This window comes from Theropithecus gelada, chromosome 3 (genome assembly GCF_003255815.1).
Source record: "Theropithecus gelada isolate Dixy chromosome 3, Tgel_1.0, whole genome shotgun sequence".
NCBI lineage: Eukaryota > Metazoa > Chordata > Mammalia > Primates > Cercopithecidae > Theropithecus > Theropithecus gelada.
In genome coordinates, this window is record NC_037670.1 from 132034289 (window position 1) to 132106377 (window position 72089).

The following is a 72089-nucleotide window of genomic DNA, read 5'->3' on the forward strand; positions in this document are numbered from 1 at the left end:
GCACCTCTCTGTCCCTTTATATGTCCCTTTACAGGATTTCTCCCTGTTGATATTTAAGACTCATTTTAAATGAAGAATTAGACAGTAGATTCTGGCTGGGTGCGGTGGCTCACGCCTGTAATCGCAGCACCTTGGAAAGCCAGGGCAGAAGGATCGCTTGAGCTCAGGGGTTTGAGATCAGCCTGGGTAACAGAGTGGGACCTTGTCTCTACAAAATTTTTTTCTAAAAAAATAGCCAGGCATGGTGATACAAGCTTGAAGTCTCAGCTACTTAGGAGGCTGAAGCGGGAGGATCACTTGAGCCTGGGAGATTGAAGCTGCAGTGAGCTATGATCGCACCACTGCATACCATTCTGAGTGACGAAGGGATACCCTGTCTCAACAAATTCTAGGGTTGTGTTGTTACTAATGTATAGTTCAATACAAGGGATATGAATACATTTTAAAAGCATTCTTTATAAAGCCAAATAGCTGTCAGCAGCCCCCCAATCCCCCTTAAAAAGGAAGGATGAACTGCCTTGGATGATAAGCTGTTGTTTTCTACCAAAAGTTGTTAGTATGATTGCTTAGATTAGCTTCTGCTCCAGTAGTCAAGGGGTCCTTCACTACTGAGGAGGACTTAGTATAAGGTTCCACCATTACCAAAAAGGTAAAGTGATTAATTACACATGCAATAATGCAGGACACAGCCAGGCACGGTGGTGGCTCATGCCTCTAATCCCAGCACTTTTGGAAGCCAAGGCAGGTGGATCACTGGAGGCCAGGCCTGACCAACCATGGTCAGGTTCGAGACCAGCCTGACCAACATGGAGAAACCCCATCTCTTCTAAAAATACAAAAATTAGCCAGGCGTGGTGGCTCATGACTGTAATCCCAGCTACTGGGGAGGCTGAGGCAGGAGAGTCACTTGAACCCAGAGGCAGACGTTGCAGTGAACCAAGATTGTACCACTGAGGCAGGAGAATCTCTTGAACCCAGCAGGTAGACATTGCAGTGAGCCGAGATTGCACCACTGTACTCCAGCCTGTGCAACTTTGTTTCAGGAAAAAAAAAAAAAAAAAAAAAAAAAGGCGGGGCAAGTTTCAAATGTTCAGATTTTTTTTTTCCCCTTTACAAGTGTCATTAAAAGATATTAGGTACCAAAGAAATTTTGTTAAGAGAAATATCTCCAAGAAGTTCAAAATATTTTAGAGGTGTTTTTTTCCTCACCACCTGAGTTCAAGGATTCTCAGCATTTTACAGAAGAGGCCCCTCCTCTCCTCCTATAAATGACCTCTAAATGATGGACTGTCTGAGGGCTTGGTGCTGGTCTTTTATCTGCCTCTCTCCTCATCCTGAATGCCTGGTTTCAACTGCCACATACACACTGAGGATGTCCAGTTTTCTGTCCTCGGGTCTGACTTTTATGGATTTCAGTTGTGCCGGCCTTCTTTTTGTTTCTTAAGTGCATCAAGTTCTTTCCTAACTCAGAGTTTTTGCATTTGCTGTTTCCTCCTCCAGAAAGGCTGTCTCTTTCTCATCCTTCAGTGTCTCTTCAAATGTCATTTCCTCTGAAAGAGAAAGGCCTTCCGTGAACACCCGCTCTAAAGTGGTCCTTCCCCTCCCCTTGCTGTGTGTTGCTTCATCAATAATTCCACAAGACATCTTTCTGTTTCTTTCTCCAATAGCTTTTTATCACAACAGAATGTTGTCTAATTTATTTTTTTGCTGATAGTCACTGTCCCCCATCAGAATATAAGTACTTTGAAGGCAGGAACTTTGACAAACTTGTTCACTGCTGTATCCTCAACACTTAGATAGTGTTTGATACAAGTCAAGCGCTCACTAAATACTCATGATATAAGTAAATAAATGTATGAATCAATGAATGAATAATTAAAGGAATGAATGGAATACTTAAACATCCAACTCGTGGTAACACAGCACATCAATGTTCACTTGAAACAATTCTCAAGCTTCCCTTTTCTCCCTCCATTAACAAACCACAGGTTTCATGAGATAAGATAGGCAAGGATAACTTTAAAAGTGCAATACACTTAAATAATAAGAAACTGGGAAGGGTCCTCAAATTATTCTTTGCTTAAATTATTCTATGCCATTAGTGGCTCGACATAGTGTCACAGGCCTGTAATCCCAGCTACTTCAAGGGCTGAGGTGAGACCCCCATCTCTAAAAAAGAAAAAGAAAGAAAACATCCAGGCTAAGTGTGGTTGGCTCATGCCTGTAATCTCATTTTATAATCAGCATTTTGGAAGGCTGAGGTGGAAGGATTGTTTGAGCCCAGGAGTTTGAGACCAACCTGGGTAACAAACCGAGACCCCATCTCTTGAAAAAAAAAATTCATCATTACAACAAACATTAAAAGAAACCCGGCTGGGTGTAGTGGCTCACACATGTAATCCCAGCACCCTAGGAGGACAAAGCAGGTGGATTGCTTGAGCACAGGAGTTCGAGACCAGCCTGAGCAAGATGGCAAAACCCTGTCTCTACAAAAAATATGAACATTAGCTGGGTGTGGTTGCACATGCCTGTAGTCTCAACTACTTGGGAGGCTGAGGTGGAGAATGGCTTGAGCTTTGGAGGTGAAGGTTGCAGTGAGCTGAGATAGTGTCTCTGCACTTCAGCCTGGGTGACAGAGCCAGACCCTGTTTAAAACAAACAAACACAGAAAACCCCTCAAAACCCATAACTATGGCATTATTTCATTCTAGCAATTTACTAAACCACATATCAAGTTTGCATTCATATTAAAGAAGAGGCAGATGGACTCTACTGCCTGAGAAATTTATTGAGTTATAGTTTTATTGACACTGTAAGTTGTTTAAAATTTAATGGATTGCCACATAATATTTATAAATAATTCATTTTTTGATGTTTTAAGGGTTGGATTCTCTTCTTTTAAAACTAGTTTTATTTCTACCCAATGGTTTCTCAAAATTCCATTGTTAAACAATCAATTGATCAATAATTTAACAAGTCTGGTACCTATTATTTTGTCATAATTTGTCAAGGTATTGTGTAGGGAAATAAAGAGACTAGCATTATAATCTTACTTAATAAAAATGTATACCTATGTCTGCATAGAAAGAATAAATAAAAAAGAAATAAGCAAAACACTTAATGATTATGTGGATAATGAGATAAAACGTGATTACTATTTTATACATTAATGTAGTTTCCAAATTATTTACTATAGGCACATCTTATTTTTGTAATATCATAAAATATATATATTATTTATACCTTTAGGGAACATATCTTATAACTGGAGAAGAAAATAAAGTAGCATACAGTAAACAAATAGAAAACAATTGAGTGCAAAATAAAAATAACAAAAGAACAAGAAAACAATTGAGTGCAGAACTGTATGATTACTGAGAATAAGCCCAATAAGTTGTTCAGAGAAGAAAAGATCAGAAATCCTGAATGAAAGTTCAGTTCAGTTCTCTTTTTATATAAGTATGGCAGAAATTTAGCATCTGCTATCTTGAGAAAAGTAACATGCATAATGAAATAAAAGCTCAGGATTAGGCCTGACTCAAGTGATCCTCCCGTCTCAGCTTCCCAAAGTGTTTGTATTACCCTGTGAGCCACAGCGCCCAGCCAACATGTTTGCATTCTTTTGCAATTCTTCTGATGAGAGAACATTTTAAATTGTTAAAAAAGAAAGAAAGAAAGAAAAAATGTATACCACAGTATTTTCTCTCAGACAAAAGTAATACAGCAAGATTGACTGCTCTTAAGTTAAATAAACGAAGGACTCAATTAAATCATTCTTGTAGCACACGTAGTCACTCAAAAGCATAGAGACTCTGCCAGGTGTGGTGCTGTGCGCCTGTAGTCCCAGTTATTCTGGTTATTCTGAAGGTTGAGAGTTCAAGTCCAGCCTGGGCAAAATAGCAACATCTCATCTCTAAAAAAGAAAAAAAAGGCGTAGATATACTATACATTTATGTAAATATCTATATTTTATTAATTATAGAATGCTATTAATTATAAAACTCATATTTTATGAATCACAAAATATGCTATTAAACTATAATAAATAGCAGATCATTAATTATAACATGAACCCTGATAAAATGTGAAAAATCTGTATTTTATAATCAGTGAAATAATATACACTTTTTGTGACCGTTTGGTAAATGTCTACTGCACCCCTAAATATAAGGCCATGGTACAAGCTTTTGTTCATCATTGTACCCACAGCCAGCGCAAATAATTTCCTAATAAATCCAATGAATGAATGAACAGGTGAATGCATAATCCAATGAATGAATGAACAAGTGAATGCATAATCAAACAAGGGAGTTTGTCTTACACTGCAAATGCCTAAATGATAAATAAGAAAATGCCTTTTAAAAAAGTATTTGCTGCTAAATAAGTACTGTAGAGTAACAATAATATTGTCTGACATTTATTTTTAAGTGATGCATCTATTTCTTTGGAAACAGGTCCTGAATGTGATTACAATCTGATAAATAAGAACCACCCACCTCTGTGTGAAACAGGTGAAGGTTGCCTTGTAAAGCCCAAGTGAGTAATCTAAGGTGTTTAATATCACAATTAAATAGGGTGCGGAGAGCAAGCTGTTATTTCCTCCTACTCTTCTGTTTTCAAAACAGCCAAATTCAAACGGTCTGCCTTTTACCTATGAGAAAAGCTCAGTTCAGTTGAAACTATACCCTTATAGAATCCTGTAACAGAGATACCATTCTGTTCTACCCCAGGTATTTCTGCTATAGAAAAGCATTTAACAGAAAGAAGCAATTATCTTCATCCAGACACATGCAGGACTTATTACAGTGTGATTATTGAACCAAACTCTTATACAGAGAGATGCATTTCAAATAAGAATTCTATTAGCCAAGGGCAGTTACTCTTTTGCCTCCTGTCGTTATTCAAGTATTTTCTCCTCTGTCCTTCCGCCAGCCTTACCCCACTCCTTAATCCTCTGATCCAATAAACCATTGCCAAGTTCTGGTGCAAAGTGGTTTACAGGCCTGACTGGACCAGACTAAAAGTGTTCAAAATAGCAAGCAACAAGGAGCAGAAATCCATATTAGAATGGGATATGGACTATATTTATATTTGTACAGAATGCCTTCTAATTAATTCAATAAAGAGTTGTGAGTTATGTAGGTGAGTTGCCATGGAGCTACGAATATGAGTTGATATTCTGAAATCCTAATCAGCCATCTCCAAGGTTAAGAAAAATCCTTATGTGCTCACTTGCAAAGATAATCCATAGCATACTCTTAATTGAGAAAAACAAAGCCATAGATCAAATATGTAAAGTAATTTGTAGTTTTTTACAAAGATATGTTTGGGCTGTAGATAAATCTGTTCAAAAAACATGAGAGAAGATAATAAGGGTTGAAAGGAGACACAGTGCTTGCCCTCAAGAAGTTTTTGTCTAGTGAGGGAGATGGGACTTGTATGTAAATAAAATTGTGTTTCTAAGGTAGATAGTGAGAGGTAACTTAAGAGAGGATCAGATAAGGTATGAAGAGAATCCAGAAAAGGGACTGGATTAATTCTGAACTACAGCATCAAAGAATGTTCATGCAAGAGACAGTGTTTGCACCATATCTTGAAGGTATGGGTGAGGGGATACAGAGTGAGTATATTCAGAATCTACTTTAAAACAAATACTTTCCTCTATTTTAGTAGAGTTGAGCTATACATCCAACAATAAAGAAAAAATACACACATATATACATATATGGAGAGAGATACATATTTTAGTACATGTAGCAATTTATTAATAAATGTACAGTTTAAGTCGCATGCAAAACCTTAGAGTGATAGCAAACTTCATTTTAAGATGTTTAGCAGCGTCCCCGGCCTCTACTCACTAAATCCCAGTAGCATCCCCCTAGGTGTGACAACCAAAAAATGGCTCCAGGCATTGACCTCTGGGGGCAAAAAAGCCCTTTATTAAGAACCACTGGTATACATAAGTGAAACATACACAAGACATTCCTCCCCTCTTCTCTGTATGTGAATAAAAATTGCAAAGTTCATGACCTGGATTTTCTTTTTAGGGTTCTTCTTCAGTGGTTCTTAACTTCATTGGATCAAGTAACCCTTTGAAGATCTGTTGAAAGCTGTTGACTCATTCACTTCTCAGGAAAATACATATACTGACTACTATTTCAGAGAATTTGCATCAGGGTTCTCTGGAGACGAGTTCTGAGTTCTGTTTCCAGGAGCTCGTAGAATTGTCATGGTCTGTATATTAAGGTAGGTGGGTAACCGAAGAGGTTCTGTATTTACTTCAGAACACTGATAATCAGGCGAGAATGTTCTGGTTTATCGAACCCTTCCTTCTGCCCTTCATCTTAACCATGCATTAGTTTTAGCAAAGTTTATCCCAACAGAAGACAAAGCACTGGTGAGGTAGGATAGCTCCGGCTCTTCCTCCCTCTCTTCTAGTCTTGATTTCCATGCAGTCCAGTTTATTCCTTCCCTGATTGTCCAGCAGAATGAGAAAAAAGAAAAAAACAGAGTCTAGCGGGTAAGAAAGGTCCACCTGGACGCTTGATTTGGATTGTGAAATAAAACACACACACAGGCACGCGTAGAATAGGTAGCTAAAATCTGAGTAGATCGTAAACTCTCTATATCCTCCACCCACTGAATACTCCTGAAAGACTTTCTAGAAATCCAAGGGCTTATAAATATAGAAACCTGGCCACTGCTCCTCTTCCCCATGTGGTATGAGAGCACCTGTGGCAGGCTGTGGAGTTCGCTGAATAACATAACCTAGGAGTGAAGGTCAGCACTCCCAGAGACCGAGGACCTCTTCCTCTAGGCGGGTTCTGCTCTCCTGTAAGGAGTCCCACAAGGCCCGGCCCGCCCCTGACCTTGCAGCCTGCAAGATTAGTAAATGGGGAAGAGTGAGGATCCGGGTGGCCCCTGCGTGGCAGCCAGAAAGAGTCTCAACCTTCCTGGTTCGGGAAAGGGAAGCAATGCAGAAGGGGTAGGATTTCTTTCCTGATGAGATCGGTTGGGAAAGACCGCAGCCTGTGTGTGTCTTTCCCTTCGACCAAGGTGTCTCTGTTGCTCCGTAAATAAAACGTCCCACTGCCGTCTGAGAGCGCTATAAAGGCAGCGGAAGGGGCGTCCCCGGGGCATTCCGGGCGGGGCGCAAGCAGAGACAGGTGAGTTCTCCCTGAAGATGCCCACACCGCCCGGCCCGGGCTCCCCTCCCCGGGAGGCCTCGAGGGTTGCGGATGGGACTCGTGAGGGGGCACGGAGCAGGCGGACAGGGGGCAGTACAGCCTTCTTTCTGAGACTCCGAGAGCGAACAGGCGGCTCGGAAAACAGGACGAGGGGAGAGAGTTGTTCAATAAACTGAAAGTTCTGCCGCCGGGAGGGCTGCGACAGCTGCTGGAATGTGCCTGCAGCGCCCGCCTCCTGGGGACCCTCGGAGCGCGCCCTGAGGGTTCCACGCCTGGCCCGGGGGCCTGCACCTCTCCTCCAGTGCGCTCCTGGAGCTCCGTCCGGGGTCAGGTGCGGGGAGGGAGGAACTCTCAGGGTCCCTTCCAGCCTTGCACGCGCCCTTGGTCCCTGCCCTAGCCCCTTGGTTTAAGGGAGATTTCAGGACGCGGACAGCGCCCTAGCTGCCGGCGGGAGGGGACTGGTTGGAGCTTGGGAAGCCCCCAAAGCAGGGCTCACTCTCTTCAAGTTTGGGGAACCTCGCTCAGCTGGTGCAGGCCACGGGATCCAAAGGTTCTCAGGTGCCCACTTGCAGGCTGGTCCTGCGCGCGGTGGGGCGCTTGTCGCGAGGGCCGAGGGCTGCAGGACGCGGACCAGACTCGCTGTGTTCGACTGAAGTTGGCGAGGGGCCGGGCGACAGCTAACAGGTGATCCCCTTCTTTCTGTTCCTCGCTCTTCACCTCAGATAGTCCTCCCGCACCGTATCTCCTTCCTCCTCGCTGTCCTCTGGCTAGCAGGTCATGGCAGCGCCGGGCGGCAGGTCGGAGCCGCCGCAGCTCCCCGAATACAGCTGCAGTTATGTGGTATCACGGCCGGTCTACAGCGAGCTCGCTTTCCAGCAACAGCACGAGCGGCGCCTGCAGGAGCGCAAGACGCTGCGGGAGAGCCTGGCCAAGTGCTGCAGGTAGCGGCCACGCGGGCCCGCTTGGGGAGAAGCGGAGCCGGGCGTCCACGATTTGGCGTGGGGGGAGGGCGTCCCCTGCGGGCGAGCGTGGGGTGCGGGCGGCGGAGCTCCTGCGCGCCAGCTGCTTCTCCCAGAGGCCCAACTTTGGGTCTCCAGTCCTCCACGCAGCCCTTCTGGTCGGAGGGTGACTCCATCAGTCTCGGGCCCGAATTGAACTTATCTGGGAAACTCGCCTTTGGGGAGAGTGGGTACTGGGAGCCCCATCTCTCTTTTTCCTCTCTGAAGGAAACTTGGAGTGCCCCTTGGGGTATAGTGGATCCCTGTTGCCTTCATGGGAGCTCGTTTAAATGAAATGAATAGGGAAACCCAGCTCTTGACCAGGAGGAGTCCTTGAAACCCTCAAGCTAAGTAGGCGAGCTACCATTCAGTTAGAGACCAGAATGCAAGCTAGAACCTACGGGAGCGCGGGGTGTGCCAAGTACTTCACCAGCAGGCGGTGGGACCCCTACGGAGAGCCGCCCTCAGTCTCTAAACCCAAACGTGCTGTAACTAGATGTCACGAACATCAAGAAATTAGTTTCTAAAACCTTTCATTATAGAACATTTCAAATATATGCATAAGTAGACGTAATAGTATAATGAACTCCCCACCCCCACCGTTTCTACCCATCACTCAGCCTCAACAGTGATCAACTCCAAGTTAATCTTGTTTCTTATATCGACACCTACTTGCTGCCTCCACTATTATTTTTAAGCAAATCCCGTATAGCATACTGTCTTTATGTATTTTACTGAGTATCTTTAAAGACTCTTAAAAAATATAACCACATTTCATGATCACACCTTAATATCTAAAAATAACTCCTTAATATCAAAAAATGAGTCATTGTTAAAATGTCCAATAGTCCCACAAATACCATAATTTAAAAAAAACAATTTATTCAAATCAGGAGTTACATAATACCACCTACTTTTGATATTTTTCTTTTGTCATTGAATCACGCCACTGCACTCCAGCCTGGGAGCACAGCGAGACTCCGTCTCAAAATAAAAAAAAAAAAAACAAAAAAAAACAAACAAAAAAAAAACAAAAAAAAAACTACTAAGTAGCAAGCTTTAAGGTATACATTCCTCATGCTAAGATTTTTGTAAAAACTAGCTCCAGGCTTGTATTGCCAAATACACTCAGTGTGTTTATTTTCTTTAAAGAAAATAATAATAATAAGGCACCTGGATTAGGAGTCTGAAAATTAATCTCCATTTAGAGACTCCACATCCATCAGTCTCAGGCTGGACCAGAAAATAGGTTTTTGTGTAGGAATATTTTCTCAGAGGATTAAAAAGGTGAGCAAGGGGTGGGACACTTAATCCTGTGTTTTCTAGAAGAATGCATTTAAAAGGATAGATACAGTTCTTGGCAAAAGCATGGTAAGCACTTCAGGGTTATTATTTTCCATGAAATTCTTATTCTTTTTCTAAATAGCTACAAACATCAGCAGAATTCAGCTCACAGCTTTGTGATTTGCAAATTGATTGTGACTGAGATTGGATTGAAAACCCAGTTTTCTTGCTTTTTGACAGTTGTTCAAGAAAGAGAGCCTTTGGTGTGCTAAAGACTCTCCTGCCCATCTTGGAGTGGCTGCCCAAATACCGAGTCAAGGAATGGCTGCTTAGTGACATAGTTTCGGGAGTTAGTACTGGGCTAGTGGCCACGCTGCAAGGTAAGATGTTGGTGGATTGAGAGTTCTGGTCTCCAGAAGGAGTTTAACACTTCTCCCCAGCTACCGTAGGTCTGTGACAGATGTTTGCTTACCCTTCAAGGCCTTTATCTTTCCTGTAGAGCCCCTTAGTGGAGAGAGTCACCTCTTTTCTCCTCTTCCCTAGAGTTCTCTTCCTGGGAAACTGCAGCCACACTGGGTACAGAGCTCCAATTTAGAGGCATATATTAGGCAGTGGCTTCTCAATTTTTATTGACCACAATTCACAGTAAGAAATGTGTAAAGAGTTTGAAGTCAAGGTTAAAAAAAAAAAAAGAAATATGTGTTACATCATGATATGTACATGTATATCTAAAGTTCCTGTAAAATACTTATTACAATATGCTAATTTTTCACTTAGTTCTGTTATGCTTAGGTTTTTAAAATGATGATTGAAGCACATTATTTGATATCCACACATGGATTTTTCTCATTTGTTTGTTTTGTTTTGTTTTGCTTTATAGAGACAGAGTCTTGCTCTGTCACCCAGGCTGGTGTGCAATGGTGCAATCTTGGCTCATTTGCAACCTTGGCCTGTCGGGTTCAAGTGATTCTCATGCCTCAGCCTTCTGAGTAGCTGGGACTACAGACATATGCCACCATGTCCAGCTAATTTTCGTGTTTTTAGTAGAGACGGGGTTTCACCATGTTGGCCAGGGTGGTCTGGAACTCCTAACCTCAAGTGATCCACCCGCCTTGGTATCCCAAAGTACTGAGATTACAGGTGTGAGCTACCATGTTCAGCCTCCCAAACATGGATCTTGAGGTGCAGTTTGAAACTGGCTTAAGGAAAAATAAAGGAAGCTTCCTAGCCTGGACTCCACACGAATGTTTTGTCTGCCTCTCATCCTTTTTTTAAAAAAAAATCATCCTCTTATTTTAGTCTGTGGGAAAATGTGCCAACGTAGGTGGTTATTTATTGTTTTATAAACTGAGTTCATACCATAATATTCCCATAAGCATCTTAGAAATCTGGTGTATAGTCAGTGCCTAGCAGTATGGCATTCTCATCTGTCCCCCATCCCCACCATTTCGTTTCTGCCCCACCCCCAACACCCTGACCAATTTCCCAAAGACCCTGAATCATGAAAACAGGAATGTTATTATTTATTATAATTTGTGAAACACCTAATATGTTCCAGGCGTTAGATATGCTGACATGAATAAGATGCATCCTCTGCTTCCAAGGAACTCATAGTCCAATGGAGAAAGAGATAATTCAATGTGATAAAGGGCTCCGGCAGGGGAGTGCAAATTACTTGCTAAGGGAGTGCAAATGAGGGTCGCTCAAAGCGGTCTTAGGGGATCTTGAATGGCTTCCTGGAAGTTGAATGTCAAAACTGAGTTTCCCTGATGGCTAAGTCTGAGTTTGCCAAGTGATGGGAAGTAGGGTGAGTTAGGGATGGCTTGAAAATAGACTATTTCAGAAGCTAGTAATGAATGTTGAGCAATATCGTGAGCTAAAATTTGGCTATGGAGCTTTCAAGATTGCTCAGATCAGGCCAGGTAGATGCCCTCAGAGAAGGAGGATGGCCTATGAACCCAGGGTGGAGCCTCAGCCTGATCAAGCATGTTCTTAATCACAAAGGTGGATGGGAGAGAGACTAGGATGGGCTGTGCGGTTCATAAGTTAGACAACGCCAAGTATTCTACACTGTGCTCTAAGGGCTGTGACATGGCGACACCCTGTGACTCCTGGGGGACAGGAACCATGCCTAATTCATGTTTGTTCAGCAGGTGCCTAGCACAGAGACAGGCATGTAGGAGATGTTATATTTAGTGAAAAAGATTGAATTGCATTCCTGATAATGAATCCTCTTTACATATGAAAAATGATGTTTCATGCTCCATGTCTCCCCAGTTTTCATAGGCAAGTATCTTATAAGAATTCATTTTGTTTATAAGCATGAGACACTATGCTAAGTAAGAATGTTGCCAGTTATCTCATTTAATCCTCATAACAATCCTGCTAGGTAGGTCTATTATTATTTCATTTTCAGTAGGTGAGAAATCTATTAAATCTTGCCCAGGGTCATGAAGCTGATAAGTGGTACAGCTGGGATTTTAATCCGGTGTCTATTATGTAGTTCCTTACTTTATGGGTAACATGTTTTTCTAGAAACATTATCTCTATAAAGTTATCTGCATAAGGTGAATTTCTGGGAGGTTAATCTGGCTTACTTATACATTCATTTATCATTCATTCACTTAATAAATATTTATAAACGAATTCTGTAGGCCAGGTATCCAGTCATGTGGATTCAGTGGTTCATTAACAGGCACAGGTGCTGACCTCATGGAGCTTTGTAAAATTATTTTGCGGGGTAGGGATGGGAATTAAATAAGTAGATAAATACGAAAATAATTATAGATTGCAATATCTATTGTGGTGGATTAAATATACTGTAATCGGGATTCATTTGAAAGGTCAATCTTTATTTTTATATTTTTTTGAGATAGGGTCTTGCCCTGTTGCCCAGGCTGGAGTGCAGTGGTGAGATCACAGCAGCCTTGGCCTCCTAGGCCCAGGTGATCCTCCCATCTCAGCCTCCCCAGTAGCTGGAATTACAGGCATGTGCCACCATGCTTGGCTAATTTTTGTATTTTTTGTAGAGACAGGGTTTCACCATGTTGCCCAGGCTGGTCTGGAACTCCTAGGCTCAAGTGATCTGCCTGCCTCAGCCTCCCAAACTGCTGGGATTACAGGTGTGAGCCCTTGCACCTAGCCAGGAAGGGAGGTCTATTTTAGACACAATGATCAAGGAAGACCTTACTGAGAAGGTGAAATTTAGTCAAAGACAAGAGAATGAGAAGAAGACAGCCATGTGATAAGCAGAAAAAAGAGTGTACCAGGTAAAGGTGCAAAGGCCCTGAGGCCAGAAAACTTAGTATTTTCCAGGGAGGAAGAGGAAGAATTGTAGTGTGGGTGAGTGCCTCTTTAAATATTGTGCCCTAGGCACCTCATTTGCCTCATCTATTCCTGGCCCTGTGGGGATATTGCTGTGAATTTAAGGTAGAATAGGTGTGTCAGCTTGAACCGGATGAGGCAGGCTATGAAGAGAGCTGCAAGATCTGGAATATATTGTGCAGTAAGAATTCACTGATGCATACTGATGAGTGTGGATGAAAATCACAGATGCCTCCAACGTTGTTGGCTTGAGCAACCGGGTAGATCATTACATCATTTATCTAAATGGCAAAGACAGGCTGAGGAGCAGGTTTGGGATAGGAAATCAAGTTTCCTTTTGGATATGCTAAGTTTGAGATGCAGGGGTGAGACCTCCAAGTGGAGATGCCACATAGAGAAGTGGGAGCTACTGCAAGTGTGAAGGTCAGAGGGGAGGTCTAGGCTAGACATAAAAATCAGGAAAGCATCGCTAAAGAGGTGATATTTACAAGAGTGGGAATGCCTGTGATTACCTAGGAAGAAAGGGCAGGTGTAGAAGAAAAGAGAGTCAGAGTACTTAGAGGTTAGGAAGGCAAGGAAAGGGGCAGCCAAGAACCTGAGAAAGCTGGGCTCAGGAAGTTGAAGACAAAGAACAACCAAAGGAATGTGGAATCAAAAGCCAAAAGAGAAGGTTTAAAAAAAAAAAAAAAAAAAAAGCATAGAGGGGACGAGAGTGTTGAATATGCCTGAGGGGTGGGGTATGATGAAGGATTACAGACTGCTTTTAGGAAGTTTTGCCATGAATCAGAGGGAGATAAGAGATAAAGACAGAGTGAAGGGAGAATTTGTTTTTCTCAGTATGGGAGATACTAGAACATATTTGTGAACCGATAGGAATGACCTAGTAGAAAGAGATCTGTGGTGCAAGAAGTACAGGAGAAATAACTAGAAGCAAAGTAGCAAAAAGGGGCAAGTGTGGAGGGGTTTGAGAACAGAATTAGGAGAATTACTCCTTAAAGGCAGGAGACATTTCTTCCATTTTCAAAGGAAGATAGCCCAAATGGTGCAGATGAAGACAGGTTTGAAATTTTGATGAAAAGCAACTTGGGAGCATCTCATGGATTCTGTGTTTTCGATTAAAAGCAGAATATGTCTCTTAACTTTGAGTCTGGTGGAGAAGGGTTTGGGCAGATCGAGGTAAGTAGGGGAGGTTTGAACAGTTGTCTCAAAGAAAGGAAAGGCACACCCCCTGAGGAAATGTAATTGGATCCCCAGGCAGTGTTGAGTGCCCATCTGGCACTTGTGGTCACACATTTTACATGAAATTGGTTAGCTCAGATGTAGATGCCTTCAGTTTAGTTTACCTAGCTGCTTGAAGGCTGTCATGGAAAAGGTGGATGTTTGAGGTCAGCCAAACTGGGGTTTTGCCAGACAAGAAAAGGAAGGAAGGAGAGAGTGAAAAAAGGGAGTTAAGAATATTTGCAAAATTCCATGGCATCTATGTGGGCAAAGGTGGAAGTGAAGACAGGAAGGTGCGGAGGATAGGGAGACAGTGGATCGGTTAATTGATTAGAAGCCTCATGAGCACAAATAAATGTTGCAATAAGGATTCTGCGGTAGGTGAGCTGGAAGGCTTGGTGGCTATAGCTTGAGAGAGGCTCAAAATTCAGATTTTGGAGGTGGTGGTGTGGTTTCCAGTGATGACAATGTCCATGATGTAACCACTGGCTGAGCAGCTGAGTAGTAGAACAACTCCGAGAAGACCAGCTCAGGTTACTGGGAAGCCAGGAGGTTGCTAAGGATGATGGGATCTTTCTGATTTTTGTTATTAAAAAAATTCCCATCAGACAGCAAAAGATCGATGCAACCCTTGTAGGGCTATCTTTATTCACAGCTTTAAGGAGTCTGCTGTCTGCTTTCTCCTTTTGACTTTTATTTCTTTGTTTGTGTAAGCAACAGAAATTTATTTCTGCAACATGAAGGTGCCTGCAGATTCAGTTTCTGGTGACAGCCTCTCTCCTTGCTGCATCCTCACATGGTAGAAGGCTTTACCTTTAGATGAAATTTAAATTTAATATAAATTTCAACTGTTTATTAGCACCTGCTTCATCAGTATATGTCACCATCCTATACATCATAACTACCAACACAGAGATTCTATCATTTAAATCAATGACTCAGATTTCTTTTAATTTTTTTTTTTTTTTTTTTTTCTTTCAGACAGAGTCTCTCTGGCACGCAGGCTGGAGTGTAGTGGTATAATCTTGGCTCACTGCAACCACCGCCTCCTGGATTCAAGATATTCTTGTGCCTGAGCCTCCTGAGTAGCTGTAATTACAGGCGTGTACCACCCCAGCCCCAGCTACTTTTTGTATTTTTAGTAGAGATGAGGTTTCACCATGTTGGCCAGGCTGGTCTCGAACTCCTGGCTTCAGTGATCTACCCACCTCAGCCTCCCAAAATGCTAGGATTACAGGCATGAGCCACCACACCTGGCTCCAGATTTCTTTACAAATTGTATAATTTTAAAACTGTTGTACCAAGTTTCTTTATAATTAAGATGATTACAATATATTTGAGTAGTAGTAGTCCCTCAATGGGACACTCTATATGAAAACTAAAAAGTTCCCCTTTTCCAGGCGTATTAAGAACTGCAGAGCCCAGTTTAGGGAAATGGAAGTTTGAGAAGGACTTGAAAACTGTCCATATGAAATAGAGAAGTTGTGCTTTCATCACCTGCTCCTTCTTTTCTTGTCTTCCTTCTGTGGAGTCACCTTCCTATTCTATTCCATGCTCTTGGGACTACTGACTATTGCAATTCCTGTTTGTAATTCATATATTAAAACAATTGCACTAATAGATATATTTTTCTAGAATACAAACTCCACAAGGGCATAGACTCTGTTTTAACAGTGTCTGACACATGGTAGGTGCATAATCAACTGTTGTTGAATGAATGAATGCTCATTGTAGAAAACTAGAAAATACACATAAGGAACATGAAAAAACACCTCCACCACAAACTAGAAGTCTCCTCTGATCCTACCATACAGATAACCCATCAATATTTTAGTAAATATCTTTCTAGACACATAAATACATATCTATATAAAAGTATAATGAAATGTCTGGAAATAATAAGCACCAAATTCAGGATAATTGTTGCCTTCTGAGGGTGGAGGGAGGAAAGAGGATGTGATTGAGGAAGAATATACTGAGAGTTTCCACTGCATTGGCAGTAATTTATTTCTTTAGCTAGATGATGAAAAGTTTATTGTATTATTCATTGGGTATTGTGTTTCTTGTATATCTGAATTACTTCGTATTACATTCAAAATACCTCCAGATTTTTTTTTCTTGTTTTTGAGATGGAGTCTTGCTCTGTTGCCCAGACTGGAGTGCAGTGGCGCGATCTCGGCTTACTGCAACCTCTGCTTCCTGGGTTCAAGGAATTCTGTGTCTTACCCTCCTGAGTAGCTGGGATTACAGGTGCCCGTCACTATACCTGGCTAATTTTTGTATTTTTAGTAGAGACAGGGTTTCACCATCTTGGCCAGGGTGGTCTTGAGCTCGTGACCTCGTGATGCACCCACCTTGGCCTCCCAAAGTGCTGGGATTATAGGTGTGACCCACTGCGCCTGGCCCCTCCAGATTTTTTAATGCATACACTTCCACAGGCTGGAGTGGGAGTGTATTTTTTACAAAAGCGGGAGCGTACATACCTATCAGTTTTGAATCTTGATTTTACTCACTTTTTTCCTTTTTACTTCATATCTCTCCATGTTAGTGAATGTACTTCTGAGCATCACATCAATTTTATTTCATAGAATTACGGAGTATGAAGCATAACTTAGTTAACCACTTCCCCGCTTGGGGACATCCCTCTGATAAGTAATATTGAGTGTGTGGGGGCCAGCATATTCAGGCTGTTGCCATTTTTAATAAACTACTATAAACATAATTCCTTATTAATGACTCAAGGGTCAAAATGCTTGATTTTCTCTCATTGTGAGTGAGTGAAGGGTGAGGAGGTAAAACGGAGTAAGATATGCTGACTGTCTAAGTATTTAACCAAGGAAAAGAATGTCATTATCCTCTTCTAACCCTCTTGTAAACTAGAATGTTGATTTCTCTATAGCCAGAAATTCATGGGTCTGGGGGCTGCTGGCATTGCCTAGTGGAGGCGTTGGTCAACTTCATTAGGGTAGTGTTGTCTTGTCTGCTGCTGTGTATAATTATCATATTTTTTTCTTTAGATCTAACTTTTCTTCCCCCACCAAGAAAGGAGAAAGGGCAGGGTAACAATGACTGTGTCCCTCAGAATGCAGAGAAACACTGAGCTCAGACACAACTGCCTCTGTGCAAAACTGGTCTGAGCCTTTGGACTGAATCGACCAATTTTTTTTCCCTTTTTTAGACACAAGGTCTTGCTGTGTTGCCCAGGCTGGAGTGCAGTGGCACGATCATAGCTCACTGTAATCTCAAATCCTGGGCTCAAGCAATCCTCCCACCTCAGCCTCCTTAATAACTAGGTCTAGAGGCATGAACCAGTATGCCGGGCTCATTCATTTTATTGTAGAGATGGAGTCTTGCTATGTTTTCCAGGCTGGTCTCAAACTCCTGGGCTCAACTGATGCTCCTGCCTATGGCTTCCCAAAGCACTGGGATTATAGGTGTGGAACACCGGGCTTGACCAAGTTTTTAATCAACAATGGACTTGAGTGTTTTTTTCCCACTGATCTGATTAGTGGATGACTGAATTACTGATCAATTGAGTCAATTCATCTGAGCAGGTGATGTTTGTAGATGCAATCATTGTTCCAGGTGATTTGGATCCTGTTCTGCATCCTAGCATAGCAAGTCTGTATGCAAAATAAGGAGACCAACTCAGACCAGGCTGATCTGTTGAAACTGTAAATTGAGAGTATCTGTGTAAAGGCCCTTCTTTGTGCAGTAGAAAGACAGATGCTCCTCTGCTTATCATGAGTTTTGTCCTAATAAACCCATTGCAAGTTGAACATATTTTAAGTCAAAAATGCACTTAATACACCTAACCTATGGAACATCATCGCTTAGGCTATCTTACCTGAAATGTGCTCAGAACACTTATAATAACCTACAGTTGGGCAAAATAATCTAACACAAGCCTATTTTATAATAAAATACTGAATATCTCATGTAATTTACTGAGTAATGTACTGAAAGTGAAAAAGAGAATAGTTGTATGGTTACTTAAAGTATGGCTTCTACTGAATGCATATTGCTTTTGCACCATCATAAAGTCAAAGTCATAAGTGGAACCATTGTAAGTTGAGGACTTTCTGCATACCTTAACTTTGGTTTGTGAATGTAATCACTTTGGATGTGCTTGCAGGGATGGCATATGCCCTACTAGCTGCAGTTCCTGTTGGATATGGTCTCTACTCTGCTTTTTTCCCTATCCTGACATACTTTATCTTTGGAACATCAAGACATATCTCAGTTGGTAATTATAAGCATATTTTACAATTATATTTGCTCATGCTTAAAGTGTTTTGGCTATATTAAGTGCATTATGCCTCTATTATGTTGGAGCAAAAGTAATTGTGGTTTTCACCGTTATACTTTTAATTGTGAAAACCACAATTACATTTGCACCAACCTAATATATCTTTGTTAATGTTCTCAGGGAAATGGGATTTTAGTGTTTTGCCTACTTTTTCTATTCAATGATGTTAAGTAACTTTTTTTAATGAAGAGGAAAAATTGAAAAACTGAAAATGACAGCCTACCTTAACATTTTAGCATGTTTTGGTTTTTAAAAACGTGATAAATTTGACTCCATTTTTGGAGTCAAAATGACAGGGTAAAAATGACACAAGGTCTTTGAACCTACCATTTTACTGGATTAACTTAGAAATTACTAAGTATGTTCATCAAATACATATTCATGATTTAATTGAAGAGCATACTTATTTTAAATCACTAATATTAGAAGACTGGCAAAATCTTACCAAAACAGTTTAGAAGCTAAGCTCGGCCTTCTTTCTTGGTATGGCTTATAATAAGTTTTCCTGCTCTTCCTAAAATTTGAATTCTCGTTTGTTAGAATGTCCTAGTAAATGAGTGTTTTAATGCTATTTTGTGACTTTGACATTTATACTAGAGAAAATTTTGCTCCTACATCCATCTGCTGGCTAGACATGTCTACCTCAAGGATCCTCTTGAAATAAATGCAACCATCTACTTTATCCCCAACCCATGTTTTTGTCCTTAGTTGTATTTCCTGAGAATGAGATCAGAAAGAGGTTACTGATTGAAAGAACTTCCTCACCTTGGAGAATCAATTAGTGTTGAATGCTTGGATGAGGAACATGGAAGCTGATTTTTCTCTTTGGTATTCTATACATTGAGATATTCCAGGTGATTGGGGCTGGGTTTTGGGACCTCAAAACCATAAAGGCTTCCATGATGAAAGGGTAGAATCATCATCATCATCATGGATAAAAATAACAGTAGTAAACGGAGCAGTTGCTGGAAAAAAATAATATTTTTTAAAAATATAAAATCTTACAGATTGACATTTGATATGAAAAAATGTTTTGTCTTACTAAAAGAGAAACTTCATACTCCTTTGCTATTTTTTTTTAATCCTAACTTGGACCCTGTGATATTGATCAAGATACTCAGATCCACAGAGATTAGGACATTGGACACTTAGGAAATTAATGAGATTATATGAAACAAAAGTTGGGTGGAATAAGTAAACACTCAATGTATGTGCCACCTTTGCCAGAAAGCCTTTCCTGACAACTCTCATCCCCGTCCCCACCACCCATACACATGAGGATCACACATAGACAGGTTAGACAACCTTTTGATATAGTCACAAAGCATCCTGAATGTTGTATCATAATAATCTACCTACATGTCTCTCTCGCCTGTTTCTGAGTCGTGAATGCCTCAAGATATCTGCTTTTTTAGTTTCTTTTTGTTGTTGTTGTTGAGACAGGATCTGGCTCTGTCACCTAGGCTGGAGTGTGGTGGCGTGATCTCAGCTTACTGCAGCCTCCACCTCCCCAGCTCAAGCAATCCCCACACCTCAGCCTCCCAAGTAGCTGAGACCATAGGCGCGCACCACCAGCTAATTTTTGTCTTATTTTGGTAGAGATGGGGTTTTACTCTGTTGCTTAGGCTGGTCTGGAACTCCCGGGCTCAAGCAATCTTCCCACCTCAGTCTCCCAAAGTGCTAGGATTACAGATGTGAGTCACTGGGTCCGACTTAGCTTCTTTCATGAACAAACAATATTTTCCTAGTCACAGCTAAATCTTTTATACATCTTTTAAATCCTATGTAGACACATTGAACATTTGTGATTAATAACTGATTAATTGTTAGAGACTTTTCTTTCCCCAGGACCTTTTCCAGTGGTGAGTTTAATGGTGGGATCTGTTGTTCTGAGCATGGCCCCCAACGAACACTTTCTCGTATCCAGCAGCAATGGAACTGTGTTAAATACTACCATGATAGACACTGCAACTAGAGATACAGCTAGAGTCCTGATTGCCAGTGCCCTGACTCTGCTGGTTGGAATCATACAGGTAATGAACTTACAAGTAAAATATAGATTGGTGTAATTTTTATTTGAAGTTAACTTTAAAAGCATATAGACTTAAAGATTCTTCTAAAAACAAAACAAAGTAATTTTCTGGAACCCAAAATTATTTTATAAATTACGTTGTTTTAGGTCAGATGCTAAAATAGTCAGCAAGACTCCACTTATTAAGACTCACTTATCATCAAAGTCAGAGACAGAAAAAAGCACAGAAGAACATGTGTGATTCAATTGAGGATGAGAGAAGGGAAGTATATGGGAATCCATAAATGAGAAACAAGTGTTCTGGTGAGCAGAGACACAGGACTGAAAGCCATAGAAATAAGCTATGGATTTTTGCTTTTCTGAGTACATGTATAGAAATACTTCAAGGTTTTTATTATGCATCGTTTTCAAAGTTTAGAGTGGTGGAGGTAGGGGAGTGATAAGGCATTAAGAAATTCATATTTTTTTCCTACAAGTATTTTTGTGCTATAGGTAGGCTACTAGTGTTTTCATTGGTATTAAGCTTGATTTAATATTTCCAGAGAGTTGGTTTCTATCTCAGGCAAACGTTTAATTTTTCTTTCCTTTTTCTTATCCTAGTTGATATTTGGAGGCTTGCAGATTGGATTCATAGTGAGGTACTTGGCAGATCCTTTGGTTGGTGGCTTCACAACAGCTGCTGCCTTCCAAGTGCTGGTCTCACAGCTAAAGATTGTCCTCAATGTTTCAACCAAAAACTATAATGGAGTTCTCTCCATTATCTATGTAAGTGTTGCTTCTTGCTCCAGGCATGGGTCACTGTTCATTCCAGAAACAACTGTATTCATTCTCTCTTTGAGTCTGGGCTGGGCGTGGTAGCTTGCACCTGTAATCCCAGCACTTTGGAAGGCTGAGGTGGGCAGATCACTTGAGTCCAGGAGTTTGAGACCAGCCTGGGCAATATGGTGAGACGTCATCTCTAAAGAAAAAAAAAAAAAATCCCCAAATCCAAAAATTTGCTGGGTGTAGTGGTGTACACTTGTAGTCTCAGCTACTTGGGAGGTTGAGGTGGGAAGATCTCCTGAGCCCCGGAGGTTGAGGCTGCAGTGATTTGTGATTGCCCCACTGCACTCCACCCTGGGTAACAGAGCAAGAACCTGTTTCAAACAAAACCAAAACCAAAACAAAACAAAACTTGAATCTGGAGACCCCACATTTCTCTATGAATACTTTGGGAGCCATTGAAAACATTTGGTTGCTTCTCTAGAAATACTATTGTACTTAAAAACATTAATGAAAAGAAAGTGGTCTAATGAATTAAAGGCTGCTCTGGAATATAACAGACTTGATTTCTAGCCTCAGCTTTGTCTCTAACAGGTAAGTGACCCTGGACACATCATGTAGGGTTAGGGTGCTAATTGAAAGCTCAGGTTTAAAACTGGATGGACCTTGATTCAAATTCTGGCTCTACTGTCTACTAGCCATGTGAGCAAATCACCATGCCTCAGTTTCCTTCTCTGCAAAATTGAGTTAGTAATAGTATATACCTCATTGGATTGTTAAATAAGAATAGATAAGCACTTGGCCCAGGGGCTGGTACATAACAAGTACTCTAAATAAAGGAGTTATTTGAAATGATTATTTCAAGGCATCTTTTTTATTGGCGAAATGAAATGATTGGAGATGTATCTCTAAAAGCTTTTTCTAACCATGAGAGTCCATAAAATGCATAATGTAAACGTCTCAACAATTATAGATGAAAAGGAACATTAAATTCAGAGATGATTCACCATGCAAAAGAAATGCAAAAGCAGGATGTAGATCACACTAATTAGATTTGAAAAAGGTTTTGGATCTAAAAATGTGTTCTATATAAAGCATGTTATTGATGCTTGAAAAATGGTGATAATAGTAACATGATGTCATCCTAGCTTGGGGGAATGATATCATACAAAAACAATGTGCCAACATTAAGAATGGAGTTTGAGTCTTTAAAGTCCCACCTATTGGCTTCTAAAACAATGTAAGGCCATGTACACATATCTAAGAATTGGTGAGGTTGTCAGGAATTGCTCAATTTCATAACAGTGCCATAATCCCATACTATTACACTCCATCCATTCAACAAATATTACCAAGTGCTTACTACAGGCCAGGTACCACTCTAAGCAATGAGAATAGACACAGGAGGCAGAATCACATAGTGATGAAGATCATGAGGCCAGATGTGGTGACTCATGCCTGTGATTCCAGCAGTTTGGGAGGCTGACACATGTGGATCACTTGAGCCCATGAGTTGGAGATCAGCTTGGGCAGCATGACAAAACGTTGTCCCTACTAAAAATACAAAAAAATTAGCCATGCATGGTGGCACGCACCTGTAGTCCCAGCTACTTGAGAGGCTGAGGTGAGAGGATCACCTGAGCTCAGGAAGTTGAGACTGCAGTGAGCCGAGATCATGCCACTGCCTTCCAGCCTGGGTGATGGGAGTGAGACCCCGTCTCAAACAACAATAACAGCAACAACAAACAAAAAACCAAAAATAAACAAAAAAGATCACGGACTTTGAACTTCAACAGACTTGAGTTGGCATCTTGGTTCTCCACCCACTACCTGTGATATTTATACTCAACCTCCCTAAGCCTCAGTGTCCTCAATTGTAAAATGGGAGTCGTAATAGTAACTACCTCTTAGAGCTGTGAGGATTGAGAAAGAAAATATGTGCAAGGCACTTAGCACAATATCTGGCACATAGTAAGAAATGAGTTTATTATTATTATTATCACAGATGAATAGACCCCATGAAGTTCGCCGTTCATTTCCTCGGGACCCAGCCTATTAGAAGACATTAGCAAAAGTTTTTGATTCAGCATTATATGGGTCATTCTTGATATATTTTTCCTGTCAAATCCTCAGTTTTCTATTTAAAATTTTTTTTTTTTTTTGAAACAGGGTCTTGCCCCATTGCCTGGGCTAGAGTACAGTAGCACAGTCATAGCTCACTGCAACCTCCATCTCCCTGTGTCAAGCAATTCTTCCACTCAGCCTCCGGAGTAGCTGGAACTACAGGAATGCACTACCACACCTGGCTAATTTTCTTTTTCTTTATTGAATTTTAGTAGAGGCAATATCTCGCTATGTTGCCCAGGTTAGTCTCGAACTCCTGAGCTCAAGTGATCCTCTCACCTTGGCCTCCCAAAGTTCCAGGATTACAGGAGTGAGCCACCATGTACAGCCCATATTTTAAAATTAAAATTAAAAATTTTAAGATTTTATTTTGGTAGAGACAGGGGTTTTGCAATGTCACCCAGGCTGGTCTTGAACCCCTGGCCTCAAGCAATCCTCTTACTGCAGCTTCCTAATGTGTTGGGATTATAGGTGTGAGCCACTGCACCTGGCCAATCCTTAGTTCTTTTTGAGACCTCTGACTGCCTTATTTGGACAGGCTCTGTAACTTTTGCAGCCCCTGGCACATCTTGCTTTTTACTTACTTTTACATTTTCTTCATCAAATGTTCATTCATTTATTCCTTCATTCTCATTCATTCAGTTTATCTATTCAATACACATATATTTAATACTTACCATGTGCCAGGCACTGTTCACTCCCTATACAAACCCAGTGACTCCTTAACCTACCAAGACATCTCTTACTGAGTATACTCACCTCATTAGGCAAACATTGCTAGGCCTTCATCTACACAGATCACAGGAGGTCCAAACTAATCGTTGACCTGGGTCCATGGCCATTGTAGGACCCTTGCAGAACAGGAGAAATAGTTCTTCTGCTCTCATAGGATTATGTTTAAGAAGAAACTTTCTGCAAATGATTTCACTTTGACAGGGACAAAAGTGACCATGAAACACTAGACCAAGATCAAAAATAGTTTTTAAACCAAGTGCAGTCATTATGTAACTTATTTCCTGTTGAATATTTTTATTGAAGTCTCAGTTTAGCATACAGCATAGAATTTTGCAAGAAACTCCTTACAGGCCAGCCAAGTTGGAGAAGGTATTTCAATCATCCCTATGTGGTGGTGAATATAAGTTTACTCTTCTGAAAAAAAAAAAAAAAGATTCAGCACGTCTGAAAATGATTGCATAGGGTTGAGTGAGCGGCTTAGTCCCTGAACAGAGAATTTTGCTTATGATATTACCATTGCAATTATACATGAAAGAATCCTTCAATAAATGCAGAGTAGTAGAGGACTCTCCCAGAAAAGACTGTAAGATTGTTGTAAAATACTTTACCTGAAATGTTAACTAATCTTTGTTCTAAGGTTGCACTTTGGTTTGTCCTGCCCTCTCCCCCAAAGAGGCACTGACAACTAGAAATAACGAATGAAAAGAAATAGAGGAGGAAATATTAGGAGAAAAAGAAATAAGTTAATTTACAAATGCCAGAGATACTGGATGTATGAGGTAGAAGGGAGAATGACAGGGTATTGGCAGCAATTTAGAATTAGTTAATATCCTTGATACTACTATGCAGCTACTCAGTTATCTAAGTAAATCCCAGTCCACATAGGGGTTGATTTCCCACCATTCAGTTTGAATGGTTTGTCTCAGTAGACAAGGGTGAGAGCTTTGCAAGCCACCACTAAGCTTGATTAGATTTGTTGCTTTGTACCTATTTCAGTACATAAAATTTATACCATTATATTAAAGTAACACTTTAAGAATTGATCTATACATGTATACACAAAAGATATGGAAGGAAATGCCTGACAGCAAAAGGTGGTTGTGAAGGGTTTGTGATATTCTTGGAGATAAAATAAACAAAAATAAATTCAACTCCAATAGTAAACAGATCAATCTTCTCATACATATTATTGGGCATAATTTTTTTCTTATGGCTTCATAAACTCAGGTAATCCTGGGCAAGAACAAAGAAGTTAGCTAAATGAAATTGTCCTAAAATTGTCCAAACACAGCAGGAAATACAGTAAAATATTATCTATTACCAAAAAGTTCATTATCATAATTTGAATTATTTGGAATACTAAGCTAAAATACAGAATCACATGAGTATCCATACTATTAACATATTTATGGTATTTTAATAGTAAACTAAATTAGAAGTACTGTTCAGTGTTTTTGTAGAGTCTAATTTCTATGTTGTTAAGTATAATCTGACTATTTCAGTTTACATGGTGAGTTTTATTTCTACACAGATTAAACTTTCTATCATAGAGCTTGTCTTAAAAGATTCTGAATGATTACTTAATATGTAGGCAACTTATTTATATACTCAGATGCCTTGCATGATGCAATTGTGTAATATAAACTGATTTTGGTTTTTGAACCTCATGTTATACTTTTAATCCACCAGACATACTTTTTATTCAAAGGTCTAAGTGATTCTCATGGATTAAACTGGAATCCTGTAGTGATTATTTTTGTAAGGTAAAAATGTTTGTGTGATTTGGATAGCGATTCCAAATATTTTGTTTTTCAAGTTTCAATTTTTGCATCTTCAGTTGAAAAGTACACTTTTAATGAATAGACAATTCATCAAAATGTGATGCCTAGCTCATGAATTAATCAGGGTCATCCATCAGAAAACTGATTATGTAAAGGACCAAACCGCAATGATAACTTTCAAGCCTCTGGGGTAGGTAGGGCTGTTTGCTCCTGTGTTAAATGCCCTAAGTTCTTGTTATTGTGTCTGCTGGAGGTAGTTATCCCATTTTCTTTTTCACTCTGCTGTCCCCTGCATCATCTTGTTTCTGTCAGTGTATCTGCCTTTAGCAATTTTCAGTGACTCTGAAAAGCAGACAAAGTGAATTTGTTAGTACCGGGTTTCAAGTGAGAGCAAAAGTACCCTTGGAGTGAAAGTTCAAGAGTCTTCCTACAAGTTAAATGCCCAGACTCTAGTCCAAGGGCTTGGTGGGAGGTATTCTGCTTGCATAATAACTTCTCCCCCATTCCTTTGCTCTTCTTGATTGTGTTCCAGAGAGTTGAGGTTGCTGGCAAAGTGACTCCTAGATTACTTAAGGTTCATTAAGTACTTAAAGTTCATTCAGTTCATACATAATTGTCATCAAATTATCATTATAATTATTTTAAAAGTAGTTTATCTGTGAAAATAAGTAAAATACATGTGATAAACTATAAGATGCTCCATTCTTTTATCTTCCTATAAAATATGTCTATATAAAAGCTCATTTAAAGAAAAGTTTTCTTCACTGGGAGACTGTCTCAAAGAACTGTCTCAAAGATACCCTCTTTAATAATGCCTTCTATAGGACTGAGGTTAATATGACAAAGATATTAGTGTTCTTCCCTGGGATTCTTCCTTGCTAATTTCCTTGAAAACACCCTCGATTCCCAGAAGTCTCCTATTTACAAAACAAAACTAGTTTTTCTTGAATTGATTCATCTGTCTACTTAAAGATTTTTTTTTTTGGCCAGCTGTGGTAGCTCATGCCTGTAACCCCAACACTTTGAGAGGCTGGGCAGGAGGATTTCTTAAGGCCAGGAGTTCGAGACCAGTCTGGGCAACAAAGTGAGATACCGCCCACCCACCCCCGCCCCCCACCCAGATCGCTACGAAAATAAAATGGCCTATTTATTGTAGTCTCTACAATAAAGAAAATAAATATAGATGCCTGCCTGTAGCCCCAGCTACTCTGGAGGGTGACGTGGAAGGTTGCTTGAGCTCAGGAGTTCGAGGCCACTGTACTCCAGCCTGGGCAACAGAGCTCAAAAAAAATTTTAGTGTTATCTTAGTTCAAGTTGGATACATAAAATTAAGTACCAAATTTATTTCCAAAAATTTATGCTTGGCCTGTATGTCAATTCAATAGCTTTTCTTTGCCATAAAGAATGAATCAGTCTACCTATATCCACATATGAAGTATTTTAGGATTTTTTGTTATTTTTGGTTATTATCTGTATCATTCAGGTTTAGGAAAGAACTTTACCTAAAATACTGGCTAATTGTGACAAAAGGAAGATAGAAAGAAAGAAAACACACACACATGCACACACACACACAAACCAACCAACGGATCAACTGGGAGTTTCAGGTGTATCAGCCTTTAGTTTCAATGCTATATCACCATAGTAAAAATCAGTCTACTTGATAGCACCTAGAAGCCCATTTTAAGATACAAACTTGTAAAGCTTTTCTGCAAGTAAAAGGTAATATGTTTATAATGACATGTTTTTCTCGTAAGACATCTTTATTATTATCATAAAAAATACACAGAAGCAAAAATAAGAATGTAGAAATCATCCAGTTTTTCCTTCCCAAGTAAACGATCATAAAAAACTTGGTGTATACATATATTGCAGCAATTATATGTATGTAATGGTCTCCGTATCAACCAACACATTTTTATCATTTTACTGAAACTTTTGAGTGTTGTTTGACTCTGATATCATGGTTTTTCATGTGGGAAGATTCATATGAAAATTGGTTGTGTGTGTGTGTGTGTGTGTGTGTGTGTGTAGCAGCAGGAAGTATATAAAATTATTTTCTTTTTATAGACGCTGGTTGAAATTTTTCAAAATATTGGTGATACCAATCTTGCTGATTTCATTGCTGGATTACTCACCATTGTCGTCTGTATGGCAGTTAAGGAATTAAACGATCGGTTTAGACACAAAATCCCAGTCCCTATTCCTATAGAAGTAATTGTGGTAAGTAGAATATGTAGTTAGAAAGTTCAGCATTATTTGGTTGACAAGCAAGGAATTATTAAAACCAATTGAGTTTTTAACATCTTTTGTTTTATTTTAGACGATAATTGCTACTGCCATTTCATATGGAGCCAACCTGGAAAAAAATTACAATGCTGGCATTGTTAAATCCATCCCAAGGGGGTGAGTGTGGTGTTCCTCTTAGATAGTACTAATACATTAAGTCAGTAAGTCAGTCCTTTTTATTTAAATGAAACCTTTTATTACAAGCTTCATTTCACTGATGCTCCTTCAATAGTCCTATTTGTGTGTGACCTTGAAGAAACAACCATAAGACAAACAGTATGTTTGTAGATAAACATCAAGCCATTTGTTTAAAAGCAGCCCCATATGCCCTTTTTTCTTCATTTTCTTAAAACATGGCAAACATGTACAGTTAACACCAGACTCCTGATTTAAACTTATACATAACATTATAATATAATATAAATAGAATCATTTCTTAGTAACATCTATTGCACTGTGAACAATCTGCTTAAGGAATCAGGGACATCTGGCCTAAACTCTCTACCATTTAGTTTAATCAATTTTAGATAATAATTATATCCCTCCTACCTATAAGTAAATGCATTATCTTCAAGGGAAGTTTTAGAAACATTTGGTAGTTTGGTGAATTAGAAGAGTAAAAGACCAAGGTCCTTCATTCATCTTTGTCACCTTCCAGTTTTGTGACTTGAGGAGATTCTCCTATGTAAGACAAGGATAATGAAAACAGCTGAAGCCTCAACTCGTTGTAAAACACCAGTGAGATCTCTCATGAAACAAAGAGTAGACAAGATCCCCTATACCATAATTTTCTTATATGGGGTTACAAAGGAAGCCTAGATGTTTATTATATTTGTAACATTCACTCATAACATTTAAGACTAGACTTGCTGTTAATCAAGAAGTACTAGTTTTCCCTAAGACTAGAAGAGTTTGGTACCAGTGTTTCTACCAGGAAAGGGAGTGGAGGGAAGGGAAGGGCACGGAGCCACTGTTTGGTACCAGTGTTTGTTTTCCATGCTCTTAGTAGAAACTTCCTCAGGCAAGCTTATTCCCAGAGCTTATTCTACAGGGAACTGCTGTATTCCCATTTGATGAATCTTATAATTTCTTCTAATACCTGTTCCAAACTATTTGAAAAAGCACAGGCTACATGGGACTTAATTTACATGCTATCCATTATAGTGTTTCTCAAACTTACCTTTTTGTAAGAATCACATGGGATCCTTTTTCACACGGATTCCTGGTTCCCACCCGAAACCTATTGAATCAGGCTTTCCAGAGGATGGGCTCAGGAATTAATATTTTTCAAAAGTGCCTCAAGTGATTCTTGCCCTCAAGGAAACTGGAGAAACTCTTTAAGAGAGGATCAACAAATCTGATCTAACAGATGATTTCATTAGTTAGAAACAATTACAGAAAAAGATACTTTACAGATCTCTTTTGTCAGGCTTCCTAGGATGTATCAAGTTATAGGTGGTCCACAGAGCAGGCCCTGTCCCATCCATCCGTGTTCCATTAGTTGGTTTGGGGAACTCATTTCTTCTGCCCTAAATTATCCCTCCAGGTCCTCTGCAGAGCCTTCCTGTGCACTCCTCCTGAGAACAGATTTCTAGCCTCTCGCCCTTGAGTTTAATGAAGCTGAATCCTTTGACAGACCACCTGGTCAGCTTGGTCAGCTAATCTAACCTGCCTGGCCCCAGGGACTTTAAGCTCCTCCACGAGGGCAGTGACCCCATTTGTGTTGTTCAGCTCTGTCCCAGAGCACAGAGTTCATCTCACAGTAAGCTCTCAGAAAACACTCGTTGAAGGAATAAAATACCCAAGCCTATGTCATTATAAACAAGCCCCAACAAAGGCCTTGGTTATCTGATCTCACTTGGTAGCACAGAAGCAATTCTGACAATATTAACAAACCTGAAAAGGAAAGGGTGGGGTGGAGAGATTGGAAAAGAGCAAGCAGAGTATTAAAGTGGCCCTGAGGTGAGCACAGTGAAAGGAAGAGGGACAGAGAGATTGTGATATGCCCCCTTTTGATCTCCTCCCTGCTTCAATCCTCCATTAAGGCTGCTGCTGGTAGCTCCCTTTATCCTATTGAGGGTCGGGACCATATGTTAGGATCACTCTGTCCCCAATAACAATGCCCCATTGGACAGCCAAAAACAGTGGCTCCATGCCCTTCCCTCCACTCCCTTTCCTGGTAGAAACACACAACTTTTCCTTGTCCAGTCGGCGTCTAAGCGTCCCACTAGGATTCACTCATTCTCTCATCCTGGGTGCTTTCTTAACCAGCAGACACTATGAGGGCCAGTCATGTGTCTCTCTTCTCATGCAACTGGTCCTTATCTGCAACTCGTAATCTGTCCAGTTCCTTACTCATCCTGCCCTAGGCTTCTCTTTTACCTCTTCTGTTATAGTGTTGTGTGTGTGTGTGTGTGTGTGTGTGCGCATGTGTGTGTATGTGTAAACCCATAACAAGATTCTGTCCTCTAAATTTTAATCCCTATTCACTCTCTTGCCTCCTGTCCTTGCCAGTTCCACAGGTCCCCTTGTAGTCATGTTTGTTACTCTCTTTTTTCTTTTCTTTAACAGAGTCTCACTCTGTCACCCAGCCTGGAATGCAGTGGCATGATCTCTGTGGGGGGTGTGTGTGTGTGTGTGTGTGTGTGTGTGTAAATCCATAACAAGTTTGATGACTCTGTCCTCTAAATTTTAGTCCCTATTCACTATCTTGCCTCCTGTCCTCGTCAGTTCCAGAGGTCCTCTTGTTGTCATGTTTATTACTCTTTCTTTCTTTCATTCCCTTCCTTCCCTCCCTTCCCTTCACTTCCTTTCCCTTCCCTTCCCTTTCCTTTCTTCCTTCCTTCCTTCCTCTTTCTTTCTCTCTCCTTTCTTCCTTTCTTGCTTTCTTTCTTTCTCTTCCTTTCCTGAAACAGAGTCTCACTCTGTCACCCAGCATGGTATGCAGTGGCATGGTCTCAGCTCACTGCAACCTCTGCCTCCCAGGTTCAAGTGATTCTCCTGCCTCAGCCTCCTGAGTAGCTGGGACTACAGGTGCACACTACCATGCCTGGCTAGTTTTTAGTAGAGAAGGGGTTTCACTATGTTGGCCAGGCTGGTCTCAAACTCCTGACCTCAGGTGATCCACCTGCCTCGGCCTCCCAAAGTGGTGGGATTACAGGCACTGTTACAGACCCCTTTTGTCAGGTTTCCTATCATGTATCAGGTTATAGGTGGCCCACAGAATGTGCCCTGTCCCATCAATCTGGGTTCCATTAGTTGATTTGGGGAACTCAGGCCTACTGTTGTTTTTAAAGTATGTGCTTTGCAGTTGTACTTGAAAGTGTAGCGCAGGGGCAAAGTCAACAAAACCGCAGGGGTTTCCTCCTGGCTGCTTTCTGAGGGCTACTCTTCTCCTCTAGCTGGAGTGGTGGTGCATTTGCTAAGTGTTCAGACCCAGTCTGAAGTATTGTGGTATTCTGTTTGGTATTCTGTTTAGGACACTGGCCTATTTGTGGAATTTTGGGCCCTTCAGGGTTCACTTCTCCTAGTCTTCATATTTTCAGATAAGTGTGTGTTCACATGCTCACTCCCCTTGGGCTCTTGGTAGTGATGTCTTATGATCAGGCCTGACATGCTTGGCTGGGGCCAAACAGGCCCACTGAGCAAAAAATTTGGAGAGTTATGTCCACAGAAGGAGGGCAAGGGCAAGGAAAAAAGGTTTACTTACAGGTCATTATAAGATATCCAGACGGGACTTCAATTGGTTTGGGGGCAAATTGGTTTGGGACTTCAATTGGTTTGGGGCAAATAATTGGCACACTTAGGGTTCAGCAAGACAGCAGACATGAGTGGCAGGAGTATGACAGACTTAGGTTCTCTCAATATATACCGAGAACCTACTATATGTGTAGACACTAATTACTTACACAGGTGATTCCTCATTGAATCTTATGAGAAGAGTATACAGTCCCCATTTGGCAGCTGAGGAAACTGGGACGTGGTGGGTTAAATAACATGCCCAAAGTCATTTGAGAGTGATTCTGGTCCTTTGACTTAAGTCTTTGCACTTTACACTTTGCAACCCTGGATAATCAAGGATCAGGTTATATTTGGAGAACTAGGCAGCCAGGCAGGCAGTGTGCATTAGGCTGCTATCAAAACTAAACTGTATGTGAAACTGGAAAGTTACTCTGACAAGTCCAAGTGACCTGAAGTAGGGTTGACTGGGTCTCAGGAGCAAGTCACAAGCCTGTTTTGAGAAGTGTGGTCCCAAGTCACATCCCAACTAGCAGGTGATGTGATGCTGAGTCACCCAACTGTTGGATCAGGGTTTCCAACATCCTGTCCGTCTATAGATGGGGTTCATTCCAGAGTCTCCTTGTGGGGTAGGATGGGATATAAGGAGAAAAGGAGTCTGAAAATTGACCTCACTGGTAGGGAGAGTAAGGCTGCAAGGGCAGAGAACCACACAGATCTTATTAGGTAGGAAATCATCTAATATCTAACATTTAGACCTGGACCCACTAACTGACCTCAAGCAAATCACTTCACGTTTCCAAGTCTAAGTTCCTTTATCAACAAAACAAGAGAGGTGGATTCAACAATACCTAGGATGCTTGCTAGGTTTAACTTTCTCTATGGTTTTCTCTAAGAACTTTATTTCTATTTTATTTTTACCACTCTTCTCTAATTATACGGGAAAATGTAGTGCCCTTATTAAAGAAACTTTAGGCATAAGTGAGGTAGGTCGGGGAGACATTTCATGACTGGGGGCCTCTGGAATTACACCATATGGAGAGTCATCAAGACATAGGTCCATGTCCCAAATTTTCATATTTGAGACAACCTCATGATGTAACCTGCAGGTTAATTTTTTTTATACGGTTTGTAGGGTAGCTCTGGTTTTGTCAAACAATAGTCATTGGACTCCACAATCATTGAGATATTTTAGTCACTGTGGAGCATTGTGATAATTACATTAATTTAATCTTTTTTGCCTTAAGAAGATTTTAAATGTCATAGCTCTCAAAAAAAGATTTTCCACTGAGCTCTTTTAGCATCATACATTCTTTGTTTCTTTAATAGACCTGATACCTCTTCATACACAGTAAATCTCATATTATGGCTAAAATATCTTTTAAATTCAAAGATCTTTAAGATGGAATTGTGGAAGGAGAAACACTAACATGTGAAATGACATGGATGGGGCTGTATGATATTAAAGAATCAGTAACAGCAGATTTATTCATGTGAGAGATATAGAAGAGGCAGCATGGGTAGGCTCGAAAATAGAGGACAGAGAAATCAGCCAGTGAGATAACACCAACTTCTGATTAAACATTATAAAAGCTGCTACTACCATGTATGCATTTCAAGTGCTTTTTGTTCTTTTGGATCAAGTACTTTCATATCTAATATGTGACTGAGTGGATATAGCATTTGATGAGATGGGGAAAAAGAATAGTGGTCAAATCTTCACAGCATTTTTCATTTAAAAACTCACTAGGTTTTTGCCTCCTGCACTTCCACCTGTGAGCCTGTTCTCGGAGATGCTGGCTGCATCATTTTCCATCGCTGTGGTGGCTTATGCTATCGCAGTGTCAGTAGGAAAAGTATATGCCACCAAGTATGATTATGCCATCGATGGGAACCAGGTATGGGTGCCCTTTTGCTGAACTGGTTTTATAGGGCTGGAAACAGGAAAAAAACATAAATGGAAAAGATTTTTGCTGTCAGTTAAAGAAGGGGTTGGATTTTTTCACCAGACCTTATTGGGTTGGTTTTCCTCTCGTGTTTGCTAATTAGAAATTATTTTGGAATAGACACACTGCATCACTTTGCTTTTTTAAGAAATAAGTTGAAATAACACTAATTTTAAAAGAGCTAATTCAGTCAGGTCATAAATAACATTCAAAGTGAACATATTAGGTCAGAAAGAGAATTCTTCATGTAACCCAGTACCTCTTGGCAATTATTTTTAATGGCAGTTATAATGTGACAAAGTAGTGCAACAAACATTAATAATAGTTGTGACCACTTTAAATTGAGGTGGTTCACTGTGCAGTTAATATATACAGGCAATTTTTGTAGGTATGTGAGACATTGCCAGGTAAGCTGATTTCACACTGCTTGCAAATTTGCAAGTTCTGTATCTATACGTTTCTGGAGATACAGTATGGCAATGACAGCAGTTAAATGGTTAGTAATCAAGCAGAATAACAGCACTGCTAGTCGTAATATGCTTCATAGCGAATATTCAGCCACAGAAAAACACTTATGTGAGAGCTGCAGACATTCCATTCACTAGGCAGTGAAAAAGCTTAGCAAACGATCAGATGCTATTTCTTGTCAACTTTAAAAATGATCGAGAGCACCGCTCTTGGATGGTATGGAGTCCAAACTCCTGATGTCGTACAAGGACCTCAAGTACCTATCATGGTAAAAATTAAACTGGACCACCAGGCAGGGTGGGCATGGGAGTTTTCGTTCTTAATGTACTTCCTGAAATACTCAGCGAAGGTCTTGCAAAGATTCAATTTGTAGGATCGTTGTCATCCAGTCTCTCCCTTAGGAATTCATTGCCTTTGGGATCAGCAACATCTTCTCAGGATTCTTCTCTTGTTTTGTGGCCACCACTGCTCTGTCCCGCACGGCTGTCCAGGAGAGCACTGGAGGAAAGACACAGGTAGGAGCAACAGCCTTGTGATATCCATCTCAGAAAACAAGCCGAGTCATGGCAACCGAGGAAGGCTGGCACAGAGCTTAGCAGGACAATTCACCTTTCAGACTTGTACTTCCTAATCAGATTCACCTCAGGCCTATTCCTTTTGTTCCACTCCCTCACCTAAAATCTCTTAACAAAACGACATGTATGGTTTTCTGATACAGCGATTCTCAAATCTATTTGTGTCAGTGCTCACCGGGCTTGTAGCTACACTTACCTGCTTCTCCATGGTCAATAACAACTGACAAGGAATCAGTAATGAAGGATGCTGATTTTTGTTAATTTGTTACCTGGGGAGACAGATGGCCTAGTAAAAATGCTTCCTGGCTTTAGGAGTTACTCTATTTTCAGGAAAGTGAAAAGCTCTATTCACATTTCCTTTACAAGGATCAGGAACTTCCTCCAGGGCTCTTGGTCCAACAGAACAACAGCTTGCTAGCCAAGAATATTTTTGTTGTAACATTTTTGGCATTTCTTCCTGAGTAAGATTCATGTTCTTGAAGTTCTGCATGTGGGTTTAATCTTATCTTTTAAATGTGGTTTGCAGTTGTTGCCTTTACAAGGTGGCCAAAAAGCCAGCATCCTAGTTAATCTCTGGATAATCCCTCCTTCAGCATTCAGAAAGCTCAGGAGCCATGCTCAAAGGCCACTCTTTCCAGCAGGACACAATTGAAGAGACCACACCAAGCAGATGGCCACAAGGGACAGACTCAGGAATTGTGCTTCTGTTTCTTGTGCCTTGAGGGCCTTATCTTCCCAACACAAAAGAACTATTATTTAGGAGTAAGAAGTACATTGAGACTACAAAGAACAACAAACAAACTACATAGTGCAATAAACATACACACACACACACACACGCACACACACACAGTCTTCAAATGGGTTTTATTAAGGCAGGGACGCTTAAAAAATAAATGTAAGTTGGGCACCGTGGCTCATGCTTGTAATCCCAGCACTTTGGGAGGCTGAGGTGGGTGGATCCATTGAGGTCAGGAGTTTGAGACTAACCTGGCCACATGGTGAAACCCCTTCTCTACTAAAAATGTAAAAATTAGCCAGGTGTGGTGGGGGATGCCTCATATATATATGAGAATAACTGAAAAAACGAATGACTCTAACAGTGACTTGCCCAGGGAGAGCTTTAATTGTCCCCAATATACATGTGATGCTCCTTTCCTATTTATAATGGATCTTGTGACAGACTTGGAAGAATTGGCCTCTTCCAGTTTTGGGGCTGCTTTTCAACAAAAATTTTTATTTTCAGAACTTTTCTTAATTTGTTTTTTGTTGCAAATATTTCCAGCTCTGAGGGAGCAGGTAAAATAATACAGCTCATATCCGGAGGCATAGCCAGAGATCTGTGGTCAAGGGGAAGAGGTCAGAGCCAATTTCCAAAGCTGTGCCCATTTCAGGCTGCAGCTGTCAGCAGTAGGAGCTTCTGCTGCTTTCATTTGAGACGGAGCATTGCCAAGCTCTCCAGAGCACATGGTCTTCAGCGGGTGCAGGCACATCTCAAACTGCTGATGTCCATTCTCCTGATGTTACCTCCAGGCTCAAATGAGGCCTGGGCTGGCAGTCCCAGTAAGAACGCCCATGTAAAGTTACCTCCTTGGCAGAGGGTTTGGGGGATAATGGTGTTCTGGTAAGCTAATACCCCCTGCCACATACTGGCATGTATTATATTTAGGAATGAAGGATGCCAGGATTTCAGCATTGAAGAATGAAACGAGTGAAGAAATGGCTTGATATTTAATTATTGAAATGTATACTAAATTCTGAGGTTAAAAGTCTAAGTGCCTGAACTGAAATCCAGGGACTGATGGACAAATAAACTGGCAGGGCTTCTCTTATGTGGCTTCTTGTGTTTTCTCTTATATTGGAACTTTGGTTTCAGCATCTACAAAATGGAAATGAGAATTGCATCCCTCTCATAGGGATAGTGTGAGGATTAACTAAGAAAATGTAAAGTCTTAGCACATACTTGTAAATGCTCATTGTTTCACTCCTTTAGGTAAGAATAGCATCTTAGCATCTATGATACATATATTGTGCCTGGCACATAAGAAGCACCTGGCATATATTTGCTGAATGAATGAATGGAAGAATGAGTATTGGTGGACATGAACTGTTTTTAGCACATCTACAGATTGTAGAAGAATTAAACATTGGAACCTTTTCTTTCCCTCACCCCCATCTGACTTCTACTGACTCACGGAAAAGTAATTCTGATTACAAGCCACTCTTTAGCTCTGATTACCCCCTCCCTTAACAGAATAATTTTTTAGTAACTGAATCTGCTTGTAGATATAAAGTCTACAGAGTTTCTCACAATCAAGCCTTATCAAGTAAGTACAAATAATTGATCACTCACCGATTTTAATATAGTGGCCAAAATTAGCCTTGGCCTCCCATCATTGGCGACTAATTATGACATATACTTGGCAAGTAGGTGGTCACCCTCCTGACATGAGTTTGGCAGCTGACTGTGGTTCTTGTCCCCAAATCTCCATATCTTTCTCCAGTTTACAGAGCTCCACATCCACAGTGAGACCCAAGTGGCTCAGTAAATACTGGTTGAGTAATTGCATGCAAGGAAGGAAGGGAGGAATAAGGGAAGGAAGGAAAGAAGAAAATGGAAGGAAGGCGAAGGGAGAGGAAGGGAAGGGATATGAAGGAAAGCGAAGAGAAGGGAGGGAAGGAGCATATCAGCTTCTCTGCTTAGGAGAAGGGGAAGAGCACCAGGGAACTGGGAATCTAGGGTGGGGATAGGAAGAGCATAGAAAAGGCAGCTGGACATACGAAGCACACTTTTTAGTACCTCGTACACATCATATTGCCTCAGGCTGATCCAACTATAATCTAAATATGTTTAGATTAATTTTCCAGATCAATTTGCCAGGTGGAGCGAATGCTTTCTAATTTTCTGTTTATATTTGCTGTGTCTGTCTCCTGTAACTCAGACCTCTTGCACTAGGCAGTACTTGTGCTCAACACAATCTTCCCTGTTGCTTCCCCTCTGATTGCTTTGCTTGTAGTTCTCTGCCTCCTTTTCTTCTTTGTTTCAGAGCTTCTAATCTTCACCTCGGCTCTGCCCCAGCTGTCTCAACAGACAATTCATTGGTCATCTAATCAAACGAGAGAGTAGTCCCCATCCCCTCAGTCTCTCTCCTATTTATGGATCTTAGGAGAGCTATTTTTGCCAGCGAAGGTAAAGTTTCTGAAGCTTCCTTTTACCCCTGCTATTGCCCTGTCACTCCATAGCCACTGTTTCAGGCTGCCTTGGGGCAAAGCTCTGAGCCTCCCTCCATTCAACTGTGCCAGGAAGCAGGAGACACAATCCCATCTCTCAATGTGCCAATGTGGCATTTTGAATTTGCAATAGGATGAGTAAATTTATTTTCTCTGAGACTTTAATGAGACCATGTGCTACAAGTATGAAGTGTTATCAGAGTTGCTATTATAGCTGCAGCTTCAATAATGCAGAAGAATCAGCTATGTGCCATGAGAATTTATTTCCCAAGAATATGACAATGATCTCTGTTGTTGGGAAAGGGGGGTTGGTCCATGTTTCCTGCCATGGCAAATAACTAGAAGGTTGGCCTGAATAAACGCCGAAACCGCAGCTGTGTACTATCTCTAAATAAAATCCCTGTCAAACTGGCTTTAATTTCACGGGATCAGCTTCCATATTTTCTTTAACTTCTCTGCCATAGCATATATAGATAGCATTTTTGTTCAGTTTTGTAGTTTGAGCAAATAACTCTCACTTTTCTCTCCAGTATTGAGCAGAAGGGGGAGGCAGGGAAGTATGAAGTGTGTCTGTGAACAGGCTGTCTCATACACACATTCAGTGAGCTGGAAGACACAAGGGAGAAGAACGAATCCTTTTCATGGGAGGTGTGTGTCTTCCAGGTTGCTGGCATCATCTCTGCTGGGATTGTGATGATCGCTATTCTTGCCCTGGGGAAGCTTCTGGAACCCTTGCAGAAGGTATAACCCTGCTTCTCAGCATACCGATTGCGTAATTTCCCTTCACTACTCTGCTACCAGATAAATAAGAGGAGATTTAACAATCATCACATGGAAAACCATTCCCTGAATAACACAGCCTTCTCTGTCTCTCTTGGCAGTCGGTCTTAGCAGCTGTTGTGATTGCCAACCTGAAAGGGATGTTTATGCAGGTGTGTGACATTCCTCGTCTGTGGAGGCAGAATAAGATTGATGCTGTAAGTCACCTACCACCCCTTTTTATCTGAAATAAGATTTGGTTCTTATATGCTTCCTGCCATATCACTATATTCCCCCTATCCCCTAAGTCTCACTCGCACTTTGGGAACTCCAGAGGAGAAATTAGAATTGTGTGGATAAATCAAAGCCATGAAGTCTTCCATGTGAACTGCACTTTGTGAAGATCCTGTATCTCTGGGAAGGTCAATTTCCGGCAAGAGTCCCATATGAGGCTCATTCATACACCTTTGGCCTTCTAAACGCAAAAAGCAAAAAAAAAAAAAAAAAAAAAAAAATGTTTAAACGCCCTAGTTTAGAAGGACAAACAACATATAAAACAATGTAAAAACAAAATACGAAATGTAAAAACCCATGCTGACTTTAACTCTGACTAACATAACCTTCACAACTATTCTGAGAAACTAAAAATCAGAAGTTAAATCCTTCAGAGTTCCTCTCTAATTTAAACCATAAAAAGAATGAGAAGACTTCCTACATATTGATATGGAAAATTTTCCAAGACAAATCGTTAAGTGAAAAAGAGACCAGAATAGAAATGCTGGGGAAAAGCACAGACACAGGCAGAAATAAAAGTGGATACAAGCAGGGAGGGAAGTTGGGAATGGGTGGAGAAGGGGGAGGGTTGTGAGCGAGAGTTTTCCCCTTTTTAATAATTCCCTTCTGAACCATGCAAATATATTAGCTATTCAAAAGGTTAGAAATAAATAAAATGGGACAGTTGGTCTTAATTGAGAAGCCCAGTTTCTACAGCCACTTAAATATAAAATGAATGAAGTCACAATATTTTTAAAAAGCTGTGATTTGGGCAGGCACAGTGGCTCACGCCTGTAATCCCAGCACTTTGGTAGGCAGAAGGGTCACTTGAGCTCAGGAATTTGAGACCAGCCTGAGTAACACAGTGAGACCTTGTCTCTACTACAAATAAAAAATTAAAAGTTAGCCAGGTGTGGTGGTGTGTAGCTGTGGGTAGTCCCAGCTACTTGGGAGGGTGAGGCAGGAGGATCACTTGAGCCCAGAAGATGGAGGCTGCAGTGAGCTATGATGGTGACATTGCACTCTAGCCTGGGCAACAGAGTGTGACCCTGTCTCAAAAGAAAAAAAAAAAAACAACTGTAATTTGTTTGTGGATAATTGATCTTATTTTTATAGGTAGTTATCACATGATGGTACCTGATACATTAATATAATTATTTTCATTTCTATTTTTTCCGTAGGTTATCTGGGTGTTTACGTGTATAGTGTCCATCATTCTGGGGCTGGATCTTGGTTTACTAGCTGGCCTTGTATTTGGACTATTGACTGTGGTCCTGAGAGTTCAGTTGTGAGTAACGTAAAACCTAGATTTCCTATAAACAGAAAAACACACTCTGAGCTTTCTTATACCATTTTGATAAATGTAGTGAAGCCACTTTCTTTCATTATAGTTACTGTATATTGAGTACTTCTATGCATTAAGCACACAGTGTTTTACAGACATACTTAATCTTCAAAAATAGCCTCTGAATAGGTTTGATTAGTCTCATTCTACAGGTGAGAAAAGAGAAATTCAGAAAGGCTAAGAAGCATCCCTAAGATCACACAGCTAGTAGGTGGCAGAGCTAAGATTTGAACCTATGTGCCTAGTCATGTCCTCCACTGCTGTGCTCTCCATTTAGTTGTGGTAAGAGTGAAAGGTACATAGTTTAGCCGAAGGCTGAGGTGGCTTTGTAGTTACTTCTTTAAATGAGATGAGGAATGCAAGGCGCTGGGCACAGGCTTGGGACAAGACAGCTGCTATATATTATAGTTAATTTTCTTTTTTTAAAGCTAGTAACCAAAAGTTACATAACCCAGAACAGGAGGACTTTAAAATAGCTGATGACAGCCAAAATTCAATCAACCCTGTCGTATAACCAATAAACCGCACGATTATGTGAAGGAAACAATTAGCTCATATGCAGAGTGAAGGCAGCAAAGACATGATTTAAATAATGGGAAACAGCCTGTGAGGGAAAGTGAGGAGTCTGTAGGTGGTTTTTTGGTTGGTTTTGTTTTTATTCTAGAGAGGCATTAGTTAAGTGCTCTCCTGGGCCTAGAGGGGAACAGAGTCTCTCTCTCCCTCCTCAAGGTGTCCATCATCTTTTCAGACTTCTGGCCCCTGCTCTGCCTGTGCTTGGGCCATGAAAGAAGACACCTGGAAAAACATCAGGATAGGTGTCTTCAGCTTAGCATCAGCTCACCTCTCCTGTTCCACCAGCCAGTTCTCCTTCCTGCCCTCCTTCCCTACCTTGGCGTATTGGTGCCTACCCAAAAGGCTTGTGTTTTCTACCTCAGCACCCTAAATGATTGCCCAAGGGCCCGAGAAGGTTTGCAGGCTCCCAAAGTGCCCAATTTGCTGCTAGGACACGTCTCAGAAACTCTCCTTAGAAGATGCTGTCTCTCATGCTGTATACGCCTCAGTATCTATTTTTTCTTGGGTGGATGTGGTTGGAAAAGAAGGGTTTTACAGAGAGAGATTAGCTTATGAACTTTTAAGTTAAAAATCAGCACAACCCTGCAAGCCAAGGAAAAACTGGTGGCACATTTTAGCTGCTAGTTTGGTATCTAGGCTTTTAGCCAACAAAAAGCAGTATCCTCCACAGTATTTAATTTCCAGTAATTATCATGCTGATCCAGAGAGCACAATGCTGAAAGTACACTAAACAGATACTCTTTCTTCAGGAATTGTATTGAGCATGTCTCTAGTCACACATGAAGAATCATGGAATTTATCTGATTGCATCAGGAACAGGAAATCAATAGTCTGGTTGACAGGAAGGACTTATTTCTGGTCTTCCCAGTCTCCTATTTCTATAAAAAATGACTAAGTCACAAAGAAGTGCCAGGCACTGCAAGACCAAGGGGTTAAAGATAGAGACTCTGCTGCCCTTTGCCTCCAGGCCCTTTCTTACTTCTCCTAAGAAGTTTACTTAACAATAAAAATCAGGATAATACTGATGACCTTTCAGGGTTATGGCAGGGCTTAAATAAGATTTCACATGTGTGAAAGCTCTTTGCTTATCCTATAACGTGTTGTGCACGTGCAAGTATGATGCTCATTATTTCTCTCAGCCATCAGAAGAGAGGCACAGTTTCTCCCCTCCCCTGCCGATTCCACACAAACACCAGCTGTTCATTTCAGAGTTAGCTACAGGAAAATGTCATCTGCAATAAAGACAGAGTCCAAAACACCAGAATGATGGGCTCTTTAGTAGCTGTTGTTTTTAACTTTTTATTCCAAAATATGTCTGTTCCAAAAAATCTTGACCTTGATATTTTTTCTTCTAGTCCTTCTTGGAATGGCCTTGGAAGCATTCCTAGCACAGATATCTACAAAAGTACTAAGAATTACAAAAACGTAAGTACCTTTGTGAGACATTTGCTGGACTTGGGTTTACTAGCCTGAAATTTCAGCAGCTCTGTTTTATGTACAAGGTAGCCAAAGGGAGAAATACCTATTGGGAAAGTCTGTTAGTCCACAGGGGGTGCCACGAAAACTTTTGATCCAATGCACCTTCTGACACCCATGTCTTATATGAATTTTATCCATGCTAGCTGAATGTCTTTTTTTTTTCTTTTTCTTTTTAGATGGAGTCTCTTCACCCAGGCTGTAGTGCAGCAGCATGATCTCAGCTCACTGCACTCTCTGCCTCCTGGGTTCAAGTGATTCTCTTGTCTCAGCCTCCCTAGTGACTGGGATTACAGGCAGGTGCCACCATGCCTGGCTAATTTTTGTATTTTTAGTAGAGACAGGGTTTCACCATGTTGCCCAGGCTGGTCTCAAACTCCTGAACTCAAGTGATTTGCTGGTCTTGGCCTCCCAAAGTGTTGGGATTACAGGCGTGAGCCACCGCGCCTGGCCAGCTGAATGTCATTTTAATATAAAACCTTTGTAAGAGGAATTTAAAAATAATAGGCAATTTCTAGACGTTCATCCAAAATTGTATTTATCTGGTATATAATTCTTATCTTCTGTAAGATTTTCTTTATTCAGTTCTAATAAGAGATTATCAAGTTCTCTATGACCAAGACCTTATTATTTGATACTTTGCTTTATCCCTGGAATTAGAAGAAATAATATATGACACAGGAAATGAAAAACAAAGAAATTAAACATCCCATTGATTGACTTGTGTCAGCTGCAAATAAAATTGCTTAGTGATGACTAGAGGAAACAAAGATAAAAAAGCAGAGAAAGTAAATTAAGAAAATACAAATTTAGCAAATAATAATAATAATAATGTGAACCCTGCGAAGTTGTAGTCTAATTTTACCTTAACATTAAAAAAATGTTGGACATTGAACCTGGGATTTCAGTAGCTGCTACTTAATTTATTTCCGCGATCTTTACGTTATGTTGAGCCAAATGCCATTAAGAGTTAAAATGATTTAGAGATGTTTTTGGCTTTGGGGCAGGGAGCTCTAAGCTGAGTTAGGGAATTCTGACTTCTAGGCTCCATCTTGGTGAGACTTTGCCCAAGTCATTCAGCCTCTCAGGACCTCAGTTTTCTCATCTGAAGTTGCTAGACTAAAATTGCTGATTCCTGAAGACCAGAAAGTCTATGATTCTATGATTCATGGGTTATATTTTGGGTGTGGCCATTGTATGTCAGGGTGAGAACAGCAGATGATATCATAGGCCTCAGTTCCACGAATCCCCTTGATTTTGCTTTTTTTTCTTTGCTGCTTTTAAAGAACGTTAGCAAAATCAGGAGAGTCAGTGGTATGAACTTCAGGCAAATCATGGCAGTGTTCTAAGCCTCAGTTTCTTCATCTGGAAATCAAAGGGTTGAATAAATTGCTTTCTAAGGCCCTTTCTAACTTTGACCTTTTATGAGACTGTAGAAGTCCAAAAGTTTTTGTAACCTGCTGCCTCCTAGGTTGCCTCCCTATTCAAGAAAAGTTGAAGAGGCCTTGCACAGGGGCTCACTCCTGTAATCCCAGCACTTTGGGAGGCTGAGGCGGGCAAATCACTTGAGGTCAGGAGTTTGAGACCAGCCAATGTGGTGAAACTCTGTCTCTACTAAAAATGGAAAAATTAGGGGGGCGTGGTGGCAGCACCTGTAACCCCAACTACTCAGGAGGCTGAGGCAGGAGAATCACTTGAACCCAGGAGGTGGAGGTTGCAGTGAGCCGAGATTGTGCCACTGTACATCAGCCTGGGCAACAAAGCAAAACTCCATCTCAAAAACAAACAAACAAGAAAGAAAGAAAGAAAAAAAGAAAGAAAGAAAGAAAGAGAAAAGTTGAGTGCTGCTACCCAGCTCCTCTGAGCAACTGTGACCTGGCTCCTTGCTAAATAGCCAGAAATGTAATTAAATACTTGAGGCTTGAAATTATTTAACCCCAGACAATTTCTTTTAATGCCAGATTGAAGAACCTCAAGGAGTGAAGATTCTTAGATTTTCCAGTCCTATTTTCTATGGCAATGTTGATGGTTTTAAAAAATGTATCAAGTCCACAGTAAGTATTTTATCACTAGAAATTTGTTTTCTAACCTCTTTTGAGACTTCATTCATTCTACAAGTATTTATAGGGCTCCAACCAGGAATAGGCCCTAGACCCTCTTGCCTTTGTGTGGGGCAATAAGAATTAAAATATAACATCCTTGCCTTCAAATAATGTAGAGTCTATTTGAGGATTAAAAAATACATATGTTAAAATCCAGGTAGTAATAACTATGCCAGACAAAAACATTAGAGATGTTTCTGGGCAGAATTTGAGTAAGTTCCAAATAAGTAGTATAGACAGTTGAGAGTTCATGGAAGGAAGAGATCCAGGTTAGTTGGACTAACAGGCTTTGTGCAGCAGTTGGCGGAAGGAAAGAAATCATGTCAATTGTTTGAGAACTATGTGAGCTGAGAGACAGTGGAAACAGATATCAGAGGTAGGGTTGCCCAGTTGCAGCAAAAAGTAAAAAATACTATTGGAATAAATAAGTAGAAAATTCTGGTACTGAATGCCATGCTATGCTTTGAACTTGGATTTGCCTCTAAATCAGTGTTTTTCTAAGTGAGTTCCAGGGCAAACTGATTCAGAGGAATGTTCACAGATTTTGCAATAACAAAAGGGCTCTGTGATACCAAGGGAATTTGGAAAACCCAGACTTAAAGCTAAATAGGGTATTTGGTGGTTTTTTTTTTTTTTTTCCTGTTTTGTCTTTTACTGTCTTGGTGCCTTTAATATACTACTGTCTTCCCTGAGCTTCTGGGTAGGAGTAGGGTAGCCTGGGAGTAGACAGAGATCTACTCCACCAGACCTTACAATTTCTGTTTTGGCAGGATATCTCAAGGAATTATACCCTTTGAGAAATAGCCTTTCCAGATAACAGATAACAGTGGCCATTAACAAGCTTTAGGTGCCAGGCATTTTAAGTAACTTGACATTTATTTCCAAAGGTTGGATTTGATGCCATTAGAGTATATAATAAGAGGCTGAAAGCACTGAGGAAAATACAGAAACTCATAAAAAATGGACAATTAAGAGCAACAAAGGTGAGACAACATCTTTCTTTTCCCCCTTAAATTCTTTCCTTTCCCTGATGAGAGCAGTTAGATGGTCTAAAATTAAATCTATCCCCTTTAGTATCCAGATGTGAATGAACAAATGACATGTACATGTCAAAGAACAACTGAGCTATTCTTATAGGCAAGAGGGAGTGGAAGGGAATGAAATAAAATCAGCAGTGCTGCCTGGAAACACAGGATGCGATTTTTTTCCCCCACCATGAAGAACGTCTGCATTATTTTTTATACTTTATTTTTACTGAAAGGAACAAAATAAGTGCAAATTCAATGCCAGAAAACTACCCACCAGAGAAGGCAGTAAGTCCATAGACTTTTGGAGCTATTAACTTTTACTCAGACTCTCTGGCCAGTGTATTTCTTGGCAAAGTTCCACAATCTTCCAGAAAACAAGTTTCTTGGCTCCTCTGTTCTCCCAGTTTTCTTCCTAGACAACATCAAAGTTTGGGCTGAGGTGAAACTCATCCTTAAGAATTCATCTCCTTGATGTTTTGCTTACCAAGGAACAGTGTGTAGGAGTTTTGGATAATTTGATATGAATGGTTGAAAGACATTTCAAATCTTTCACAATTAAGTTGACAGTGTTTTCTTTGTTTAGAATGGCATCATAAGTGATGCTGGTTCAACAAATAATGCTTTTGAGCCTGATGAAGATATTGAAGATCCGGAGGAACTTGATACCCCAACCAAAGAAATAGAGATTCAAGTGGATTGGAACTCTGAGCTTCCAGTCAAAGTGAACGTTCCCAAAGTGCCCATCCATAGCCTCGTGCTTGACTGTGGAGCTATATCTTTCCTGGACGTTGTTGGAGTGAGGTCACTGAGGGTGGTAAGGTTCTGGTTTCCTGAATTATACATTCGGAGCTTTGGCAATAGTAAAATGATGTGGGTTGTCCAGTATTGCAACAGGGCAAATACATGGGCTTTGTAGTTTTTCTAGGTGAATGCTTTTGTAAAAAAGTGTAATATTTTAAAGCATAGCCTCTGGAACCAGACTACCTGGGGTAGATACTGGCTTCACCACTTACTAGCAGTACGACCCTGGGCAAGTTGCTTAATCTGTCTATATCTCAGTTTCTTCATCTGTAATATGGAGGTAATGATGGTATCTACCTTCATAAATTGTTACAAGGATTAAATACGCTAATAGATATAAGGTGTTTAGAAGAGTATCTAATTCAGGCCGGGCATGGTGGCTCACGCCTGTAACCTAGCACTTCGGGAGGCTGAGGCAGGTTGATCATGAGGTCAGGAGTTCGAGACCAGCCTGGCCAATATGGTGAAACCCCGTCTCTACCAAAAATACAAAGTCCCAGCTGCTAGGAGGCTGTGGCAGGAGAATCGCTTGAACCCGGGAGGCAGAGGTTGCAACTAAGATTGTGCCACTGCACTCCAGCCTAGGCGACAGTGAGACTCGTTTCAAAAAAAAAAATATATATATATATGTATATATATATATATCTGATTCAAAGATACTCCCCAGCAAATTAATTCACATTTATTATGTTTTATCTTTCTGAGAATGTACAGCACATGGAATATGAAAAGAAGAAAAAATGGCAAAAGTTTGTTAAGTATTACATTTCTATTTGTTATGTTAACAGCAACAGGATAAGGAATACCAGGTGTATGGTAGGACTGGAAAAACCAGGCATTATTAAGAGGTTAGAGTAGGAAGCAAGCAGGTCAGGCATCTAGAAAGTCAAAGCAAGAGTTGAGAAGTATGCAGGATAGAAACAATAATGATATCAGAAACCAGTTATGCAAGCTGAAGATCATTAATTCTTTCAACAAATAGATGTGAAATGCCTACTGTGTGCTAAGCACTCTGCCAGGCACAAGAGACTAGTGATGAAGTAGACACAGTTTCTACCTACGTGGGACTTAGCAGTCTGGAGGAGAAGGCAAACATTAAGTCATCTTCTAAATAACAACTGTAGTAAGTGCTCCAAGGAAGATGAATAGAACATCACCTGAAGCATCAAGTTTAGGTGAAGCTTCAGGTAGGTATCAAGAGGGTCAGGCAGAAAAGTAAGCAGGTCAAGACACCAACGATCAGATGTAATAATATGAAGCTGACTCCTAACTGAGGTTCAGCTTAGCTAGGGCTTCTTTGCTACCTCTGTAAGGGGAGGAAATGATTCCAGGATGTGTGTACTAGGTAGGTAAGGTAGAGAAGTGATTGTGCTTGGCAAAAGAGTATGAGAATATGCTGACAGATTCTGTTCTAGTTCTCTTAGCAGATTTTGTTATTAGCTCGTTTGAAAACACTCTTGTTCTTTGTTGTACATTTCACTCTAAGTATTGGCTGAGATCCATTGTAGATTGTATTGGCCAGAGAGTTTAATGAATTACTTTTGGGGAGAGTCTTAACATATTTAATGCCAGAATATTTCCCACACAACAAATATTTACTTTCAAATATTATGATAGCTAAAGAAGACTCCAAACTTTATACTTGAACAGAGGTCTTAATTTGTGTTCCTCCATAATTCTCAAATTCTCTTTTATTATTGACCAAGGGTCTTGTGTCTTGACTTTTTAAAATTAAATGTTTATTTTAACATAATTGTAAATTCACATGTAGTTTTAAGGAATAATATTTAGATCCTATGTACCCCTTACCCAGTTTCTCCCAATGAGTAACACCTTGTAAAGCTGTAGCATGAAATCACAGTCAGGTCACTGACATTCAAAGTAGAGGCCTTGACTTTTAGGTCAGTTGTAACATTTTGAACCCGATGAGCATAGCCACACCCATATCTCTTCTCCAATCAGCAGGGCCTATATTAAGAAGCCTCCTGTACTCTCTTCTTTCCACAAATATTTATTTAGCACCTCCATGCTATCAGGTGCTGTGCTATTGAGCGCTGGATGTTGCCATCTCTTGAGATCTAATCCTAATTATACCATTACTGTAGGTTGAAAACCTCCATGGTTTTGCAATAATAACCTTTCCTTAAAGTCCTGATTAACCATGGAAGTAATGATGTTTCTCCTGAGCAAATAACTGAATGCTACTGAATTATGGGCAGATAAGGTTATTAATTGTTACAAACTCTCCTTTTTTATTTTTAGATTGTCAAAGAATTCCAAAGAATTGATGTGAATGTGTATTTTGCATCACTTCAAGGTAAATACATATATCTACATATCTACCTGTAAGACTTTCCCCTAAGCCCTTTCTTCTACCTGGGACTGTGGGCACATTATGTCTAAAGGCCTTTTTTTTTTCTTTTAAAGATCTCAATTGCATTTATTTGCAATTCTAGAATCTGGCAATGCTTCATTCCATAAAACAGAATAAGTGTTCCAAGGAACTAAGTGGAAGAGGTCGGTTTCATAGACAGAAAAGGCCAAAGACAGCAAAAGCAAACGACAAAGAGTGTATTAGTCCATTCAAAGTTACTTTTCTTGCAAGTCAGAGACAGTGAGACAGAACAATAGGAAAATAATGGATTAGTTAACATGAGGTCAGGGCAGGATACTTTTTTGTATGAGGTTTATTGCAGAGAAAGCTTTGTTATGCCAACTGGAAATTTAAACTGGCTGTTTTGGGAAATTTGCTCTTACCCCTCTCTCCTGATTTCTTCAAAGGTCAGATAACAATTTAGTTTAGGTTGGATAACTTGAAACTTTAGCATGAGTGACTCCATTTTGATTTTTAGTCTTGTCTATTGGGGCCTAGTGCAGGAGCTTAGTCTAAAACAATGGCCTTTTATTTTTATTTTTTATTTTACTATGTGCCTGTGTCTTGCATGACCGCAGGATGGGCACAGCTGCTTGAGCCACCGAAGGCTGCTCTACTCCTTCATTCTGGCTACTAGAAGCTGCAAAGCTCTGGGAGGGCAAAACTCAAGGGGACTAAGACAACGGCCTTCACCATTTTTATTTGATGATTTCCCCCCGTTTGATCAGGTTCTCACCTAGGTAAGAGTGAACAAAATGCAGGAGATCAGTGCTACCCTGTCACCATTATTTTCGGTTTCTGGTCTCAGGAGGTCATGTATAGCTTATGGTGCCCTCCTCATTATCATGCATTTCTCTGAGTTTTTGTTGTTTCAGAGGGAAACCATTTGATGTCTGACAGGTGGCTATATGGAAACATTTAAAACTTTGAGAGGGTATAACGTACCTGCTATTATGACTATTGGGATGATAACACCAAGGGTTTATAGTATGCTCCTTAGCCAGGGTTCCCATGAACCAAACCAACTAAAATTGAATAGCCTAACAAGGAGTCTACCTGTTTTAACCAAGTTACCTGATGTATTTATATATGTGCAACAAGAAGTGTCACCAACTGCACAGATGCTTCCTTGTTGAGTTAGCAGGTAATCTAGCATTCCATGACTGGTTTAAATTAAAGCAGAAAGTGTAAGTTACCCAAAGAAGCTACTGTTTGTGAAATTTTAACTACAGCACTATCCTGCCAAGTGAAAGAGGTAGGCAAAAGTAAGGGAAAATTAAAAGGGATAAGAATCTTATGATAGGGAGTCTTGTTCTGACAGTCTTGGAGCTGTCTACAGCATGAAGTTGGCGACTTCTCGTTTTGGTTTGTAGTTTTATTGTCTCTAGTTGTGGCATCCAGCATTCTGGTGAACTCTCTCTGTGGCCCACAGTTTAAGCATGAGAGTCACCTCTTGAAATGTATGCTGAGTTGTTCAGCTTCAACTTACAGAGCTTCAGGAATTGAGTACTTCTTGGTCTTCATTGGAGTGTTATAGCCAGATATTAGTGAAAGCTAAAAGAATTAAGAATCCAGTTCAGTCTACAGGTAGACAATAAACACTCATAAACATTGAACAGGGCTACAGTCTAAGAACAGTTTTACTATGCTTTTCTTTTGAACCATATGTTTTTCTTTCTATAGTCACCTCCATTTCTATCAAAGCAATCATGGTAGACCAATTTGTTTACAAAATAAGTTTAGTCTCAAACTTGGTCTGATTGATTATTTACACAGTGCAGCAAGAATAACTACATAGGTGACTCATTTTAAATTTACTTTGCCAAGCCAGGTGAGGTGTTGCATGCCTGCAATCCCAGCTATTTGAGAGTCTGAGGTGAGAGGATTGCCTGAGCCCGGGAATTCAAGGCTTCAGTGCACTATGATTGTGCCTGTGAATAGCCACTGCACTATAGCCTGGGCAACACAGTGAGACCACGTCTCCAAAAAATAATTGCTTTGCCGGAAATTTTGACAAGGAATCTCAGATTGGACTTTTTAAAACTTCTTGATGCTATGAAGTTAAACCAAGGCAGACATTAGACTTTGCCTGATGTATCTAATATCTTGAAGTTACTGGGCCTCCCAGGAAGGAACAACTTTTTATTCACTCACTGTAAGGCTAGGAGCCCTTGAAGCCAGGAATTCTGTGCACATTTTCAAATATGATATTCTAGTCAAAGCCTTGATAATATAACCAATGTTTTCCAATTGTATTCTATTTAAAAGAACAGATTCTTATTGAACTTTTATGTAAATAATCATATTGCCAGAAAAATAAGAATACTCACAAAGAGTTTCCAAATTCTGGAAGGATCAGGTAGAGAGGAAAAGCAAATGTTTCAATTTTTGTTTATGAAAGTATGCTTAACCAGGCTGGGTGCTGTGGCTCACATCTGTAATCCCAGCACTTTGGGAGGAAAAGGTGGGTGATTGCCTTGAGCTCAGAGTTCGAGACCAGCCTGGCAACATGGCAAAACCCCGTTACTACAAAAAATACAAAAAATTAGCTGGGCATGGAGGCTGAGGCTGAGAATCACTTGAGCTGGGGAAGCAGAGGTTGCAGTGAGCCCAGATGACGTCACTGCACTCCAACCTGGGTGACAGAGTGAGACCCTGTCTCAAAAAAAAAAAAAAAAAGTATGCTTAACCAAGTGGCTTTAAACTACATATAGCTTTAAAGAAAAATTTTCTTTAAATCTTGAAAACAAATATTAAAAAAACCAGCAATGTTTCAAATAAAAAAAGCCATAAAACCCATAATTCTTCTTCATCAGTTCATTCAGTCTCATGTAATTAATTCTTGCTCTGTTTGATCTTGGCTGGCAGTTTAATTCCATCGAATGGTATGAATTCAAAGTTATTAGAAACTTGTATTTGTCAGAGTCCTTTTCATTCTTCCCATATGACTCTTTGAAGTCACAGCATTTTAGAATTACAATGGCTTACAAAGAGCTTTCAGAAAAAGTATCAGAACAAAACAATTAACTGTGGACAACAAGACTTAAAGTGGCTATATTTAAAGATCTGAGTTACCCAGTGAGTTACCCAGTTGACAAGGATATTTGGTTATTTCTGTGGCACACAACAATTTAAAATAACCAAAATTATGACTGGTAGCATTTATACCAAGACATATCACATTTCTAGGAATGTTATATAATTTTGGAGCATATTAATACCATATCTATATAAATATAGCTCAAAGAAGGTTAAACATCATTTCTTATTTTAACAGTGCTTCTCATATAATTTAACATAAGGCCACTTGGTTTAACATCTCTCCTTTACAGATTCTTTAAGAAATTCCAGGGTCCTCTGGAACATCCCAAAGTTAGTTCAAGGTCAAAAAAACTTAATTTTGATTTTTGAGAAGTTTGTCAAACACCAAAGGTTTAAAACATTTGATCAAAATAGGATCATAGGTCACTATGAAATAAAACCAAAGTGACAAAAGAGTTCAAAGGCACAAAGCACAAGAAGAGTTATCTTGATGAAACATGAAATCCCTGTTTTCTAGGCCAGTTACCTAGAAGATAAAGAAAATCCTCTCACAATTTTCTATTAAGAGCAAACCAATCCTCTGAGAAAACTCTATTGTTCCAACACGTGGGCCGAAACTTTAGCCTTCCATCAGTGTACTTTAATATTAATGCTCAATTTTTATTGAGCTTATAAAACTTATAAATGATTCCCTTCTAATTTTAGCCAACTCAATCACATAAAATTTTTCATGATATTTATCTTCTACAAACCTTCTACAACTTGCTTAAACCTTCATTTTGTCCTATACTTCCTTTTTTAAAATTGGCATTGTACCTTAGGACAAAGATTTACTTTTCTTTTCTCCTTATCATTTTGACCATATAAGGTTCTCTCCTATACAAAAGAAAAAATTACTCTCTTTTCAATTTTCTTTGTATCTTCATACTTGTCAATTTTTTCCCACATCTTTCCTATCTACTGGTTCCTTTCTGCCTTGTTTTGATTTCCTTCCTAAGTCCATATTTAGAAACAACCTTTAAATAACCTCCGATTGCCAAGCTAGAGTTAAGATTTAAATAAATAAATAGGCCGGGCATGGCGGCTTACATGTGTAATCCCAGCACTTTGGGAGGCAAAGGTCAGAGGATCACTTCAGGCCAGGAGTTTGAGACCAGCCTGAGCAACATGGTAAGACCCCATCTTTATTATTATTTAAAAAACAAAAACAAAAATAAAACAAAAAGCATAAAAACTCTGAGAACATTTTTAAACCCAGAAAGATACTACTTCCAATTTGTGCCATAGAGCTGGTAATGTATGGAAATGTGTGTCTTGACAGTGGGTGGGGGTGGGGTGGATATTGACAATGGGGGGATATTGTTATGAGGAGAGCAAAGCTGGGGATCACTTAGATTCCTTGCAACAGGAGTACTCTCAAGGGTGTGAGTCTCTGTGTCTGTCTCTTTATGAATGTATGTGTGTAGGAAAGTGCTAACGCTTAGGTTGAATTCTCCAGCAGCAGAGCCCAAGATGGGGATTCTTGCACAAGTGATTTATTGAGAGCACACCTGAGGAAATTTATGAAGCAGTGAGGGAAGCAGGACAGGGAAGGGGAAGAAGCTGGTGAAAGACATGGTTTCTGAAGTCCAGCATAGATTCCTGATTTCACAGGGAGCACCACCACAGGAAGAGTACCAGAAGGTTATGCCTCCTTGAGACAAGGGGACCTGCTTTCTCCCCCAATATCAATCAGTCAGTGGCTGCAGGTCAGCCATGCGTGGGGATGAAACCTCCCAATTCTCTTTATTTACTTATTTATTTGAGACAGGGTCTTGCTCTGTCACCCAGGTTGGAGTGCAGTGGTGCAATCGTGGCTCACTGCAGCCTCAAACTCCTGGGCTCAAGTGATCCTCCCATCTCAGCCTCCTGAGTAGCTGAGACTATAGGTGCATACACAACCACACCTGGCTAGTTTTTGTATTTTTTTTTTTGTAGAGCTGGGGTTTTACCATATTGCCCAGAATGCCTGGGTTCAAAGTGATCCACCCTCCTCAGCCTCTCAAAGCGCTGGAATTACAGGCCCAGTCCTCTTTAGATGACACAGCTCCCAATGGGCAAGAGAAAGTCTCCAGAGAAGGGCACAGCTGTGAAACGTTAGCAACCTGGCCCACAGCAGTAGGAGGATGGATACACTGGCTTGGCCAAAGTGACATGATCGTGCACCAAGGTTGACTACGACCAGTTATGGAATAACCATTCTATATGCTACTGGAAAAGAAACTGTCATTTCAAAGCTGGGTCACATTTTGGATACGAGAAAAATAAATAAATAAAAGGAAGAGCTACAGAAACTTAGTATAGGTTGATGCTTAAAAGTTTCTTTTCTTAGCTGGGCATGATGTGATGTGCCTGTAGTCCTAGCTACTTGGGAGGGTGAGGTGGGGGGAATCACTTGAGCTTGGGAGGTGGGGGTTGCAGTGAGCAATGATTGTGCCACTGCACTCCAGCCTGGGCAATAGAATGAGACTCTGTCTCAAAAACAAACAAAAGATTTCTTTTCCTAGGAACTAACAAAACATTGTGTCTTTCTTTTGAAGATTATGTGATAGAAAAGCTGGAGCAATGTGGGTTCTTTGATGACAACATTAGAAAGGACACATTCTTTTTGACAGTCCATGATGCTATACTCTATCTACAGAACCAGGTGAAATCCCAAGAGGGTCAAGATTCCATTTTAGAAACGGTAAATATTCAACCTTTCTACAGATGTATCTTTTCTAAACTATCATGATTTCTATAAATGGCAAACATTACACAAATCTAGTCTAGCTGTTGAATTTTAAGCTATCTACATAACTTCTGGGAGCCTCAGTTTTTTCATCAGTAAAATGGAAGTAAAAACATTAACTTTGCTAGGTAGATATGAAGACTAAATAATATAGTTTATAGGAAATTACCTGGTAGTATCCAGTACTTAATAGTTCTACAATGTGTAGTTTTATTAATAAAAGTGGGCATTAGCTATAATGCCTTTTTAGAATATTGAATCTTTGATCTTCTGTGATCTGTGATTTGTGCACATAAATTCCACTTAAATTTTCAGCAATCTGGAAAACCTTGAATTATAAATGCCTTTAAACAGGATCCATCAGGCCATAAGCGATCTTTGCAAAAGCAATTAAAAAATCAAGCCACAAATAAGCCCAGGGTTTTTTCCCTACAAAATAGAATAGGCCCTGATGGGAGGCCTCGTGGCACAACAGTAGTGCGTCTGGCTCCAGAATATGCCCTGATTTCCTATGGGTATTATTTTGTTAGTTTTTCTGTCAAATACCCAGAAGAGGTGAGCATTCTGGTCTGGTTCATTGGGCTTGGCCTAATGGTGCGCCTGGTGGTACAAGAATCTCATTTCTCATGGTGAACTTAGGAAACTAAAGCAAATACCTATCAAGATATAATAACGATAATGATTCCAGTGTCATAGTGGATATTTTAAATTGCTTCCCATTTTTCTAAAAATAGAATAAGTACATCCTTATTGTAGATTGGCAGTTGATTGAAGAAAACCAACTTAGGAAACGATATTGTATTATTCTTTTTAGGCACTGGCAGTGGAGAGATTGTTCTATTTAGTGTTCCTTGGTAAAATACTAGTCCTGACTACCAAGCTGTGGATCTTAAAAACAAAAAAGGAAAAAAAAAGAGTAAAGCTACAAATCTAAAGAAAAAAAACTGTTTAACATTGAAAATTCATAAACCTTTTTCTTTTTTTTTTTTTTTTTTTTTTTTTTTTTTTTTTTTTTTTTTTTTTTTGAGACGGAGTCTTGCTCTGTCACCCAGGCTGGAGTGCAGTGGCCGGATCTCAGCTCACTGCAAGCTCCGCCTCCCGGGTGCATGCCATTCTCCTGGCTCAGCCTCCCGAGTAGCTGGGACTACAGGCACCCGCCACCTCGCCCGGCTAGTTTTTTGTAATTTTTAGTAGAGATGGGGTTTCAGCGTGTTAGCCAGGATGGTCTCGATCTCCTGACCTCGTGATCCGCCCGTCTCGGCCTCCCAAAGTGCTGGGATTACAGGCTTGAGCCACCGCGCCCGGCCTCATAAACCTTTTTCTATCCAACTTAAAATTCTCTAACCCATAGGTGATAAGAAAGCAGGATCATATGAAGTATCTTTAAGAGACCCAAATTAAAAGTAAAATGAAACCAAGGTATCAAGTTCTTTCTCAACATGAAAACAGTTATTTTATTTGTTTATACCCATTCTTACTAAGATGTTAGGTCATGAATGTCATAAAAACCACTAACCAAGAGTGTACCTACTAGGTTAGACTCAATTTTGTTTGCAATCCGGGAGGCATTGTGAATGACTGGGATGGATTTTTTTTGACCCTGAACAAATAGACTAAGCATAATGGAATGCTTGTATTATATACTTACTGGTCCACTAAACAGTGGGTTGGACATTCCTGGTGGCCTGTGAGATCAAGACGCTCATATTTCTGTGTCTTCTCAGAGTCTAGCACAAAGCTTTACATGTGATAAGTAGGTGAATGATGATAAACCTCACCTGTGGTACTTTCCTTCAAGAAGAGTCCCTCTGTATCACAGATACTGTGACTGCAATGACACAACCCTCTTCCTATCTCTTTATTTTACCATCACAGGACTATCTCAGGACACAACTTGTAGTTAGACTTAGCCTCCACCTTTCCCATTATGTCATACCATTTGCACAGGAACTTAACCCTCTAATTCATTCTCATACTAGCAAAGAGAATTGGGCTACTTGTGAGTTGAAAAGTAGCTAAGTAGCATTTCAAAATGTCATTTTAGCCTGGATATATATTTGGAGTTGCTTTGAAAATGTCCTTTTCCATGCGAAACACAAAGCCAAAATTGTAGGTTTCCTCTGTGTAGAAGATTAAATTACATGCACCTCTAAAAAGTAGAACTTTTCTGAATAACCAAATTAGTCCATAGACATTGGTTTCCATCTCCAATAGAATTAATTTCCATCCAATTCCATTTGTGACTGTTCATTGTCATCAGTCACAAGCTCTTCAATGGGCATTCATTGCACACTCAATGCTGTGCTAAGTGCTCTTAGCTTAGCCATTGAGAGATGCACTGTTGACTGCTGAATCATTTAGGCAGAGGGGGTGACTTGTTAAGAGGCATACACTCGAGAGGTTAGGGAAGACAGCTGAAAAGGAGTTTAGACAATGGAGAACTATACCAGTTCACCTATGAATGTGCAAAAAAATTATATGCAAAAATCTTTAGTTGGGAAATATAAAAGAACAAGACAGCTGAAGAGGATTCTGAAGTATGTAAAGATAGATGAGAAGCCCCAGGAAAGCTTCAAATCATTTTCAGTGGAGCATCAGGTGGGTTGATGCTATTCTATTTCCACCCTATGTTCTCTTTTTCAAGATCACCCTCATTCAAGACTGTAAAGATACCCTTGAATTAATTGAAACAGAGCTGACTGAAGAAGAACTTGATGTCCAGGATGAGGTATGATCATTTTCTTCTGAAGAAAATATTTGGATTACATTTTGAATAATTAGAGTAATACAAATAGTGAATATATCTGATTAAGAGCTGTCAGGGAACATAATTCCCCCAAATGTAAAAAAGATGGCTTGATAGCAGGGAAGAAGAGAAAATAAGAATTCTCCCTTGAAGATGTTAAGTTCTTGGGGAGCTTTTGTCCCAGGTATTTGGGGATGATCAGCAACCGGCAAGAGCCAACACACTGCTCCTGATTTGCTGCCTACAGCTCCGCATCCTGCTCTTCCAGAGATGGAAGGCCATGCGATAGGAAAATAATGAATAGAGGAAAATTCTACGCCAGGAATTTTATAAGCCTCAGGAATAGTATGTGAGGAACATAAACCCTATGACCTTCCTTCATATGACTGACAACAGCTTTAAAAACATACTCTCCCCACCTTAGACTGATTCTGTATATTTCAGATGCTCTTGTGACATCAGACTATTCCTAGGAAACTTGCCTGAACTTGTAGCATCTGAGTAAAATTTGCAGCTTCACCACTGGCTAAGAGGTGAACTGAAGGAAGATCACAGAATTGTAAAAAGTTGAAAGATTTCTGAGAATCAAGTAGTCTAACATTCTAGCCCATGCAGAAATCCTTCTTACACCATCCTTGATGAATGTTCATTCAGCTTTTAGGTGAGCATTTCCAGACATTGGCCACTAGTGGCTTCTCAAGGGAGTTTGTTACATGGTTGGAAGTCTCTAAAGGTTACTTGTGCTTACAAAACTGAATTTGGCCTTTCTGTAGTAACCACCTAATGAATTGAGATCTACCTTCCTTAGCAATACAAACCTTCCCACTGAACAGCCCTTCAAATATTTGAGAATAGTTCTCATGTCTCCAGCAGACTGTCTTCCAGTTGAGACTCTTCTCGTTTCTTCTATTCCTTGCAAACATGCAGTCAATGCTTCTCTGGTCACGATGGGGACACAAAACCCTAAATGTGGTCAGGCCAGCATGGAGATTTTTCAACCATGACCTACCTTGATCTCATCAAGATATTCTATTACTATAGCTTAAAAATGTGTTTCCTTTCATAATAGCAACATCAGAATTTTGGCTTCTATTGAGCCGGGTCCAACTAAAGACTGGGGCATTTTCATACAAACTATGGTCTAGTAGAGTTCCCTACTTACATTTATTTAATTGAGTTTTGACCCTAATACAGAACTACACCTATTTCTGCTAGATTGCATCTTGTTGGTTCTTGTTTACTGACATAATTTTGTATTATTATTATTATTATTTGCGACTGAGTATTACTCTGTCACCTGGGCTGGAGTGCAGTGGTACAATCTCAGCTCACTGCAACCTCTCCCTTCCGGGTTTGAGAGATTCTCACGTGTGCCTCATCTTCCCAAGTAGCTGGAATTACAGGCACTCGCCACCATGCCCAGCTAATTTTTTTTTTTATTATTATTTTTAGTAGAGACAGGGTTTTGCCATGTTGTTCAGGCTGGTCTTGAACTCCTGACTTCAAGTAATCCACCCACCTTGGCCTCCCAGATTGCTGGGATTACAGGCATGAGCCACCGCATTGGCCAGTTTCGTGTTCTAAATCTATCATCCAGGATATTGTCTACCCTACTATCCCCTACCTGGTGTCATAATCAAATCTGATAAGCCTGCCTTCTCTGCCTTTTTCTCGGTCTTGAAAAAATGTTGCAAAGAAAAACATCCAACCCCCTTTAGTGAAATCAGGCAGTAAGGATGACAGGCAGAGATTTTTGTGGAGGAAATACATTGCTACAGTGAAAATCACAGTACCTGCATGTTGGCCCACTAGCTTAGTGAGCCCAGGAAAGTCATTATTGACCTGAGAAGTCCTTTTAGCTCTTGTAGTTTATGACTCTATGGATATAGGGCAGCCTTAGTTTGAGTAAAAACTCGTCAAAATTAGAACTTAAGACTGCTTTATTTAGGATATTTATTGGTTACCGCATAAAAGAATAATTCAAGGAGGGTTTCTATTGATGGTGAAACAATATAGCACGATGGTTTCAAGGGCATGGACTTTAGAACCAGACAGACCTGGGTGCTAGTCCTCATTCTGCTACTTACTAGCTGTGCACCCCAGGACAAATTACTTATCCTGTCTTCATATTAGTATCTTCATGGAAAGTAATAATAATACCACAGAGTTGTGAAAATTAAAGGATACATGTAAAGTAACAAGAGCAGTGCCTTGTACATAGTAAGTGCTCAATAAACAGTAATCATTGCTCTTAATTAAATCCAATTAAAGTATGATGAATACAGGCCAGGCTCAGTGGCTCAATCCTGTAATCCCAACACTTTGGGAGGCCAAGGCAGATGGATCACTTGAGGTCAGGAGTTTGAGACCAGCCTGACCAACGTGGTAACCCCACCACCATCTCTACTAAAAAAAAAAAAAAAATTAGCTGGGCGTGGTGGTGGGCACCTGTAATCCCAGCTACCTGGGAGGCTGAGGCAGTAGAATTGCTTGAACCTGGGAGGTGGAGGTTGCAGTGAGCTGAGATCGCGCCACAGCACTCCAGCCTGGGCAACAGTGAGTGAGATTCAGTCTCAAAAAAAAAAAAAAAAAAAAAAGTATAATGAATACAAAACTAAGTTTTTACCCTATTTCTATTGTGATGCTATACACCTAAGATGAGTAACAGTAAGCAACCAATACTATAAAAACATATTTATAAAAAAGATAATGCAGACTTAAGGAGAATTCAGTTGTATCAACACTTTGTTTTCCCCTTGCTTCCACAGGCTATGCGTACACTTGCATCCTGAAAGTGGGCTCAGGAGGTCTCTATGAGCAAGGAACACAAGACAAAACTTCCTCACTAACGTCCTCCTATGCAAACATTTTCTGCATTGACTATTTCTTCAGACTCGAAACACTCATTCTTTTTTCTATTAAGCCATTGAAAGAGAAGCACTAAGACTGTTTCTAGGGTTTATTTATAAAATAAACATCTTACCCCTAACATGTGCAAAATGGTGAGAATTATTCAGACGATTTGGCAGCGTCCAGGATAAGCTGGTGTTATAATACGCTGCTGATCCATGTCACAGATTTGCTAATAATGTTCACATGGGTACTGGCATATCACTGTTCAGTCAGAGTGAGTGCTGACCCAACAGCCTCTGTGGTCAGGTGAGTCATGAATGATTAATCATAAAGAAAAATCAATTTTTGACTAAACTGGATATCCATGCGCTGCACTGATCACCATGTAAGGTCACATTTAGTAAATGCTGAAATAAAATTATTAATGCATTTATCAATAAAAGCCTTTGAAAATAACTTTGGATAATAAGCTGGAGTTTTAAAAATGCAAATTTGCTTAGTACCTAATAATGAAGTGTTATTACATGTAACCAGAATTGAGGATCTCTTTGATCCTGGAAATGGTTTAACTAAAAGCTACAGAACCAGGCCAATGTATTTTGAAACATTGATGCAGACAAATGAAATAATAAAGAGATTTTCATGGTTTATAAAAGTCATTTTTTGATATGATAATAATCATGGATCACAACTGAGATCAAAGAAAAATATATGACAGATTATTTTGTTTAAAAATTCAGTTTTAATTATCTTAGTCTATAGAAATGATCATTGCATGGAGGCATATATAGGTATGATCTACATAAAATCTGACAAAAAAGTGTTATTTTGAGTGAAAAATTTTTTGATGTGCTTATATAATCATGATTATTAAAATGAGTTTATATTTTTTTCTCAAAAATTCTAGCAGTATGTAAAGTAAGTAATATTTAACTGAACTCTGACCACTTAAAAAAAAAAACTCTAAAAATTGAACTGCCTATAGTAGTCTATGTTTAAAGTGCATTTTTAAAGACAAAGCATTCTAAATGAACTCAATATAAAAACATTCGTTTGGAATGTACATACTGGAAAATACAGGTTTTTTTGACCAAAAGTTTTTATATATTTTCTTTTTATTTATTTATTTTTTCCTGAGTGCCAACAATTTTCTAGGTATTATATATAACACAAGCTTTGGTCCTGGGGACTTTTCCATATATATCACACTGGAGTGAATGAACTTGTACTTCATTTCTAGAGAAAAGTAATACCCAGGTCCCCAATTGAGAATGTCTTGCTTGATTGAAAACTACATCATCCCTTGGTATAATCCAGGGATTGGTTCCAGGACCCCGGCATTTACCAAAATTTATACACACTCAAGTCCTGTAGTCACCCCTGCCCAAAGGTAGAATGGCTTCTCTGTTTTTCTTCTGAAATATAACCAGAAACAATGTGTCTATTTCTGAAAGAATATGATTAATGATCATACAAATTGGTTGATCCTGAATTCTGGTTGTAAATCTGGTTACAACATAACTAGGATTATAATGCTGTCTCATTTTCACAGCACTACCTGCTTATATTGACAACAAATCATCTCTCTAAAGAGTGAGTGGAGGCCGGGCGCGGTGGCTCACGCCTGTAATCCCAGCACTTTGGGAGGCCGAGGCAGGTGGATCACGAGGTCAGGAGATCAAGAGCATCCTGGCTAACACGGTAAAACCCCGTCTCTACTAAAAATACAAAAAAAGAAATTAGCCGGGCGAGGTGGCGGGCGCCTGTAGTCCAGTTACTCGGGAGGCTGAGGCAGGAGAATGGCGTGAACCCGGGAGGCGGAGCTTGCAGTGAGCCGAGATCGTGCCACTGCACTCCAGCCTGGGCGACAGAGCGAGACACTGTGTCAAAATAAAATAAAATAAAATAAAAAATAAAAGAGTGAATGTAATAGTCTTACAGAAAATGAATGAATACCTTTGTGCAATAAAGGAAATATGCACTGCTCACGTTTTTGAAGGAAATACCAAAGTTAGGTTTTACAACAAGGCTAGAGGTTGTAAATTCTGGGTTCACTTGTGATGATGTAAGTCCACAGTGTGGCTTGTTTCCCAAGCAAACTGTGGGAATATTGTCTCTTCTATGTATTTTGTGAATAGTAAGCATACTTTTAGTTTTGTATTATCAATGGAAATTTCACTTGAAATTAAAGTTGCCTTTTGTTATATTTTTAACCTATAGGGTAAGATTTCAGTATTGTATATGAGTTTTAATAAATTACAACATCAAATCATGCACACTTGAAAATATTTGCACACATTTAAAAATAAATGTAAAGTTGTCTTTTAAACTACTTGGACGTCTCCTTTCTGAACAAAACTATTAAATATAATAAAGAATGTGCCAGGAGCAGTGGCACATGCCCTTGTAGTCTCAGCTACTTGGAAGCCTGAGGCGGAAGGATCCCTTGAGCCAAGGAGTTAGAGTCTCAGCCTGGGCAACACAGCAAGACCCTGTCTCTAAATATAAATAAATAAATAAATAAATAAATAAATAAATAAATAAATAAATAAAATATAATAAAATACTTCATTCTAAGTTTGTCATTGCTCTTATCAGTCATCATTATGAGGTATTCTTTATAGCACCACTTCCATTTGTCTGTAATTTCTTTTCGTAGATTTATCAGTGCAATAAACAACATTACTCACAAATATCACAGTTAAATCCTGTAATTCTTATCCAAATATTTCCAGTTTATTTTGTGCAATGGTTATTATTATTTTAGCAAACTTTTCATTCTGGCACCACATATGTTAAAAAGGATACAAATCACAGTGTAGTGCTTGAAGAATTTTCACAAAACAAGCACACCAGAGTGGCCTGTGCCCAGATCAACAAGCAGAATGCCACCAGCACTGCATAAGCTCTCTCATGCTCCCTCTTAGTTGGTTGCCCCAGAGGGCAATTACTGTCCTGACTTCTAAAACCTGTGTTTTTGAATTGCATAGCAATGGAATCAAAGATTATTTCTTTTTTCCCCCTTTCTTTTGTGTCTGTCCTCTTTCCCTCAACATTATAATCATGAGATTCATCCATCTTATTCAATATAGCAATCATTCATTCGTTCTCCCTGCTGTATTCATTCCATTGTAAATTTGCCACCACTTATTTATTCATCCTACTGTTTGTGGATATTTGTGTCATTTCCAGTTTTGGGCTTTCATGAATAGTCTGCTATGAACATTCTTGTGAGGCATCCTTGCATATTCCAGAAATATTTGCGGGAAGGGTTCCTCTATCTGGGGCTTAGATCTATAAGGTGAGAATCAATGAAATTAGGGTTATTTTCCATTTGCATCAGGTTAGGTATCTGAAGAAAGTTTGGTTTCAGTTAGAGTAGCATTTGTCATGTAAACAATTTAACAGGGTAACAAAAGCCACACAAACTTTAGTTAAATCACACGAAGTTCAGTTCCATAAGAAAGCCACATAATGACAAATAGCTAGAAAAAGAATAGGAGAGAGAAAAAATAGAAACAAGGAGGGGAGAAGGAAAGGAAGGTCACAGGGGGACCGTAAGGGAGAAAAAGGTAAGAGAACCACAGAGAAAAAGAATGACAATTAGGGAAGGAAGAGAAATAAGAAAGGGAAAATTAATGGAAGAAAGATAAAGAGGAAGGTAAAATAAAAGGTGGAGGGAAGAGAAAGACTAAGAAGAAGAAAGGAATGGTGGGGTAGAGAATTTCATAATGGGAAAATAAAATCCAAATAGAGGATTGATTTCAGTACAATCATATCCTTTAAGAACTCAGAGAAGTGAATAACACTCCCTCCCCGACATGCCATGCCATCTCCTGAATTCTTGGTCCCCCTTACCCATCTCTTTTCATTAATATCAGCTTCTAGTATGCTCTGTAATTCACTTACTACTGTTTCTCTTCCTGCCTCCTCCCTTATACTAGAACATAAGCTCCACCAAGGCAGGATTCTTTATTTTGTTCCTGGACATATCAAGTATTCAGAAGAGTAAAGAGTGTCAGACACACAGTAGAGGTGCAATAAATATTGTCGGATGAATGCATTAAGCTAAAGTCAGTGATGCTGAGTAAGGTTAACATAATTAGAGAATGGCAGTCATTAAGTACATAAGACATTCAGAGTTTCCTGAGCTTTTAGGCCTCTTCCAAAGACTTACTGTGACAGCTCAGCTGCTTGCCTGTCTGCCTTACCTATTGGTCTCCAGAAAAGGGGCTCGGAATTCGCTTGTATGTTAACAGAGCTTCAGGGAATTAAAGGCCCTCTTAACGTCTATACACATTTTGAATATGCCAACCAAGTCAGCCCACTTCATCCTTTTCTTCAGGAACATTTTTGGGCATGAACATTGAGGTACTGTTTTTGCACAAGGTCTTCTGGTTTCAAGGTGATTCCCAAAGCATTGTTTTAGATCAAGTGCTCCAATGCGCTGAGTCCCCTTCCAGCTCCTTTAAAACTTTTTATTTTGAAATAATTATAGATTCACAGGAATTTGCAAAGAAATATATGGCAAGATTCACATGCACCCCTCACCCAGGCTCCCACAACGTTAACATCTTGCACAGCTACAGTACAATTTAAAAAAACAACAGGAAATTGACATTGGTATAAACCATAGACCTTATTCACATTTCACCAGTTATACATGGACTCGTGTGTGTGTGTGTGTGTGTGTGTGTGTGTGTGTGTGTGTCGGGGCACTCTGTGCAATTTTGTCCCATGTATAGCTTTGTGTAAACACCACCACAATCAAGAAGCTTAACTATGCCATCAGCACAAGAATTCTTCTGGGGACCCTTTTAAAAATGCACTCCAAGTGCAGATATACCTCTCCTTCTGACACCATTCCCAGACTTATGGCTGAACAAAGACATTCTGAAATGGAGGAATAGCTCTGATATTAGACTTCCTATAGTCAGGGTAAGTTGAACACTGAATATTCTGTTGTAGAATTCATTTGCAATGACTTCTGGTGAGTCTCCCATGAGGACATACTCTTTCTCTGCAATTTCATTTTTGCCCACAGCCTCCTCAGTCATGAAGGAGCTCTAGGCAATACTGGGGAGCATGTAAAGGTCATCTTTTAGACGTTAAGGAATTTTACAAGTCCTCGGCCAGCCAGTACTGCAAGTTGGGAGAGGCTCTTCACAAGAAAGACCAGGTATGAGTCTCGTCAAGGCATTTGTAAACTAGTGGCACTGCCCAAAACTTGAGGATGGTTCTTATTTCTGCATGTTGACCAAAGTAGTCAAGCCTACTCTCTCCAGTTGCGTTCACTTCCTAGCTCATCGATTTGTAATAAACCAGCACAGCAGGATCATTTAACCCATTCCTTCAAGCCTATGCCATATACAAAAGAAGGAAGTCTGGACATCTTTCTATTCCCTGACCCAGAAGTATTTGGTTGAGTAAGAGAGGGTAAGATCTTTAGAACACACACATGAGCCCATGACCTTTCTCCGGTAAGTTCCCCGTTAAGTGGGTAAGGGAAGAAGGGGTAAGAAATGAGGCTGCAAGGTGTCCTGGGGCCAGCAAATGAGAACCCTTATATACTACATAAAGGAGCCTGGGTTTTATCCTCCAGTGTGGTAAGAGATAAAGACAAATGGCTGGGTTACATTACCTCGCTAATCCAATCAGGTGATCTAGGTATCCAGAAATAAATTCAGAAGGTGAAATTAAAGTGGAGATGAATGAGGCTTTTGTTTTTTAGTTTCCAAAGAGAGTAAGAGATGAAAGCAGACATACTAGCTTTTGTGATTTAGAAATAAAAGGCTTGTTCCACAGATGTGATTTTTATTTTCATAGCCTATCCATTAAAGATAATTTTAGTATTCTATTATTTATAATTACATGAATCACTACTTTTATGAGTAGAAAAAGAAATATGTGCTATTTAAAAACATATAGGTAGAAGTAGATATTGATTTGAGATTGTAGAGTTAACGTTTCCTTATAAACAGGTTACCGTTTCTATGTGGAAGTCATTGTTTCTTCTGATTTTACTTGCTGGTAATAAAGAAAGTTTTGGTCCCTAAAACAAAGCAAGGAGTGATTGCTCAATATTGCTGTTTAAACCAGTTATTAAATGTTTACAACAAAATACAAGCTGTGGCAAATGAGCATTCTGTGCTCACTGCCACCTTCTCCAAAAGAATTAAAGGGCTTGAAAGTGTGGGACTGATGCTCAGCTCTTCTTTCTCCCCAGCCCTTCTTCTGCATAATAAGTGGCTGGCCTAACCAGAGGCAGAGCCAGCCACATGGTGTAAGGAGGCATGGGATAAAAACCTATACTTAGGGGAGAAACAATATGGAGGCCGAATTTGCCTGCTTAAATAGTTGAGGCTAGTTTCTCTTTTTAGTTTCATCTTCCTCTGCCCATCTGCATTCCTACCCCAAAGTATTAGATTTTCCATTAGTTCCTCATTCATACATTCATTCATCAAATATTTAATGTGCACCTACTTTGTAATAGACACAGAACTAGGGGCTGGGTATCAGGGAATGGTTAAAAAAAAAAAAGACAGTTTCTATTCTCATGGAACTTATAGTCTAACATGGGAGATGATCAATAAAGAAGCAAACATACCAATAAATATATAATGACTTCTTACATAGCTATAGCCATTATAAGGAGGTAGAGACTGAAGGTGACAAATGGAGGGCAATAGTAGAGAATGACAAGAATAGCACGCTCTCTAAAGAGGTAACATTTAAGGAAGGCATTGGCATGTCCAGATCTGTGGAAAAAGTTTTCAGGCAGAGGGAACAGTACAGGTAAACACCCTGAGTCAGGAAAGAACTCAGCGGGAAGGGGGCTTGTCTCAGAAGTGAAAGAGCAACAGGACTGCAGGGTGGTAAGAGAGAGGAAAGGCAAGGAGGTCACCAAAGCAGGATGCTAAACAATCGAAAGTTTGTAATGGGAAAGCACTGAAAGGCTTCAAAACTGGGAAAATATGGTCAGATTTGTATTTTTAAAAGATTATTCTGGCCAGGCACGGTGGCTCACACCTGTAATCCCAGCACTTTGGAAGGCCGAGGCAGGCAGATCACCTGAGGCCAGGAGTTCGAGACCAGCCTGGTCAACATGTTGGGACCCCGTTTCTTCTAAAAACGCAAAAATTAGCAGGGCCTGGTGGCACGCACCTGTAATCCCAGCTACTTGAGAGGGTGAGGCAGGGAAATCGCTTGAACCCAGGAGCGGAGGTTGCAGTGAGCTGAGATTGTGCCACTGCACTCCAGAACAAGACTCCATCTCAAAAAAAAAAAAAAAAGATTATTCTGAGAGAAGTGTAGACTGTTTGTTTCCATGTGTGGAGCGTATCTCAAAGGATACAAAAGGAACTGGTCTTTTTGGTTGCCTACGGGAAGGAACTGGGTACCTGGGGACAGGGCTGCGAGCCAGAATTTTTACTGTAGACCCTTTATTAACTTCTGATTTTGTACCACAAGAAGGTATATTTATATATTTATATTATCCCAAGACTGGAAGTAGGAAGAGGAAGAAGGCCATTGCAGATGCTCAGGATCTATTTGAGACACACTTAGGAAAACTTAGTGATCAGACTGTGAGGGGAGGAAGAGGGAAAAATTAAGATAATCCCTGTTTTTGAATTCTGGATTGAGCAACTAAGTGGACGGCGATGATAATTACTGAAATATGGGAGAACTGAAGAGGGACAGTTCACAAGCATTGGCAGTTCCATAATTTCTGTTTAGGGAGGCTTATGGGTGGCCAGCTAGTTGGAAGTGGGGGTTAAAATAGATTTATTCAAAATATATGTTTGCATAGCATTTATGTTAGCCAGGATAGGTTTAATTATACTGCAGTAACCTAACACATTCACACCTCAGAACTAAAAAAAGCAAAAACTTTAGTGACTTATAAAGAAAAGTTTGGGGTGTTTTTTTCTTGCTGAACATTTGCTGTAGGTCAAGGCAATTTTTTTTCCATGTGATGACTTAGCATGCTAGGCTGCTTTGATCTTAGACATCTATTATCTCAACACAGGATCACCTTTCTTGAAGGCAAGGAAGAACAAAACGAGACAATAAAGAAAGCAAGAATTGTGAACCTACTTCAGATATTTCCACCCAGAAGCAACATGTAACGTTCACTCACATTTCCAAATGGCCATTTTACTTTCCATGGCCAAAGTAAAAGAAGTGGGCAAATATAATACTTCCAAACGTCTAAGGAGGGAAGGAGAACTAAAAATATTGGTGACTACTGATACTTTTTTCTTTTTTGAGATAGGATCTCCCTCTGTTGCCCAGGCTGGAGTGCAGTAGCACAAACACAGCTCACTGCAGCCTTGACATCTCCGGCTCAAGCAAACCTACTGCTCAGCTTCCTGAGTAGCTGGGATCACAGACTTGCCACACTATGCCGGGATAATTTTTGTATTTTTTGTTTTATAGAGACAGGGTCTTGCCCTGGCTGGTCTCAAACTCCTGGTGCTCAAGGGATCCTCCCACACATATACATATTTAGAGAGTAGAACTAGTAATGAAAGAAGAATTGAAAATGTACAAGAGGGAATAGATAACTGATGGTGTGTGGACAAGAGACAAGAGGGGATCTAACTTGTATAGGACGAATACTCCCCTTTCTCTGGGATGAAAGGAAGTAAGGATGGGGTGGGAGTCGGGGGTCAGGAAGTCGAAGGAATAGTTCTGCCACAAGCCTCTCTTCTATTTCTTTCTAAGACAGAAAGGCCAGGATAGATCAACTTCCCAAAATGCTCTTTTCAACTTCTACCCAATTTAATTATGTTCCAATTTGCTTACATCTCCTCTTCACTTTTACCCTTTTATGCATTTTTTCTGTCAACTTCTCCCTGTCTGTGATCCATCTCCAGCCCCTAGGTCTTCAGCTGATTTAGAGTATTACCATGGCCAGTCTTCTGGGATCACCTTGCCCTTTGACACGCAAATGACAAAACAGTCCCTCCTATGTAGGAATTCCAGGCTTTTATTTAATTTCTCTATTAATGAGTGCATTCACATTTTTAAAAGTGTATCATCTTAATTCTATAACTCAGTTTCAACTGGTATAATAATACATCTCAAAGATGGACACAGCTTTACTTCCCTTAAATATAACTAGGATATGTTTAATAAGATTTTGCTTGAAGGCTTAGGGATAACAGAAAACAGTCAAGACAGAAAAGTAAAAAAGTGTTATAACTCAAATGTTCTTGCTTTACTAAGAGTTTCTCAGATATCAGAAAAACATCCAATTACAAAAGGATTGCTGATATTTACTTATCAAGTAGAAAAACTTCCTAAAAACCTTATTTGTACTCTTGCTCTTCCAACCAAGTTCTTGTCCCTACGTCAGCTGTCTACTCCCCTCCCTACTGCCCACAGAGTTTCCTTCCACAGAATGTTAGGTACAAAATCTCTGATCTTCAACAGGGTTCTTCTCCAAATCACAACCTGCTACTACATAAGTAGGAGGAACATATTTCTGCAAAACAAAAGTTCCAGTTGTTAGCCAAACCTGACCCTAATTACACTCTTGAGATGGTGAGGTTTAGTATCACACCATCACACCCAGATACAGAATAGGAGAGTTTCTCAAAGTTTGTCTGCCGGCTGGGCGTGGTGGCTCACACCTGTAATCCCAGCACTTTAGGAGGCTGAGGCGGGCGGATCACGAGGTCAGGAGATCGAGGCCATCCTGGCTAACATGGTGAAACCCTGTCTCTATTAAAAATACAAAAAATAAGCCGGGCATGGTGGCGAGCGCCTGTAGTCCCAGCTACTCGGGAGGCTGAGGCAGGAGAATGGTATGAACCCGGGAGGCAGAGCTTGCATTGAGCAGAGATCATGCCACTGCACTCCAGCCTGGGCGACAGAGTGAGACTCCATCTCAAAAAAGAAAAAAAAAAAAATGTTTGTCTGCTGACGCCTGCATCAGAATCTCCTGGGGCCTGGGCATCACAAACCAGAACATGTTTGCTTGTAAGACATCCATTAGGTAATTATTTTGGAGGAAATATCTAGTTTTGGGGCCACAATATATTTATATATCTCTGTGTATATATATTGCATTATTGCCATTGCAATATATTTTACATCTCTTCATGACTGAAATTTTGGTGAAACATACGTGGCAGACTTTATTTACCTGTGGCTGGTGCCACCTAGTGGACACCATCTCCTAAAACGGTTTCGGTCTAGATTTTTATCTAGCTGTCAAATTTGAGGATGATGAAGACAAAGATGAAGATGGCTCACAGTCATTATGTGCTTATCATTTGTTAGGCATTGTGAAAGTTGTGATGCTAGTTATTTAAATTCATTGGCTAATTTATTTTTTATTTACTTACTTATTTTTATTATTTTTGGAGTCAGGATCTTGCTCTGTTGCCCAAGCAGTGGGCAATCACAGTTCACAGCAGGCTCAAACTCCTGGGCTCCAGCAACTGTCCCACCACAGCATCCCAAAGCGTTGGGATTACGGGTGTGAGCCACCACACCTGGCCTCATTGGCTACTTTAATTTCCACAAAAACACTACAGGTGGGAACAAGTATCCCCATTTTACAGATAATGGAAATTGAGGAAAAAAAAGGTTAAGTGAATTGCCTAAGGAAGTCCACTCCGGAAGTAAATAGCCGAGCTAAAATTCCAGAGCCCAAGTCCTTTAACTACTATTCTAAAACACCGAGTCAATTCTACAATTAAAGAAATCAGCACAATTTCTTTTGGTAAGTGAATGTTGATGGTGTGGTGTAACACCCTAGAAACAGCTGAAAGAGATTTAAATGCTAACAGGGTCCAAGGAAGCAGGTAGGTTGTTCCCTGGGGCATTAAGAAAGGGCCAAAGAAATGTCCTGAATTGGACACTGGGCAGACAAGATTCATTCTGGATTCTTCTGGTGCCCTAGGTAAAAGGTTAAGAAGAACTAGGCTATCATTTGTATTGCCTCTCATTGCAAACAGTGACAATAAATAGAATAGCTAAAGTTAGGTGAAGACTGACACTCCCCTCCCCCTATAGCAAATTAGAGAGCTCACACTCTGTTCCAACAATCTGGAGTGTTCATTCCTAACAAAGAAAGAGTATATGATTCTTGAGCCTCTCAATGAGAGATTCACTGCAATTAAGTACCAATCTTTCCTCTTTCTAGTATATTTTATCTTCATGGTACTATAAAGGATTTTCTGTGCAACTCAGGGAAATTAAGTCATTCCCAGGTATATTAGTCAGCTTGGGCTGCCATAACAAAATACCATAGACTGGGTGGTGTAAACAACAGAAATTTATTTTCTCATAGTTCTGGAGGCTGGAAGTCAGATCAGGGTGCTGGCATGACTGGGTTTCGGTGAGAGCTCCCTCCTTGGCTTACAGACAGCAGCCTTCTTGCAGTGTGGCTCACAAGACCTTTCCTCAGGGCAGGCATGTGCAAGCTCTCTGGTGTTTCTTCCTATAAGGAAACTAATCCCATCATGAGGGCCCAACCTTCATGACCTCATCTAATGCTAATTATCTCCCAAAGGCCCCATACCCAAATATCATCACTGAGGGTTACAGCATGCACATGAATTTGGGAGAGGATACACTCCATAATATTCTGACCCCTGGTCCCCCAAAATTCATGTCTTTATTGCATGCAAAATACATTTATTTCATCCCAACAATCCCCAAAAGTCTTATTCCAGGATCAGTTCTGAAATCTAAAGTCAAGTCTCATTTAAATATCTAAACCAGGTACAGATAAGATTTGAGGTATGATTCATCCTGAGGCAAAATTCCTCTCCAGCTATGAACTTGTGAAACCAGACAAGTTATGTGCTTCCAAAATAAAATAGTGAGACAGGCATAGAATAGACATCCCCATTCAAAAATAAAGAAATAGGAAAGAAGGAAGGAGTGTGGGTCCCAAACAAGTCCCAAACTTAGCAAGGCAAATTCCAT

At 40.0% G+C, this 72089-nt stretch overlaps 1 protein-coding gene and 1 long non-coding RNA gene across 2 annotated transcripts; one reads left to right on the plus strand and one right to left on the minus strand.

Annotated features, from left to right (window-relative positions):
• Positions 1-2788: 2788 nt before the first annotated feature.
• Positions 2789-8204, minus strand: LOC112620939. Its single transcript, XR_003118626.1, has 2 exons — positions 7925-8204; positions 2789-6472 (listed from the first exon to the last, which is right to left on the minus strand). It is a non-coding gene; the product is annotated as an uncharacterized LOC112620939 (long non-coding RNA).
• Positions 7321-60103, plus strand: SLC26A4 (solute carrier family 26 member 4). The gene is made up of 21 exons (XM_025380003.1): positions 7321-7518; positions 7962-8128; positions 9710-9849; positions 18147-18257; positions 20169-20353; positions 20953-21117; positions 27825-27977; positions 28078-28160; positions 33532-33679; positions 34597-34710; positions 38665-38742; positions 38883-38978; positions 40215-40321; positions 42307-42376; positions 44389-44481; positions 45417-45512; positions 46141-46371; positions 48621-48675; positions 54354-54499; positions 57189-57272; positions 60059-60103. Exons 2-21 carry the CDS (start codon positions 7965-7967, stop codon positions 60080-60082), a joined length of 2343 nt encoding a protein of 780 aa, XP_025235788.1. The 5' UTR covers positions 7321-7518; positions 7962-7964; the 3' UTR covers positions 60083-60103.
• The last annotated feature ends 11986 nt before the right edge of the window (positions 60104-72089 follow it).

What these genes read in the sequence shown, in the direction of transcription:
- SLC26A4 (XM_025380003.1), top strand. Translation starts at nt 7,965, where the DNA reads ATGGCAGCGCCGGGCGGCAGGTCGGAGCCGCCGCAGCTCCCCGAATAC. An exon ending in GGCAGAATAAGATTGATGCT is followed by an intron (nt 38,979 to 40,214) that starts GTAAGTCACCTA and finishes TTTTTTCCGTAG; the next exon opens with GTTATCTGGGTGTTTACGTG. An exon ending in GACAATTAAGAGCAACAAAG is followed by an intron (nt 45,513 to 46,140) that starts GTGAGACAACAT and finishes TTCTTTGTTTAG; the next exon opens with AATGGCATCATAAGTGATGC.